This window comes from Ruditapes philippinarum, unplaced genomic scaffold, assembly GCF_026571515.1.
Source record: "Ruditapes philippinarum isolate M1 unplaced genomic scaffold, ASM2657151v2 ctg904_1_1_1_1, whole genome shotgun sequence".
Taxonomy (NCBI): Eukaryota; Metazoa; Mollusca; class Bivalvia; order Venerida; family Veneridae; genus Ruditapes; species Ruditapes philippinarum.
The window spans coordinates 198,702-262,328 of record NW_026852177.1 but is presented as its reverse complement, the minus strand read 5'-3'; the positions used below and the strand labels follow the sequence as shown (position 1 = coordinate 262,328).

General features: G+C 32.7%; 1 protein-coding gene across 1 annotated transcript; it reads left to right on the top strand.

Annotated features, from left to right (window-relative positions):
• The first annotated feature begins 22,613 nt into the window (after positions 1–22,613).
• LOC132751584 (uncharacterized) lies at positions 22,614–62,638 on the top strand. Its single transcript, XM_060741769.1, has 6 exons — positions 22,614–22,628; positions 23,197–23,299; positions 23,870–24,826; positions 46,195–49,044; positions 58,679–58,711; positions 59,785–62,638. The coding sequence occupies exons 1-6, from the start codon at positions 22,614–22,616 to the stop codon at positions 59,814–59,816; spliced, it is 3,990 nt and encodes a 1,329-aa protein (XP_060597752.1). The 3' UTR covers positions 59,817–62,638.
• Positions 62,639–63,627: the final 989 nt, after the last annotated feature.

Genomic DNA, 63,627 nt, shown 5'->3' with positions numbered 1-63,627 from the left:
AGCGATTAATTTGAATCTATATAATTATAAAAGATTGTAGACGTATAGTTTTGGAATTTGATAATATCTATTTTTAAAAATTATCATTATGATGATTTAATCGCCATTTATTTGCATAATTTCTATACACAAGTTCAGAAATCTTCCTTTCGCTCACATTGAAAAATACTAAAGTGACATATAAAATATTAAATATACTGGTTATTTTGATTTTTTACTAAAATTTCTCTAAGTAGATGTATACTATCAGAAATTGATAATATTCATTTTCAAAAATAATCATTATATATGATGATTTAATCGCTATTTATTTGCATAATTTCTATACACAACTACATAGATCTTCCTTTCGCTCACATTGAAAAATACGAAAGTGACTTATAAAACATTCAATATACCGTTTATTTTGAATTTATATTAATACAACAGTTTGTAGACGCATAGTTTCAGAAATGAATAAAAAATACTTAAAAATCATTATGAGGTTTTAATATTCATGCATTTTCATTATTTCTATATATATCAATTTCAGAGATCTTACTTTCGCTCACTTTCGTATTTTCAATGTTAGGGAGAGGAAGCGAAAGTGATTTTAAAAATATCAAATATAGCGTTTAAATTGCACTTAATATTAATAATGCAGTTTGTAGACGTATATTATCAAAACTAGTATCTTTAATCAATATGATTTGATCTTCATTTATAGCATAATATTTATACACAAGCTCAGACATTGATCTTCCTTTCGCTTACTGTGAGCCTGACGAAAGTGACTTACAGAATATCAAAATAGCGTTGAAATAGAATTTCATGATAATATTGCAGTTTGTAGACGTATATTATAAGCTATAGTAACTATCAGTTTTATAAAACTTAATATGTTAAGATGAAAAATGAAATTTATTATGTAAACTATAATTGGCAAACACATGAATTATACAATTTATGCGTAAGGGTTCCGATTTACAGTTCTCAATTTCTAACATCGTCTTTTTCGGGCAGTTTTTAATTTTTGATTAACGATGGTGTTACCTAACATTTAATATTCTGTTTATATATTATATTGTAATTATACTGTTTGATTCTAATCTAACAGTAATAGGTCTTGAATGTGTTTCTCATTATTATAACGTCTCTTGAAATTCTTAAATGGAATGGTCTTATGTAGGTTTTATGTGAATAGTTGTATTTATGTTTGAAAATGCATGTGTACGAATGAGACAAAATAAAGTATGAATATGTTTACATGCAAACACGTGTTGTCATATCATTTTCGCATCCACTTTAATTGATAGTACACACGACGGTGACCGCGTGACGCTTTAATCCCACTAAAGAATTATTATAATCCAATCATAGGTATGTAACTGATGACACTTGCCCGGTTATTTATTGAGTGGACTAACCTTTCTTCTGCACCACCATAGATATCTTGCACGGATTAAAGTGGCAGTTATTATGCTCATCCAGGTGTAGATGAGCAATGTACATGTTAATTTGAAAAATAATTTGGAATTTCCCATCATTGTTAAAATAATATTTCACAGTAAAAAAAGGAAATAAGTAATCCACGGAATTTTCTATAAATATCGTACTATATATATCGGTAAAGTTCAATCTTTTTAAAAGTTAGGATTTTTTTTTATATTTTGTGCTAGTCATTTTCACCATCAATTATAGGTCAATGACCATGAAAACATGAATAATAATGAAAATGACTCATTTATTTTTTTATTATAAAAAACATTAATATCGTAAATATTGACATTGACTTTCGTCCGATTAAGTCACTTTCATATTGTTCAATGTGGGCAAAAGTAAGATATCAGAACAGGTATACAGCAATTATGAAAATACATGGATATTAAATCATCATAATGATTATTTTTTTAATATGTTTTATTCATTTCTGAAAACATGCGTCTTTCAGCGCTATATTTGACATTTTTGAAGTCACTTTCGTATTTTTCAATGTGTGGGAAAGGAAGATCTGTTAACTTGTGTAATGCAAATAAAGGGCGGTTAAATCATCATAATGATTATTTTTAAAAATAAATATAATTGAATTCTGATATTGTACGTCTACAAATAAATTGCAATTTTATTAATGCATTCAATTTAAACAGTATATTTGATATTTTGTAAGCCACTTTCGTACTTTTCAATGCGAGCAAAAGGAAAATCTCTGTATATAACTTGTGTATAGAGATTATGCAAAATAAATGGCGATTTAATCATCATAATGATTATCTTTGAAAGTAAATATTATCATTTTCTGATATTATACGTCCACTTTGTGCAATAATAGTAAAAATAATTTCAATTTAAACGGTATATTTTATAAGTCACTTTCGTATTTTTCAATGTAAGCGAAAGGAAGATATAAGAATTTGTGTATATAAATTATGCAAAAAAAAAAAACCCGAATAAATCATCATTATGATAATTTTTCATAATAAATATAAGTAATTTCTAATAATATACGTCTACAAACTGCAATTTTATTGTAAAAGTCTATTAAAACGTTACAATTAATATTTTAAAAGTCACTTTCGCTCACTTTCGCTCACTTTCGCTCACTTTCGTCAAAAATCTCACTTTCGTATTTTAGGCAAACCCATTTGACTACGCGCTATTAGAACAGGTGAAGTGAAGTTATATGATCGTTTTCAGTCGGGCACACTTCCTGTAGCAGAGTTATATTTTTGCACGAATTTATATTACAATGTAATATACTGTAAATCCGTGATTTTTGTTACAGTATTATAAAACTTATAAGCTTTTTTGGTGTTTTATATTTTTAGGCTTGCATAACTTTTTGCTGCTTTTTTTTATTTTTGCTTTTTTTTTTTTTTGTCTTTTAGTAACGACTTTGCATTCAGATTCTCTTGATCTACCTCTCTCCTCATTATGTTCTCCATTTCTCTTATCAAGAGGAAACAATTATCATTTGGATGTCGCAGTCCTCCTCTTGATATTTTTGAAGTCCATTTGGAATATTTGACACTTGTGCGTTGACTACCTGATTTTGAACCCATTGTTTCTGTACATTTTATCTTCATTTCTCTTTTTTCAATATTTTTGATTTTAAGGTATTTCTTTTTTAAAGCTTTTGGCATATATATCCAGAAATGTAATAAAGAATTCCCTGATCATTTTCGCTGATTTCACTGTTCGTTGATGATTTTTCTTTCTCTAGTTCAGTTTTAAACTTAACTATGTGGTCTATTATCTCTAAAGTAAAAATATGAAAAAAATCCATCACTGCTTGCTTTGAAAAAGTAAGAATGCTACAAAGTTTCTCCTGAAATTCTTCGTTTAACCTTTAATCATGTAATTTTGTGTACATTTTCTCCCTATCTTGGCTTAATGATATATTTGAATCAGACACTACACTACACATCTCTGAGAAAAACAGTTCTTCCACATCCTTCCTTCTCTTTGTTGCTTGACATACACTTATGATATCTTTGTCCATTAGAGTCATTAGATCTTTCTTGGTACTCTCAACGCAAGATTGCATTCTGAAGCTGCAATACACATAAACAAGATTAAGAATTGTTTGAATTTACTTTTTATAAGGTGTAATATGACATAGATAGAATATGATTTAGATATTGTATTATTTTTTATATTTATTGTTAACACTGTTCAGGTGTGCTTGAAATTTTCTACTATTTATAATAATATGTACTTTGCATTTCAATATTTACAGATGCCACGAAAAGAAGGATGGCTCCGTGCTAAGAGAAAGACAGAAGAGCAGAGAGCTGTGCACGCAATTGGCAATTATGACCATGAGTACTGTTCATTACCAAAGATCCACTTCTGACTCAGAGTCTCATCTATTTGATCATGATTATTACATAAAAGAGTCTGTTGACCTCAATGATACATCTAAGCTTTTCTCTGTACATTCGCATGTTTATAGAAAGTCTGAAAATGGAGAAACTGATATGATATATGATGACACAGATGTTGCTGAAACTGTGGATATAACATTTGATCATTTTGAAAATATGTATCATGAACTTGTGATGGCGCCTCTCCAAACAGATTCTTTTTCAACTTGCAGTTGATGATCCAATTAACCCCCATGGCAACAGCATTCTTTTCAACATTCTTTTTATTAAAACTTTCAAAAACATAAATGTACATGTTGTTGTATTTAATTAATAAATATATAATTATTGAGCAGGCTGGCATGTTGGTGTTAGTATGATTTCGTAAATTTATTTACATAAATATTATTCTTTTATAATGTCTCGATTTCTTATTTTTCTATTCAAATATGGGTCCTTGACTAAAATACTACATGTTCAGCTTGTTTTATTGGCGATAATCGGTCATATTCCCAATTGAAAATAGTATATTATTTTCCCAATCCACAAGAAAAAAATCCTAATTGAAAGTATCAAAACATAAATATTGAATAATAAATTCTTAAATCTTTGAAAAATAGGGTGTCTTCACTATTTTAGAGCTTAAATGTTAAAAGATCCTACTAGGATTCCTAGACAGTGATTTTTGCATTCATTTAATCTGACACTGTAAAATTTAAGTAGTGCTTTTCCCCCCAATTTTTAACAAAACATTGCTGAAATTCCCAATTTTATGAGTATGGGTCATGTTCCCAAAATCCCGGAAAAAAACCCTGATGTTGAAAATATTTGATGGTCAATTTTATAGTTGTTAAAATATTAATTTTTTGCAAAGTTATGTACAATGTAGCTTTTTCACTTTAACTTGTCACATGCAAGAGTTTTGTTTTTTAAATAACGATAGTATCCATTTTCCTTTTACAGGTCAAGAAAGATATTAAGTAACAGTTTCTGGCACAAAAACTCTAGACGGCTATGGAAAGATGGGAAAGACATTAGCTGACGGCATATGACAGTATGGAGAACACTGTGAGAATAGTTTGTATACGCCATGCCCAAAACTAACACACACTCGTGTACATCTCACAGCTTTCAGTGTCATGAAAGTAAATTTGCCTGCACAAATTCTATCAAGCACAGTATCCAGAGCTCTTGAAATGTTGTATGGCAGTGCTGTGTCAGAGACGGTAAATTTAATCTCCAGTATGAACAAGTTCTTTGATTGTCTAAATGTAAGAAGTTTGTATGAGGTGGAAATGAAGAAAAATAAAAATTTAACCCCCTACACCACAGTTGATGACCCCCGCCTTTTATGGTGACAGGACCATTTCTTAGGATATTTGAAAGATTGTGAGAAATCCGTAATGGCACGTCCTGGAAATATACCAGTAAGTGAGAGAAATAAAATGCTCTTGTCAATACAAACACGAATTGGGTTGAACATTTCCGTGAAGTCAATTGTTCAGTGTATAAAAATCTTACTCAACAGTGATGCTCCTTTTGTTTAATTAAGACCCTCTTTGTCTGAAGCAACATTTTGCCACAGACATATGGGTAGAGGTAACAATAACCCTTCAGTATTTGAAGTGAGACACACTATAAATCAGTTAAGAACAACTAGTAGGAGCAGAAGGGTTAGTGCCTAGAAATGGCAACATCACTGTTGCCAAACAGGTTCAAAGAACAGTTGATAACACTCCTTTACCTCGGAGAAGAGATAAGCACGAGTAAATCTTGATATGTGAATGTGTGCCAGAGCTCCAGATGATTTTTCATGCAAAATGTTTTAAACTTCTTGATATTTTCAGCTATTAGTTATTCACTACCCGATTTCAAATTCAATTACTTTTTTAAATTTAGAATGTTTTTTTGTCCGAGGGTTATTTGTTATATTTAATGTATTTTATAAAGTTTTAGATGAGCACTTACATCATCTGCAATGAAATACTCAGTTTTCTATGACTGTTACTTTTCTGTAATATAGTAATTAATAATAATGTTTAGCCTGCTATTATTCATGGTTGTTAAGTTTTTTTATCAGACATTTGCTAGTAACTCAGACTCAATTTCATACACAACTTCATATTTTAATTTCTCTTTTTCCAAAATTTCACCTAAAAATATTCTGTTTTTTTTTTTTTTTTTTTTTTTTTTCGTTCCAACATTTTCATATTTTTTACTGAAAAGGAGATCTATAACTCTTAGCACATGACAAAATTACCGAAGCGCACAAAGGATTGTGGGTATGAATCTGACTGTTGTTTATTTTTCGGAGTTTCCTATCCGTTGTACAGTATGTATATCTGTGTTCAGAGTAATCTTTTTCCAGTGATATCATTCTGTTGTCCATTTTTTTAAGTAGTGAAAACTTTTTGGTGAAGCCGTACCTCCTAGATGGGCTAAGGGCAATAAACTATTCCATTTTTTTATGAAGTCTTCGTGAGAAAGTGAAATGATTTATTGCCTTTAGCTCATCTAGGAGGTACGGCTTCACTAAAGAGTTTTCACTACGTAAAATTTTCAAGTTTAAACCTTTAATTATCTATTTTATATTCTTTACCCAAATTTTTTGTAGCATTTTTAGGCTTTTGACGAACAACATAGGTGCCCGTAACAAGTCTCGACAATTCTCGTTAATTACGGTACTTTTGCTTGGCGACAGGAGATTCTTGATATTCAAAATGGCTGTAATGCAAAATGGAAATTGACAGCGATAATGTCGCCGAAATTGAAAAATATGCATTCCTTTTAGGTTCTGCAATCAAAAACGAAGACACAGATCATTTTTTCAGTAAATCACTCCACCCCCCAAAGTTTTCCCTGAAACCGGTTAACATCACTCTAAAAGAAAAAACACCCCTTGTCGGGGAAATTTCGATACCATGCACATTTTTGCCCCCAATTTGCCCATTTTCCGTTTTATTTTTACACTTACATATATTTGGTTTTTTAAAAGAAGGTTTAAATTTTTTTTAAAATTCAAACGTAAATAAACTCCCTTTTTAACGGGAAAAAGGGTAAATATTTTTCGCAAAAGAATTACTTTGGGGGGCAAACTGGGGTGCACTGAAAGAAGAATGGGTGGGGTATAAATCCTGGGGGGTAAACATGAATTTTGAGCTTTTAGTTTAAATTTTAAATATTGTGTCCCTACACATTTGTACTTTAAACGGGTATTAAAAGGGGAAAATCAATGATTTCAAATTTACTCTTATTTGAAATGCAGTTCATAACTAATATGAAATTAGGTGCTACCTATGGTGCAGAAAGCTCTTATGAATTATGATTTTAGCATAACATGTTTTGTGTACATGTAAACTAGATCTTTCTTGCAGGTATTTTGTAACATAAACAAAAGGAAATAAATTGGTGGTGTTCAACCTATCATCGAGCGCTTGGACATATTTCGGAAATTCCTCCGAAACGTAAAGGGGGAACATCTGCGCCATACGTCCGGTGTCGCGTCATTTTTTGTTTAATCTTCTAATCACAGTTTTTTAAAACTGTTGTTTTTACCGTTATTTTTTAAATGTGCTTATTTATAAAAAAAGGTTTAAAAAATATTTTAAAAACCAGTTTTGGCCCCAAAATCCCCCAAATCAGGTTTAAATTTAAAAGCTCAACGGGGAAATTTTTAGCCCAAATTGAGCTAAAAATCCAATGAATGAAAATGATAAATTTTTCGGTTTAGGAAAAGGCGTAAAAAAGTCGAGTCCCCCCCCCTTTGGGCCCTCGATGTGATCCAGTTTCTACAGATAACAAAATCTGATCATTAAAATTCTGTACTCGTTTGGGATTTATTGGGGGGCTTTTTGGGTTTTGTAAAAAATACCAATTTTAAAAATTTCTGTCAACATACCCCAAATCTTTTATTTTTAATCCAATATGTAAAATTTCTTCCCCAATTCAACCCCGCTTCATCATCGCCCCATATTGGATAAGATTGATTTAAAATCCGTCATAGCACGAAACATTTTATCTATTGTTTTTATTAATTGATACGGGGTGTGAACAAATTAATTTTACGAATTATAAATTTATATTATTTTTTTAATATAAATTATAAGATTAACAAAAATTAAAAAAAAATAAATACCACGTGACCTCCATGCACGAGTATTTTCCGCTGTGAGGTCAAACCTAGCTAGGTCAAATAGAAGACATCGCCATGTCCGTAAGTAAAACCACTTATTCATCTTCATTTTCCCTGAATTTTCAATACAGTCTGAAATTCATAGAGTGAAAATGTTGATTATTTTTTTTAAATAAATTTACGTGAATTTACTTATAGGTTGTATATTCTATAATTTTGATCATTTCAGGATAAACAAACTAAAGGAAACAATCCCGGAAAAAATCTCAAAGGTCAGCAATGTAGAGCGAGAAAACATCAAATACAGGTTCCAATAAGCAATACATATATAAAAGGACAGCATAGCAAGATCAAAAGCTATAGCTAAACGAAAACCTACAATCCTAAAAAAAGTAAGTTTACCATTTGAATCTGTATCATATTCTTCACATGCTGTGTTCTCTGAGGGGAAAGCATTTTCGTGTGCAACTACAACTTCTTTATAGAATTGTAACCATGTCGTCCTTTCTTGATACTACATTATATAAAAAAAAAAATTTTTAGATGAAAGAGAAATGCGCAGTGCCACTGGTACGAAATGGTGGGCCAAATGGGGAGACTTTTTGAGTGGGCAAAAAGGGACTTTTAAGCACTGAAGATCCGGAAAAAAGGTATGTTTAATGTTTTTCATGAATTGAAAATGTTATAATTTAAAATTTCATTTGGAATATTCCGATTTTGAAAAATTAATTTTTTTTTGGTTTAAACCATTTTTTTTTTCAAGATAAATTATCAAAATATGATGTAAATGAACTATATTTGAATGTGGATGAAAATAATATATCATAAATGAATGTAACTTTGTTCATATAAATAATTTTTCTTTGAGAAAAAATTTAACACAATAATGGTAAACTCATAATTATAACAATTATACAATAGTCTAAAAAATCATATAAATTTTTTAAACAAGAATTAAGTTGAGGTGTTATTTAAAAAGCGTATTTGCATATTTTTTGAATTTAATATCAAAAGTATATATATATTTCAATCATTTAAAATGTTGCATATGCTGTTCACTCTTGTGATATATATTTAGAGATTATACACGGAAAACAATGATATATTTTATAACATTATGAAATTTAATAAATCCTTTTTGCTTCTTAGATACACAATTTGAGTCTGAAATAACAACGAAGTTACCACCAGTTAAGCCATTAAGGATAAATGAAGGCAAACCAACTGCTTTGCAAGTACAGTACTCAGAAACCACCGCGTTAATACATCTGAAATTCAAGAGACGAAACGGGTGACCCCGCAAGACGAAAGAAAGTGAATTTGATGAAATTTTGTTGCGAGGTGGGCTCAAAAGAGCATGTTTGGGGAAAAAGGTAAAAGCGGCAAACGTAAAGAAAACCTGCAACGGTTGAATTTGTGAATTTCAAACCTGTTATACGGTTTCCATGCCCTTTTTGTGTGGATTTGTTTTCAAAAAGAAGTCTGATGTTAAAAAATGTAAAGTATTATTGCCCTGTGCATATTAAAAAATTTAGTGGGTAAACGTTTTTGTATCGTTGAATTTTAATTTTAAGCTATGTAATTAATACCTTTTTTATTATTGCCCAGTCCTTCCTCCAAACACCAACGCTTCACTCACCATTCCCTAAACTGTTTGATTTCTTCAATAAGTTCATGTATTATGTTACATATCTTGGTCCTTTGTCTTTCTGTTTATATCAAAAAACTTGTCTCTGTCATTTATTGTAACAAACACTGGTTCTAAACGCAAATTTCTTTTAGGTATATCACCACCAGATGCACGCTTTAAATAGTCTTCTAAATTTGATAAGCATTTGTTCTCAAACAAAACAAGTTGATCATCTAATCTTTCACCACTTAATGATATGTGTTTACTGAAAAATTATGAAAATTGTTTTTCATTTTGCATATATTGAGGTATGTTTAATGATTACATTGATCCTATAAACAATGTAAACATTTTAATGCTTAGGAATAAATTCAAAAGAATTTTAGTTTTTAAAAAGAATTGCTATTGAGATTCTGAACATATATTGGATGGTTAAGATTATTAAATATAAACGAAATTATACTGAAATTACAATTGACAAATACAGAAACATCATAATATTTGGATATATGTTAAATAATTACTTGTAAATCATACGGATTTGCATAGTTTCCAATGGCAAAATATCCGCTTTGCCTCAAAAATACGCGCCACTCAAGTACTTCTTTCTTAATGTCTCTTTGGTACACGCTGTCTTCGAATTTGTATCTTTGACATTGAAACTCATCATTTAAACTTTCCTTTATCTAAATAGGAATAAAGGACGTTTCAGCTACGAAACCAAAAATGAGATTTTATTTTGTTAAGCACTATTTAAAAAAAATTAATATAAATGTTTCTATGAATAAATTATAATGTATTTGATTTTATCAATATTGATTGAAGAGAAAATTATTCTTTGTTCTAATACAAATTTAACTACTGTAAAGTGCATCTCTCTATTGTAAATGATTGATAACTTCTTCAGATTTTGCATTGAATAGATTTTTAAGAAGAAGTTGTTTACCTTGTCAAGCGTGTCTACGTTCCTGCAAACTTTCAGCCAATGTTTCTCTGTGGGTATACCAGGTGGAAGCCATCTTTTTGTTTTACCATTTACAGATTCTAAAACAAAATCCCCCACCCGTCACCTTTACTTATATTTCCACTGACGGAAAAGCTTTCTGTTTTTTTTCGAGAAAAGTTTTTACTTCAGCTGGTGCCAAAAAACACGTGCTTTCAAGTCTTTTAAAAATTAACTCTTGATAATTTGTCATGTTAGTAACAAAAAATAATCTCATAAACATTGATCTTCCAGCCAAAATATATTGACTGTTATTTCTTCGTATTGCACATCTGTATAAAAAAATTGGGAACACGTAATTGAAGAGAGAGTCACACATGAATCGGGATGCTTGGGCCGGATTCAGAGATGTAGTTATAGAATTCATTTATTGACTGCTGCTTTTTGTTTTTAACTGTCACATAGAAATTGTCTCAATATTTCGTCCATGGTCCCAAAAAAAATAAATTTTTAAAAGTTGCCAAGCTTTATGGTGGTCAGTGCATTTGAAACAACATACAAGAGCTCTAGGTGTTCTATAACCCAACAACTTCGCTAATTCCTTGAAAGAAACATCCCAAAGCAATTTAGATATTGCCTTAACAGCATTAATTTCAATATGCCCTGCACCGGGCACGATTAAAAGGTTTCTAAGTTCCTCATTTTGTTCACTTAGTCTTGTTGCCAAATTATATGGCAATCCGTCACACCCTACAACATTCCATTGTCTTCCTTGAGTAATGGTTTTGACTTTGGATTTCCTTGATATAATAAAGCAATAAAAACATTATTAATGAAATGTGGTTTTCTTATTTTCTAATAAACAAAATATGTGTTACATACAAAAATTAAATTCACTTTGGAAATATATTGTGTTAAATAAAATAACTATTGATATTCTATATTAAGACATGTCACTTTACAATTATACATTTGATGTAACTATTAAAAATGCAACGTGCTCACAATAAGTAGGAAAACAAATAAGGCTCAATCAAGCTACATATACGGTACGGCAACATTTTTGTTTTGATGTCATGTTAGAATCAAATTGTTGGGTATATTATAACTATGTGTTATATATGTCATAATTGATCATACCTGTAGCACTTTTTTCACAGAAGCGTAAGAGCACGGATTGCACATTATTGGTTCCGCTACAGCAACCTTTGGCGATTCTGTTGGATGGAGGCTTGGGACCCAGTGGTAATTGTCAAATTTATCATGTTCAGTTATTGGATCAACTCCGTCTTTTGTAAAAATTCAGTTTCATTATTTGTTTTATTATAATTTCATGAAGGTATATAATTGATGTATAACCTATTCGCATTTAAATCATACTTTATTAATTTCATATATTTTATGAAGAAATATCAGATAGCATTTATTTCTTAAAAACATTATATCATATATATCATATACATGCATGAAGGTAGTTTAAATTGAAATTAAAAATTCTTTCATTACTTTATTCATAATAAGCTCTATTAACATATATTTACCTGAAATTTTACAATCGATATGGTCCATCAAACATCCATTTCTTTCCTTCATGTCCTTCTGAACTTTCTCTAATCTATTTTTGATAAATTGGTCCCTTATATTGTTAAAAAAGCTTACATGTTCAGAAATACAAGATTTTATTTTTTTTACTGTTAAATCATGTTCATTACTATAAAGCCAGTTAGTTGGGTTTAAGTCATTATTTTCTTGTATGTTTGTTCTCAGTGAGGGATGGATATTTATTACGGTAGTCACAACACTGGCTTTGGTTTTATAAATTATAGTTAACGCGCCAATTTCTGGCAACAACCTGGTTGTTGTCAAAAAAGGTACAAATGTCACCATTGTCTGTGCATTTCAAGGAGTTACAAGACATATTATTAAGCCACTCGATTATCGATGAATAGCTTCCAGCTGGGGCATGAACATTATTTAGACGTGTGTAATGAATTTACTACCAGTGATGTAGTATGATATCAAATTTTTGTAGAAATGTATCGGTGAAATTGTTGACAAATTTTCTTGCTTTCAATAGTGAGTCTACGGAACCAGCTATACACAAGTTTTTTTTTATGATTCTCCTCTAAATGACTTAACATTAGCTGTAGCTAATAGAAAAGTGGTAAGGACTTTATTTCTCTTGGAAATCCAACTTTTAACTTCAAAGTCTTCCTTAAAATGATTACTTTTATATAATGAACTAATTGTTAACGAGTCTTCATAAATATCGGAAGATAGTTTGGTTCCAATAAGTTTTACTACTTCTATCAAAACCTCCTCTGATACATTATCGTTTCTCAATTCATCCAAAAAATGATCGTGAGTTTCTTTTCTTTTCTTTTTGGGGGGGTTCTGACATTAAAGTGTTTTCTACATAGTGTAGACATATATCGCATATGGCTGTAGATCGTTCCGGTAAAATGGATTGTTTTTTTCATGAACGTTAACGTCCCAACTTTTTTTTTTTTTGTTTGCGATCTTTATTAGCTTCCACGCTTTCCCTTCACTTAAGGAAGCATGTTCCACGCAGTAACACTTTGACATTATTCTCTGCAAAAAATTACGCTGCATATTATTTTTTAATTTAATTTAACGAATTGTAAAAACAATTATAATTATTTTTATACGCGCAATCTTAACTATATTATTGACAAGTAACGGTCAATTGAAATGTAAGTCAAATCGCCTCTTTGAATGTTTTTAATAAATAAATATTTTTTTTATTAAATACCTTGATATATAATTATCATAAAATCTGGAATTAATTTTGGGTCTTTCATATTTATTTAAGCATAACCCAATATCGCACTATTTTATACTTTAAAAGAAGTCACATGTTTGCGCCATCCATGATGGTTTATATGATACGTTATAGGAAACTATTATACGAAATAAGAATTTTAAAAAAATAAAGTAAAACCCACAAAACATAGTTTCAATATCACAGGATGGACTAACGAAAATACAATATATATTACTTTTTGTGACACATTTCACGAATAAATTAAGCATACTGCGACAATTTTAAAAGAAAAAAAGTTAATAAGCTTAACTTACTTCAAAAACGTTTATTATTATGATATATTCTGTTATATATCCTCTATAGCTCCAAATGCTGTTATTGGCTGTATATCTACATCAGCGACTTTCAAGTATCTACATACAAACACACACGGGGTATATATATAAGAAAAAAAACACGTTTTTCACGAAATTTGCGTTTATTTTAATATCAATGTAATGTATATAATATAACATAATTTTAGATAATTCAGTCAGATACTCCGTAAAGACCTGTTTTACTGGGGTTTTTATGAAAAAACAATTTTGTATTTAGGTTCGGGCGGGGGTGCATTGCTTTTTGCAAACCCTTTTAACACTTTCGAATTAAAAATGAAAAAAAATTTTTTTTTCAGTTTTTTCCCCCCATAAAAATAATTTTATTTAAAACACCCCCGTAATTTTATTTTGGTTAATTGAATTTCAAAAAAAAACAAAGATTAAAAGTGTTTTGTGGGCAAAAAGACGGGTTTTTATAAATTTTTTTCCCCAAAATGGCGTGATGATTGAAAGGGTGCTTTTTAATTGGCGAAGGGAATTTTTTGTTTCAGTTAAATTGGGGGGTTTTAATAAAAAACCAGATTTTTGGGTTTAGGGTTGGGGTTCCCCGGGTTTTTCAAATTCGGTATTTTTTACCCAACCAAAATTGCGCAAATTAAACTTAAAACCCAAATAAAAAGAATATTTTTTAAAATTGGGGGGGATCAGATTGTTATTGTAGAAAGCTGGATCACATCGAGACCAGGGAGAGTACTCGATTTTATACGCTTCCATAAATTTCCGACACATTTTATCAATTGGTTTCATTCATTGGATTTTAGCTTCAATCGGGCTAATTACCGCCGTTGAGCTTTAATGTTAGCCCGATTGGGAGATGTGCCCGAGCCTGTTAAAGTAACTTTTTATATTTTATATATCGGTTACTATAGCTCTTATCAATGAAATTGTAGTGTTTATTGGTCTGATTTTGTACATCATTCTTTCCCGGAATTGTATTATTTAGCATGCATCTGCTAGCAAATCTGAATTATGAAAGACGCTCATTAAAAAATGCACTCTGATAATCTATATTTAGGCTTCAAAAGGATTTCAAAATGGCGGTGCCCAGTTAACTAAGGATTTTTTTTCACAGCTCATTAGGTATAGCCTAGGATATATTATTTTGAAATTTTCATTTACTTTTAATTTGATATCATTTGAATTGATACTCGTCATACATGTTATATAAGAGCGCTACAGCCCTCGTGGGGCCTTTGGCCCCGCTCGGACTTTCCGCGTATAATTATTTGAAAGTGGTAAGCCATTGATTCCAAACTTTTTGAACGGAAAAATATATTCGTACACGCTAGCAAATTCGTTTGAATCTTTGGACTTGTTTAAACGCTTGCATTCAATTAGACAGTCAGATTTTACACACTGTGTGACGGCTATTTGTTTATCGGATGTATATTAAAGGAATTTATACTCTATCTCTGCGTTATCAGCGCAACTCTTTTACCGGCATACTCTCAGTATTTTGTCATGTGCGATCATGCATACGGTGCAGTTAAAAATCTTTGACCTCATTCAATAAAAATGTAATGATAAGTTAAATTTGTTCTGCTTCACAGAAAATAACTACTAAATTCATCAATGAAATTCAATGCAGACATATTTGAAGCATTTAGTCCCATGCTAATTGAATGAAAGGATTTAAACATGATTTTTAAGATGTGATAGTTTAACTTTTTTGTTAAAATGTATTTTTTTTGTTAAAATGTATTTCTTTTTCACTTTTGTTCATGAATAGCTCCAAATTAATGTATTTTCTTCTTTTCTGATTCCGAAAATCTTTTGCGGAAAGTGCCATGGGTTTCATAAGCATTTTCGATATGATGTTGCTTTGCTAAGAAGTAGAAATATCTCAGAGCAGCGTCATATTTATATATTCTCAGGTGCCCAATTATTACTACAAGCCTTAAATGAAAGTCATATTTATGTAAGTCCCTGAGTCTTGAGAGTTCTGTGTGACATCTTTGGAAAATATTTAAGAAAATATTTAAGGTAGTACACCCCTAATGGGCACTGTAAGGAACTGTTAAATTGACAACATAGGACAGTTATATGCCTTAAATGTCATCTGTATGCAAAATTTAAACAAAATTTACCGTGTGGTTTATGAGTTATGGACATTTTTCTGAACTAAAACTTTGCCATTAGAAGGGCTTTTTTCAGAAATGGGGAAACTCTAAATAATCTATAATATCATCATTATGAAAAATGTTTTTCTATTGCTCATTGTTCAGAAACAAATAATGACATTTAGGTAACAAATTAAACAAGCCAAATGATTGTTTTTAAACGAAATGTTTTTAATATGTAAAAAAATGTAACCCTACCCCACCCACTTTTAACACTTATTTGACCATTTCCATGTGTAAAAAGCCTTTTTTAAAATATCACTAAAATTTTCAAACAATTAGGGGCTGTTTTCAAAGTTTGCCTAAATTTTCTTTAATGTATATTGGTTGGTCTTGCAAAATATAAAATACTTTTTACCGTGTAGTTTTTATTTTATTAAACTTTGAAAATATCTGGTATCATATTTGCTATTAAATTTGTCATTATTTAGTAAATAAATACCTACAAAATTTTTTTAATTAAAATTAAACATTTTTTTCTTCCATTAGGGATCTGAGAGATTAATAAAAAAATGTTAAAAAGAAAAAAAAAAAGGAAAAAAAAAAGTTGCCCCTTCTGGGGGTTGAACCCACGCCCCTCAGTTTCAATACACTTTACAGTGATTCTAGCCTATTTGAATACTCTTCAAAGTGGAGATAGTGCATTAGGGGTGTACTACCTTAAGTAAAATATGCTAAAATGTATATACAGGCAGTTTTCTAGAAGTAATGTCTAATTATCCCCCGCCGATGGAATCAGGAGGGGGATATAGTTTTGGCATTGTCCGTCCATCCTTCCGTCCGAATATCGTTTCCCGACTACTTCTCTGCAACTACTAGCTGGAATCCAACAAAACTTTATGGGAATCATCAATATCAAGAGGAGATGCGCATATCATCGACTTGTTCCGGTCAGACCTTTAACCCGGTTAATGGCCCTTGATTAGGGGTTAAAAATGTTATGTGTAAAAGCATATAGGAAAAAACATTTCCGCATACTTTCCCCCTTTTCAACTACTGGCTGGAATTAAAGCGGGGAAAAAAAAATTGGGAAAATTTATGCCCAAAAGGAGATGAGGGGGAAAAATTTTTATTTCAGGTCCAAAACACAACTCCAAATTTTAAAATTCCTTGATTAAAAATTTTTGCAAAAAGTGCATATAGGGAAAAAAAAAGTTTTCTGCGCTACTTCTCGGCAACTACTGGCTGGAATTCAACGAAACTTTATGGGAACCTTTAATACCAAGAGGAGATGCGCATATCGTCGCGTTTTGTTCCGGTCAGACACTTTAACTCAGAGTTATGGCCCTTGATTAGTTATGCAGTATGCATATTATATAGAGTAAAAATTGTTACCGTGCTACTTCTTTGCAACTACTGGCTGGAATTCAATGAAACTTTATGGGAACCTTCAATACCAAGAGAAGATGTGCATTTCATCGCCTTGTTGGGGTCAGACACTTTAACTCAGAGTTATGGCCCTTGATTAGTTATGCAGTATGCATATAGAAAAATATTCGTTCCCTTGCTACTTCTCTGCAACTACTGGCTGGAATTCAATGAAACTTTTATTGGAACCTTCAATACCAAGAGGAGATGCCCATATTGTCGCCTTGTTTGGGTCAGACACTTTAACTTAGAGTTATGACCCTTGATAACTTAGGCAGTATACAACCAGAGCAATAATCTTTCCTTGCTACTTCTCTGTAACTTCTGGCTGTAATTCAATGAAACTTTATGGGATACTTAAAGGAGATGTGCATATAGTCCCCTTCTTCCGGTCAGATACTTATAACTCAGATTTATGGCCCTTGATTAGTTATGCAGTATGCATACATCTCATTGGCATTTCCAGATATTACTATTTAACACAAAGTTATGGCTCGGTTATTGCCCTGAATATTTATCAAGTTCAAAGAATATTACTGTTTATGCCATGATTAATATATAGATAAAGCCTTATGTCTTCAGTTGTTGTGTTAATAATAACCAGTACTCGGCGGGGGATATAAATTCAATGAATTTGCTTGTTAAATTAGGTTTCAATTGTAAATATAGAGTGGTTAGACCACTGCTTGTTTCTTATGAATGTAAATGCATCTGTTTAATGCAGTTAATATTCTTGGAAATGATTTCATTTATAACAAGCATGACATTTTTAATTGTTTGTGCTACTACAGCTAGAAATAGTACAAGTATAATGAGATCAGTTAGAGTCTAACTAAATTGGGTACCATAAGCTATCTTTTTGGACTTTGTTTAGAAAAAAGTGTTAGTGAAAAGTTTTAAACGAATACAAAAACACAAAACTTTATGAACATATTTTAAGGAAAAATTTGAACATATTCCTTTCATAGATTTGACAAAATTTCTCAAAAATAAAACAAATATTTTTTAAGCTACAGACAGCATAGAATTATTTAACACAGACTTCCTGAAAGTTGAAAAAAACTGTCAGACATTCGGTCTGACAAACCATGAAAATCTGTCTAACCGAAACAAAATCTGTCGGACCAAATAAAATTTGATCAAAATCACAGAATAACTTGTGTTTGTATTTCTAAGACACATTTTGTTTTTAATTTTTTCGACGTAAAAATCGGCACTTTCCTTACCGCGCATTTTCATCTCCTCCCTATCATACACCAACGATTCACTGTCTTGCTTCTATTTTTCATTAAATTTTGTCTCAGGTCTATTCTTTTTATCCTTTTACTGCTGTTCTGCCTGATCCTCTGACGTAGATTTTTTATTTTTCCAAGGTTTGGCACCTTTAGCGACGCCATTTTGTATACATGCGGCTTGGATAAAAGCCGGACAGTCGGATCGATCCAGAATAAAAACTCATCTGACCTGATCAAAATTTATCGGACATGTCCGTCGGACCGACGTATTTCGGGAAGTCTGTTAACAATATATTTGGTTTATCATTGATAGTCATTCAATATCACAGGGATTTTTTTCTTAATATAAGTGGTACCGAATAACGGACCCATTCACAATTACAAACGGTCTTTCACAATTTTTAGAATGGGTCCGACCAACCCGTTCACAATCCTGAAAAAAAAATCTCAATCCACTTAAATTTAGCTAACAATTTCGTCTTTTTTCTGATTTTTTCTAATATAAGTGATTAAAAATCTCAATTTGTCTTTGCATTGATGTATTGTTTAAAATTAAAACATCATCTAACTGCTGATATTCAAACCAGGGATTTTTTATGTTAGGGGTCCTTTGGACGCAGGATCTATGAAAACAGGTGTCCACCACAAAATTTTGGGGTCCACTCCCAGTCAATTTTCGAAATAGCTTACTGCTCACAGAAGAAGTACACTAAGATTGCAATATAAATGACTATTGTAAATAATTTCAGATTTATTTCGCAAACACAAACAAAAAACAACTTTTTAGTATTTTGACAAGAAACATTTGTTCATTCAAAGCTCTAATCACTTGTATCTATCTATTACCAGACAGACCGGAATGTTGTGTCACGTTTCTGTTTTGTGGATTGTTAAGATGATGTACTCGTTCAGTTACAGGCAACGAGACAGTCTCATTGTCATCTCATTTTTGTTTCGGACCACCCCCACCCAAAAACTTCTTAAGTATAGTTTAAACCGAAAGTACTGTCATAGATAACAGTAACAACCGAGCGCTCCGACTGATAATAATAACCGGGACACGTTGGTGCTCACTAATGATTGATCGGTATTTTAAATGCGGACATTAACTACCCAATAAACTGACGTGTTACTATAAATACCAATTGGTGATTCCCATGACCTTCACCGCTGTCCAAAACATTTTAGATATCGTAAAAATACGGAAAGGAGAGTTACTCTAAACAATTTTTGTGTGGTCACGATACTAAGTATTTAAAATGACAGTTACTTTAGACAATTTTTCTGCGTCCATGTGTAGGCAGAATTTATTTTTTGTGCGTACAGGATGGCATTTTATGCGTATATGACGCAGGATCCTGCGTCCGGTAAATCCCTGATTCAAACTAAAAGTTGAATTGCTTCCAATTCACTTCACAGATATTTTTTTATTACAGTTTAATCACATGACTATCCGAAATGGCAAAATTATATGTTTAACAAGGGTCTTTCAATTAGATAAAACCTGAATTAATGGGAATTTTGCGGCAGTATTTTTATTAATTTCAACTTTGTTGACAAAGATTTTTAAGCTGAATGAATTAAGATTAGTCTTTCAGTAGTACGGTTATCGAATAATGAAAGACATTCTTCAGCGAACTGGTCAAATTTTTAGAACATATTCTGAACAAGTTGTACATTGCAAACATATCTGATATAAATAGTAGTTTTTTTTTCCAATTTTCAAAACAACCTGTGGCTTTTCGAAGGGGAAAATATAGTGAGATAAATCAGAAAAGGGCCTGAAATCAGATTCCAACAACTGAGAATGGAAATTACCAACCCATTTTTATAAAATTTTCATTTTTATGCCCCCACAATGTGGGAGCATATAGCGTTGCACTTGTCCGTCCGTCCGTCCGTCAGTCCGTCCGTCAGTCAGTCCGTCCGTCAGTCCGTACGTCCCGAAATCTTGTGAACGCAACTCCTCTTAAACCGGATGGCAGATTTTGCTTAAACTTACAGGGATGAACAACCTTAATGTGTAGATGGTAGTAAAGGAAGGAATTTTCGCTGCGACCAAATTTAACAGAATTATGGCCCTTTGTTGATTTTTTCACTAGATACTATGTAGAAATTTTGTGAACGCAACTCCTCTTAAACCGGATGGCAGATTTTGCTTAAAGTTACAGGGATGAACAACCTAAATGTGTAGATGGTAGTAAAGGAAGGAATTTTTGCTGCGACCAAATTTAACAGAATTATGGCCCTTTGTTGATTTTTTCACTATATACTATATAAGAAATTTTGTGAACGCAACTCCTCTTAAACCGGATGGCAGATTTTGCTTAAACTTACAGGGATGAACAACCTTCAGGTGTAGATGGTAGTAAAGGAAGGAATTTTCGCTGCGACCAAATTTTACAGAATTATGGCCCTTTGTTGATTTTTTCACTATATACTATGTAGAAATTTTGTGAATGCAACTCCTCTTAAACCGGATGGCAGATTTTGCTTAAACTTCCAGGGATGAACAACCTTAATGTGTAGATGGCAGTAAAGAAAGGAATTTTTGCTGCAACCAAATTTTACAGAATTATGGCCCTTTTTTGATTTTTTCATTATATACTATGTAGAAATTTTGTGAACGCAACTCCTCTTAAACCGGAGGGCAGATTTTGCTTAAACTTCCAGGGGTTAACAACCTTAATGTGTAGATGGTAGTAAAGGAAGGAATTTTTGCTGCGACCAAATTTAACAGAATTATGGCCCTTTGTTGATTTTTAGTTTTCAACTTGTGGCACATGTAGTCCAAAAAATATTTGATCTAGAGTCATAAGATTGACAGAACAGTGGCGTGTGGGGGCATCCGTGTCCTATGGACACATTTCTAGTTAATTCACTTTTACATACATGGTACATAGCAGAGGCTGTCTATAGTGACAGCTTTCTGTCTTTAAAGATACTGTTATGTCATGGTTCTTGTAAGGAAGAGCGTGTGGTATTTTTAAATAGGGGAAAATATTAGCATTTTTAGGGGAAAATAAACCTATTTTGGGCTTTGGGAAACAGCCTTTATTCGGCTGTAAAATAGTGAAAAAAATCACTGAATAGGAGGTAAACATCCTGTGATAGTGTAAGAAAAATGCCCTCAAAGAGTGGTGAAATATCTGAAAAAGGGTCATTTGGGTAAATTTTCATTTTTAAGAAAAAAATACACAATTTGAATATTTTCTTTTTCACAATTGTTACAATACCGGACCCATTCACAATTTAAGGAAAAAAATCATTGTACATTGCAGTGTTTTTTTTCTCTACTTTGGGAATGGTGCCAGTACCAGACTGATTGGGTTATGCGTTATTTTGACTTAAATTGGGAAATTTTTTTTTAAGCATAATAAGATAAGTCATCATGAATAGAGATAGCTAACAGCTTCCAATGTCCAGGGAGAACTATTGAGTGGTGATTTATATGAATATGTTGGATTTAAATGATTTCAGAGAAATCACTTGGCCTTGTGGTTATTTTGAACAGCCATTTTGGGAAATTAAACATTGGAAATTGGGAATTTTTATGTCTATTTTCTATTGGGAACAGTACCGTTTTAGTGTAGTAGTTATATAAAGAAAAAAAACACTGCATTGTATCAGTATAACATTGAAATACTTTGCACTAAAGCAATGACAGTTCTAGTAAAATAGCTTGTTGCAATGGTTGCCGTGGTAGTTTCATTACAATGTATCAAAACATCACTGTCAACTGACATTGCACTAGCACAAAGAAAGCTTGACAGGATAGTTTCTTTATAACAAAACATACCAATTTGACACATGCTTTTATGCATGGAAAGCACTAAAGCACCTGTTTTTGTTACATAAACATCTGCAGAAGCTGTCGGACTTACTAAATCCTTGTCCTTACTGGCTTTCGCTTTAAATACATCCTCGTGCTTCTGTTGATGTTCATGCACAAACAAAGTTGCATTTACCCTCTAGTAATAGCATGAATAAAATTAAATAGGTAACTAATTTACTTTTTTGGATTTATTTAAATACAATGTATATAATTATAATCTATGGCTGCACTCTAGATGCCGGAAATGTCTTCATGAAAGCCAGAAATATCTTTATGAATATGGTATGGTTTGTTTTTTCACTAACCTTGCTAAAGTTTAGCAGGGCAAGTGAAAAAAGACAACATAATGGTCACAACAAAAGTAGGACCAAACCTGTAAGCAAGATCTGCAATATTTACATGCTGTCAGTGTCAATATAATGATTATAAAAAACTGTCGTCAAATGTGTGAAACAATATATATAAAAAAAATGTGCAGCTTTAGTTTTGCAAGTAAAATCCACATTTTATTAAGGACGGAAACATGTCATGTGTAAATGGTAAAATCAGGTTACTTGCTAAATACATATTCATCTTGTCATATGATGTGATATTTTTACTGTTAGGGAAAATCAGTAAAGAACTTTTTTGACAGGATGACGAAACTCCAATGTTATTTTAGATACCTGTATTTAAAGTTTACATATTTATATATTAAAGTATTGAGCTTTGTTGCTGCAGTTATTTTAGAATGTCTGCATTTTTCTTCAATATTTATGTCTATACTGTTATTAATACATGTATTTTCAAACAGTCAGTGAAACTGTATTTAAGATGATAAATTGTTGCCGAGCAACCATTTGTACCATGAGTGACATTTTGAGTTATGATCATATTGTCTGCTATTAGCTTTCAACTTATTTATCGATGTTGTTCTTTTTGTGTTATAGTTGGAAGACATCAAAGACAAGGCGAGGAAGATAGTTGATTTGCCGGACGGAGAGTTTAACAGTTTGGTATTGCAGGCGCGTCACTACAGTCTCGCACCAGCAGGTAGTGATTATCTTTTGAATATTTAAATAGTTGAAGATACTTAGGTACTACAGGTCATATGGCAACCTTCTAGCTTTACTGACAAATACCTTTGGTTGTGCTTTAGTGTATTGTTTCAGGAACAAGTAGGTATATGAGAAGATACGAAAGCTACATGTAGCTGGATAGCCTACATGGAACAGTTTAGTCTCAGAAGGGCTTTGAACCAACAGCTGTGAGGGGTAAATAGTTTGAAGTGAATGATCTTAACTGTTAGGCCTCTGATGCCTCAAAATGGACTTTTAACAGTAGTGAAATCTTTTTGTCCAAGCGGATAAATTCTGTGAGACATATTGTCATGAGTCTTGTAGACTGGGGCATATTATGTCATCAGTTGATCTAATATTTACATTCTTAAGGATTGATTTTATGGTATTGACCATGTGCTGTTACAGAGTTATTACAAAAGACAAATAGCAAAGTTTTGTTTGCTCATAGACGTTACAGTGTCATAGACGATATAAGAGCTCTTCTTTTGATCTGTATTCATGTATAGGTTATCATAAATATCAAGTTATCGTTAAACTTCAGGCTCAACAATGACCTGCCGCAGAGAGTCCCCTACTAAAGCATGGACGCAGCCCAGCAAGGATGTAGAGAGTGAAGACGATGAAGTGAAGTTCAACTACAGTAGTGGTCGGGGAAGCCGATTTGATACATCTACAAAAATCAGTACACGATCATCAGAATCGGATACACGTAGATTTGACGATGATTCAGGAGTTTGTAACTCAAGTAAGGCAACAAATAGTATCGACAGTCTGAGTGACCAGGATGGAAGTGATGACGAAGGAAGGGGCGTGTCATTTGATTATTATCCACCCCAGATAAAAATACGCTCGGGCTGTGGACTTAATTTAGACTATGACGAAGCTCATGAGGTTAAATCAGATCATTCATCGCAAGATGTGAATTCGCCTCGGAGTGATATTTCCGAAGGTATTGAAATGACTACCTTTAATAGCAGAGAAATAGTCGATGATGACGATGACGAGTTTAATTTTAGACGCGATACTGTCAGTTACCAGGACGATTTTAATACTTCGGGAGAAAGTGAAGACGATAATTCATTCAGACACAAATACTATAATATGGGTTACAGACCTCTTAACAAGGATGTTCCGACATTCCAGCCAACATTTGAATCTTTAGGCTCTTCCTCATTGCGTGGTAGTGATGTGGATCGAGGCATAAATTTTTCAAGTTTGAAAGAAGGGACATCTCAGTATAGCCGTTATTCTTCTTATCAAAACCCTCAGTTCAGTAGTGATAGAGTGAAAATAGAGAAAAACAGTTATAAAAGAGATAAACAAGAGCCTCCATTCGGTCGTGGAGCTGAACAATTTGACAAAGTGGCTAGTTCAATAGGGCCATTGATATCCCAAGTGCCAAGTGATGAGGTCAAAAATATGCCAGAGGGAAGAAAACTAGAACCACTTCAAAGAGAGGACCCAAAACGAAAGAAAAAGAAGAAAAAAGGTGGAAAAGGTTTGTATCTTGAGAACTTGTTAAATGTATATGTATTGTGTTGTGTTGTAGAAAGTCATCTGGAGAGAATTGAATAATGTAAATACTGGAGGCTATGATGACTTAATGTATTCTCCAAAGGTTTTGGATGTATTCTCCAAAGGTTATTTTTCTTGCGGGATTGATAATAAACCAAACAAATGTGAGTAATAGATCTATGCAGTATGGTGTTGTCTTTTGTCGCTATAAAAAAGACAAAAAGACAGCTGTCTTCATTTTGTGTCTAAGGATATGTTTCAAGTTCTCTGATAGAGTATCAAGAGCACCTGTTATGCACAGTGGTTGGTAGTTTTGAAATGTTGCGATGTTCTTCTAAATTTTATTTTTTAATAGGTATTCTTTGACACTTAAATTATAAAGACCTCCATTAAGGGGATAATTCCCGTAACCTGTTTACTGTTATGATCAGATTGCTTTTTGGAAAAAATCTCGAAATGTGGAAGAAATGAAATTATTTCCAGATGTTCTTTTATTTATTTCCACCTCATAAAAATCGCACATTTGAAGCTCAGTATTGGGCAAGTAACTGTACATGTAATTAATAGGTTTTCAAGCCAGTGAGTCATGAGTTCAAGTTTTCTTTGACGCTTTTATTAATGATAGTATGTCGGCTATGTCCAGTACTCATTTTATTTGGCAGCTATTTAAAAACGATTGATCTGCAAAAAGAAAACATAAGCACTCGTACAGAAATGAGGTACACCATGTCAGTATATATTGTTGAAACTGTTCATTGGGGCAAAATTAACAAAACAAACTGTTTAAATTAATTTTACTTCGTGTGACACTAAATTCAACAAAATGTAACCATCACATAGAAACTATCTGAGAGATAACTCTGACATTTTTCTTCGAGCTAAAACCTGTATGAGTTACCTATCTTAGCACTGCCATGTGAAAAAGAATAATTATTGAAAATTGATTTTTCCTTCTAGAGAGGTTGACAGTTGCATTTTGAGCGTCAGATTAAGAATCTTGAATTAATTTGGGCAGTGTTCGTTTTAAATGGGGAACGTTATTCAATATGAGAAATTTCACATATTTTTTGTTGCTGTCCTTTGATTGGATTATAGTAGTACAAGTTGTTGTAAATAAAGCAGTCAGTTTGAGGCACCAGCTTTTGAAGAATGAATAATATGAAAAATTTACTTTATAGCATGGTAAAAAATTGATCTTGATATAGATTTTAAAACATTTTTTACGAATATTAGTATTACAGTTTTTTATTGAGATGATGGGACGGGAAAAATTTTTTACTGGGGATTTGGGGTTTACCTTTTGATAAGGGTTTCTTGGACCAAAACTTTTTGGGGCAAATTTTCCGATCTTTCCCACTTTCCGTTTTCCAGAAAACATTTTTATTCCCCCAAAAAGACCCAAAAAAAAAAAGCTTTCCCAATGCTTTTCATTTAAATTGGCTGACAATAAATAAAAAAAATAACCCTTCAATAAAATTTTTGAGTGTATATTTAATTTTTCCTTTTGCAGATTTTCCCCTTTTAAAAACTATGAAAAGAATTTCAAATTTTTGTAGTTAAGTTTTTTTGGTTTCTCATTTGGAACCCTTTTGAAGGGAACTATAAATTGCAAGATCTTTCAAAGGTTTTATATTGGGAAACCCTTTAAAATTCTGTATTTAAATTAAAAGTTTGAAAATTTTAACCTGGACCCCTGGCATAGATGGGTGATGGGCACAGGACCTAGCCTGCAAGATAATGTCAAGCCAGCCTGCACATCTATATGGTCTGATATACTATAAATTGTTGCCTTAATCTTAGTTCAATAGTGACATAATGCCCATCCAAGTGTAATTGGTCAGTGAACAGGTCAAAATAACATAACTTGACATTTTGCTGTAACTGTGTTCAGTTTTATATTTTACCATTAAAAAATAATCATTAATCCACATGATCAACGAAATTTTGATAAATATCGTTCAGAATATATCGGTTACACTGAATACATTAAAAAAAAGAGTGGGGCAATCATTTTTGTAATTTAGGTAATTTCTATATTGTATAAACAATTTTCATTAATTGGTCAATCACAATAATTATTGCCAATATTTTTAAACATATTACTGATTTTACTCAATTAGACTGCGAGAAAATGAGCATAATGTCACTCTAATGTTTAGTTCTTGAATTATCTTAGCTAATGGTAGATAGTTCAGGTCCATATTTCAAAAACTTAACATGTCCATTGCAGAAATTATAAAATGTAAGGGTGAATGATGGTTTAAAATTTGAATTAAGCTAAGAAGTATACCGGTAGATCCAAATTTCAAGAACTAATCAAATCCATTGCAGAGCTAAAGAAATGTAAGGGTGAATGATGGTTTAAAAATTTAGATTTAGTTTAATTGGGACATTGCCAGGTTCGATCTTTTTATCTGATGCAACACTGTCATCTGATGTAATTCTGAGTCAATATCACAAAAACATTGCCCGAAATCTTTCATGACAACAAAATAAAAGGGTGATGCCAGAATCCAATATTTAAGTACATCGATAGATAAGATTTCTGTTTTGCAGAATCCATTATTGACTTGTGTCTAGAAAAATACTTTATGTGATGCATTAGGCCGTAGACAATTCGTATAGATTTGCAGATCCTTAAGACACAGGCTTCCTTAACTAGTTTACTTTACTTACACATTGCAGAACTTTTTTATGCTTGAGACAGTTTGCATTGTTGTTATGTTTATTTACTTATTTTTAGGAGTGTTTCAATTAATTACGTAGACAGCAGAAAACTTATTTTTTGCCAAGTTGCTTTGTGTTGGTATAATTCTTATTGACTTGATAATTTGTTTGTAGCCTGACTTCAAAGATAGGGAGACCAATTTTACCTGGCATCAGCATCACCTGACACCGTAACACGTTGGTTAAGTTTATGCGTACAAATTGGTATCTCCAGAAATACTGAAGAGAATGGGTTGAAACTTCACACATATTTGAGAGCATTATATAGGATGTCACTATCCAAGGCCCATGACTCTTAACATGGATTTTGACAGAATTTATAGCCCTTTTTGAACTTAGAAAATTATACATTATCCTTGCTCTTGTTTTACTGTCAAGCACTGTGAATAGTTGAAGATACTGTCCTACAGACAAGGCTGTATTGTTTGATGGGTCTATAGGGTGGGTAGGGCCAATTTATTCACTGTTATAGTCCTAAAATTAGGCAACTTTGCAGGATTGGTTGCCAACTTTGAATCACATAACTCCTGACCTTCTGTCAGAGGCATTGAAGTTTTTAATGAAGCTTTTTTAGTTTTATACATTTTATACATTATTTATCTATCTTTTTTATGTAAAAAGCTTAAAGACTCTAGTCTACTAACTGGAACTGACTGGTGCAGGGTTCATATGAGGAAATATGTTGTGACCCCACTCTGGCTCTAACCAAGGCCACAATCCCTAAATTTAGAGGGGACCTTAACCCCTTGGCCACTGCTCACCAATTTATAGAACTTATTTGTGAAAATACAATTAAATGTTGGGGCACAGACACAGTTATAGTTTTGACTGTAAAGTTCCATTTATTGACATTTAGAAGAAATATTGGTCAATATCTGTGAGAATCGAGACGTGTTTTGTTACATATTCATAACTATTTACCAATATTGCTAAAATCATTACAAATCCTGTTACAGTCTTTAATGAAAATGTGCGTGTGTTAAGACTGTTATTTGCAGTCCTGAAAATATAAGCATTTGCTTGACAGTTAAAAAACCAAGATTTTTATTTTCTTATGTTGGAAAAAACTCTTAAATTTATGGGGAAAATTGCTAGCCTGACTTGCTTGTAAAGTTGAATCATAAATTTTATGAGAGATATTGCCATTCTGGTACATTCAAAGGTTTACTGGGAGAGGAAAACCCAGGTCATTTCCAGAGCTTTTTGGTAGAACAACAGACCAAATTCAGTCACGTCCTACCAGCAGAATTTAAAATACGAGATATTATTTTCGCATTGATTTCAGTCTGTATCATAAGATATTCTATTGACCAATCAACACTGGTGTATTATTCTTGTTGTCTAGAATACCGATACACAATATTACATCTTGAAAACACATCTTGATTCAAACTTGGTTGTCATGAAGGGTTCAATAATATCTGTGCATTAAAAACAGGTTTTTCACTCATTTAAAAGAAGTCGGTATACTTTATACTATTCCTGTTTAAATGTATCAAGTAGGTCCACTGGATTTCCTTTAGAGAGCAGACTATGTTTTTTCTCAGGTTTACCAGTATGGGAAATTGTTTGACATTTAAAAATATATAGCACAGCCAGATGTTCAGCCAAAAATTTATTTATCCTGTATGTAGATACCAAAATGAAAACAAAAACTTAAAATTTTTATGCACAACAGATTGCCAGAATAGCGTTGCGAGATTGATCATTATTTTAATGTCACCAATACATAATGTATCTGTAATTATTGATCGGAGAGAAAGCAAGTCTCTGTGCGATCCAATACCAATCTTTACCATCAAGTATGTCTCCCCGATGTCTTGCAGTTGTCTATGCAGATTGAAATAAATTTATTCAGCATGGGATATATATGGAAAACTAATAGCCGACCACGTAAGCTGTGAGGATGCCGTTCTTACTGTGATTTTTCTGGAATGTTTCGCTAAGTCTCGTTATTAATCGCTGGTTGAGTATTTGTGCGGAAATCTGGCCGGGGTTGATTCACCAGGTTGTTGTGTGGTTTATTTCTTGGATAAAACATGCCTCTTGTTAGGATTACAGATCAAAAAGGTGGGTGTGCTTGTTTGAAAAAAATTGGTCGTTATCACTTGCATATATGTATCGCTTAGAATACTGCTTTCGAATTTTTTCTAAGCTTTATTATGGATTATTCATGTTATTTCTTGTGGAAAAACAGGCAAAATGGTAAGGATGAGTGATTGGTTGAAGTATTGATTTTATTTTGACCTTATTTGTGGAAGAGGTTATAGGATTGATGGAAAACCGGGAAAGGTATGAAGAAGAAAAAACATTGTAAAAAGAATATAAGGAGAGAGGGGGAAAAGTAATGTGGGTATTGATTGAAGAACAAAACAAACTGGTATTGATCCTGAAGTTAAGGTATGAAATCCAGTTAGCAGAAACAATGTCAGTGAAAGCTGTTACCCCTATATGTTTAAGTACATTAATATAGGCATTGATTTAGCTGTTTGATCTATGGTATGTACATTAAACTTACTATGTACATGAAAAAAAAATCTCGAGCAATTTTCAATAATGCAACAATATTTATAATGCAGTTATTCCTGAATTAGGATGGGTGAAAAATATTTAGTGGAATGACGTTTAATTGTAGGTATGGTGCTAAGAGTTTTATTTTTACCCTTTAACGTACAAAGGAACTGAATGTGATTAGCCTTTGCCTTAAGGATATAGCCAGGATGGCCGGCAATAGTGGTCAGTCAACCAGGTTCTTTGATTTTGATACTGAAATATCTGTTAAAACTTTGACTAGACCAGTCAAAATTCAAAGAAGGACAAATCAATACAAAATCCTGTTGGTTATTTAGTTAAGATACTGCAAAGTTAATGTATAATCATGTCTATGCTAGCTGTATAATATGGAAGGTCAGTGTTCATGGTGCTCTGAATGCCTTGGTAATATATGATTTTACCAGGTATTAAGTGGTGTAGTGCAGGCTACTTTTTTCAAATATTGAAAAAGAAAATGAAAGTGAGTTATTCACTGTGTCTTTTAACTAATGACTTCGTTTAAATCCCATTTAACACCATTGTTGATGATTGATATTAACACCTTTTCCCACTGAGAAATGAGTCTCATACATGCAATTTTAAACTTTCTAAAACTCTTTAAATGGTGTCAATTTAAAACACAAGTTACCAATAAATAATACCCCAAGAACACATTTATCTCCACCATTTTCAGAAAATGTGGTAACTATAAGAATATTTTCAGGAAAATCAGACTTACTGGTCATAAACTTATTGACATGCATGAAATTTTATGTTTAAGTCCAATCAAGCTTTAATCAAACAATTGAAAGATATAGGTAAACCCCCCCCCCCTTGCCCCCTCCCTGAATACCCAACTACAGTGGGGGGAGAGAATCCTCCAGTAGCCAACCTGTCCTAGGCGCTTTGTGGCATGCAGCAAGCCGCTGGCATTTTCTGTTGAGAACACCCTGTTTTTCTTTCTGAAATCATGATGGAACAAACTTTTGAAGTTCATGCCAGAAACTTCTTCATTTGATGCTGTTGATCTGACATAAAATTTAGTCTGTGTGGAAGATTTTCAATTTAATTTAGTCCATTTTCATTAATTTTGTCATTCTTCACCATTGATTTTTCTTTGCTAGAAAAAGTTGCGTCAGTTAATCAGCTTATTTGACTAGCATCTATTGGTATAATGTAGAATAATAGAACATAACTATAAGAACTCAAATTAATAGTTACTTGTTTTAATGATTAATTGTATATATATTTAATATGTTCCCTTAATGTAACCCACATTTATTTTACATCTGGTAAATGATGCAACTGACAGGTAATATAAAGTTGTTTTTAAATAGGTTTTACTACAACACTATTCATGGTAAAGTTTTAAGACACATTTTATGCGAAACTCAATAACTAAAACAGCACTTAACTTTTGTATGTTAATTTTTATAGAGACAGTTTTGCTCAGTCATTCATAAAGTTACATCTGTATTTACATGATATATACAAACGTGAAGTTGGTTTTAATTTATGTCTACTTGTATGAACTGTCTATGAACCTTAAAAGGTTTTTATACAGACTTTATTTTTTCTCTGTTGAGCTGTCAAATAAAATAAAATGTTACATCTTTGAAAATGACTAAAGACAGAGTTTTATTGCAGTTTAAAATACCTCAGCTGTTCTTTTAAGTTATCATAATTTTAATAATATAGAAGAAGGTTTTCAAGGTTTGCAAATCCTTGTTGAATTTCATGCAAAGATCCCTAATCTTTCTAATTATAATTATCATATTAGTGGATTACAATAACAATATCACCACATACTTGTCCTGTCAATATATGTGGTTACAATTCTATTGTGTTAAGAGTAGGGATCTAACAAATTGATAGATTGGCTAAAGCAAAGTCCATTTGATAATTGTGTGGAGCCTGGTTGAGCAGGTTTGCCTTGCTGTATTTAGTATAGCCTGTGCCAATTCAGTCAGTACAAATTCAATTTAGTCTATAAAGCAATTCAGTTTAGTCTCTACCAATTCAATTTAGTCTATAACAATTCAGTATACACTAACCGTCTGCCTGTTCAATACAGTTTAGAACTTTACATCAGTTCAATGTAATTTGCATGAATTAAGTAATATATCATTTGTGTCAACTATATCAATTATGATTCACATTAATTTAGTAGATAATTCTTATCAAATCAGTATGATTTTCATCAATTTAGTATGATTATCTATATCAATTTAGTATTATTTATCATGATTCTCTTTATCGGTTAAGTATGATTTACATCAATTTAGTATGATTTCCATCAATTAAGTATGATTATATCAATTCAGTATGATATGCATCAATTTAGTATGATTTCCATCAATTACGTAAGATTACATCAATTCAGTATGATTTACCATGTTAATCTATATCAATTTAGTATGATTTGCCTCAATTTAGTATATTATGATCTGTATCAAGTCACTGTCATAGCTTATTCAGTAAAATTAACATTTAAGTCAAGTGATATTAATATGTAAGTATAGAGCATTATTAGGGTTAAAGTGGCTGTGACTGAATGTTTTCTTGCCACCCCCCACTCCAGCATTTAATATACATGTGCAATATAACAAGATTTTATATGCTCTACTTCAGTCAATGTCATTGCCACCTGTTTATTTTAGATTTCATGGTATATGCCTCTTTAAGTTTGAGGGTACATCATCATGTACAAACATTGCTTAGCTTTGTAGGACATAACTGTAAAACTATTGTCTCTATACCAATGACACAGAAATAACTGTTCAAACACCCTTGAATACACATACATGATTTAACCCTGTATTGAGAGATAGGACAGTATATATATTAGGATGTTAGCAAATGGCTTAATGTACAGACACATACACACACATCATATACGTGTATGTGTATAAGGAGAGCACGAAGATATATATATATAAGGAGAGACGAAAGATTTTGTAAAGATAAAATGATAGTAGATATATTTACTGAACACTTCATGATTAAATTACAACACACGGTAGTGTATGGGAGTAATATAGTTTAAGTATAGTTAAGCTACTGTAAAAATTTTATGCAAGTGTGACAGATTCGTACTGTGTGTTATTTGGTGTGGTGTATGGAGCAATGTTTGTGTACCCTTACCCAGCGGGACTTAGGCTACCTCAACAACACCTCCCAATCTTCTTAGATGCAGAGTCTCGATCTATCAAGTTCAAACATTCTGAAGGTCAGATTAGCTTTTCTTTATGTACATGTTAAAGATAAATTTTTCCACCTTTTGAGGAGTTGTATAGATGCAATGTTTGTATAGTTTATACCCAAGTTATTCACATCTATAGAAACGATCTGCTTTTATTTTAAAAGCTTAATAAAATAAAAAGCATAATTATCAATTTGTATAAAGAAGCTGATTATTCAGTTTCTTTTAAATCGTCTTAAAACTTGGTTTAATTAAATGAAATGAATTATTTGTCACCCTAACCTTGAGGTGATATTTCCTTGGTTAATTATGGTTGCTGACAGTGCTTAACAAGTAATCCTGATAGGTTAGCTGTTGGTTTTGAATCCTGCCAGGGTCGTTGAAGCTATTCAGGTTTGCTTGTTGAAAGTGGTAATTGGGTGTTTGCCAGCTGCTAGTGTTTAAAAAATGATGCAGTGTTTGACATCTTACATTAGGCTGAAAACTGTACAATTTACAGTGGCCATAACAATGTCCCATTTTGCCATACAGATCTCTCTATTCAGTCACATTCATGTCTGCAAATCTGTTGAGCTTTTCCAATCTACCGAGTTATGCAAACCTTTTTGCCATGCAAGTCTCTATTTGGCCAAGGATATCTCTATTTGGCCTAACAAATTTCTCTCGAGCCATACAAATGTCTATTTGGCCATGCAAATCTTTACTTAACCATCTTAATCTCTTAGCTATGCAACTGTATTTGGCCATACATCTACAAATGTCTGTCTGGTAAAACAAATATCTATTTAACTATACAAATATCTATTTGGCTATACAAATATCTTTTTGCCATACATTAAATATCTATTTTGCCATACAAATATCTATATTGCCATACAAATATCTATTTGGTCATACAAATCTCTACTCTTGTGCAAACACTTTTAATGTCTTGTTCAGTTGGTTGTGCAAAATTTGGCTCGAGTAATTATGGCAGCTTTTCCAGAAAGTTTGCAAAGTTTTATATGCTTTTAAATAATTATGCATGATATTAATTGTATGATATTCATGTATTTATTAAAAACAGATGTAGCATGTTCAATACCAATCGTGACGTTTTTAACCAAAAGCAAAACCCTAGCTGGTAAACATATTGTATTGTCTAATACATTAAAGCAGCATGCCTTCAGATTCATGCTAATTTTCACAAAAATTTTGAAAATGTATCTTCAAGTAAAATATTGTGAATTGAACTAAGAAAGTTGAAAAAGTATCTTAAAGTAAAATATTGTGAATTGAAATAAGAAAGTTATTTATACATTAACAATCCATGTAAATTACCCCTAAAAAGTCCAAATTATGCAAAAATAGTCTTTATACTGTGACGGTAGCACAGTAGAGATATGGTGATAAACACTTCAAAATTGTTGTGTTTAATTGCACATAACATGTAAATTATATTACTTGAATCCTGAATCTTTCTACTTTTCTTAATATCTTTGTACATTTTTCTCAAGAATGATTTTCTTTGAATATTTGGCTTATCTGAAGGCATGCAGCTTTAATGTGTCTTTACAAAACTTTTTGCACAGATTCTATCAGTTTGTGGTAGACATAACACAAATATAATCTGATAATTGATTTTATCTATAACAAATGTATAAATTATTTAATTGGTATATGAACAATAGAAAAGTGTTTCAGTTGTAAAATAATTATATTATATAAAAAAATTCATCATGTTACAGGTAACACAAAGGCTTCATTTAGGATGAATGAATTACTTTATAATGATTGCTTCTTTTTGGAATTATGGAATAATATAAAGAACATTTTGAAACATTCTGGAAGGAAATCTTCTGACTATCTGTCTCTAGTTAATTATACTGTGGGGAAAAATACAAGCATTATGAAAATACAATCAATTTGGAACTTCACAAATAGGGGGAAAGCAACTTAATATTTTAGCATTAGAAATACTTTGTCACTAATCTTAGTGACTTTGTTGCAATTAAAATGTTTGAAATTCCATATTTAGTTTGTTCAGATTTGAAAAACACAGTCACTTAAAAGAATGATATTAGGAGAGAAATTTTATGACAACTAAAAACATGAATATAATTGTATGTGTATGAATATTGCCAAAAATAATGTTAATGTATACAATCCATGTACTCTAGCTGTGACTATGCATTAAGTAGAAATTTGAAGGTCCTTTCTGCTGAAGTTGTTATAATAGTCACTTATCCTGCTTTCAATTTGAAACTGTCCATTAATGTTTAGTATAAAAAGTTGTTTGGTCAGACTGCAGCTCTTATGGCTTATGCATTGGTCAGTTACTACCCCCAAATAGCTAATAAGAGGTAACAGAGGAAAAGTGCAGAGTTTTTGCCTCCACAGTCTGGGTCACTGCAGCGATTTTTTTGTGTGCAAAAAAAGCGTGGAATATGTTCCATTTGCGATGTATGGGTGTGTTTAACGGTAATTTAATATGTAGCTCACTGACAGTCCTTCCTTTCATGTTTAAAATAATGCACGGAAGGGCATCTGAGGTCTTCCTCTACCAGTAAAGCTGGAACATTGCCATATGACCTATACTGTGTTGGTGTGATGTAAAACTCAAGCAAATAAAGAAACTGACAGTCCCTTTTGGTTAGGCTTGTACAAGGGAGTGAATGCACCTCCTTGTGCATAAATATTTGCAGAAGCATGAAGATGGTTTAAAGTCCAGGTTCCCCAGGGTAAAGGATTTAATAAGTCTGAGGGGATTTAGCACTATTCTTGCAATAGGTCTGATTCAGTCATGCAACAATAGCATAGCTAGCTTATGACTTTTCTTCTCACACACCTGTTTGCAAGAATTGGCTTGAGTTCCAAGTATCCCCTTTTGGTTGCTGGGAGGGGCTTACATGTATATTACTATTGACTGTCAGGCACATTAAAATGATTTAATATAAAATAATTTGCTAGGATTAATAGGTTTGAGCCCTGTTGGTATGAAGTCCCCAGATCATTGTATGCTATTAGAAGTGCATGTTACCTTTTTCCCAGGAGTTGTTTTTGAGATAAAAAAAATTTAATAACCTGAAGTGTTTATGAGTTGCAGCATAGAATAATATTCAACTAAAAGCAATTAAATACAGTTTTGGATTGCCATTGTTTATCAATTCTTTCATCTTTTTCGAGAAAAAATGTGAAAATTTAAAAAAGAAAAATCATTCTGGAGCAATAATTGTTTGAAATTTCAAGGATGTCCTTTAAGATTTCCATAGGGAAAATGGCATAGTTTTTCAATTTATTTTTTCAGCACAATTTAACTTTTTATAATTGCTTTCCTTTAAATGTCAACACTAATTAGAACAATCTTGTATCATCAGTGTGTTCTACTTGTTTCAAATTAGTGTTGAAAAAAAGGCAAAGGGATAAAGAGTTTTTAGGAGTATCAGTGTTTGTTAGGATTTATTGTTATTTCCATGGCGATAGAAGCAATGATGTCACACAAGGGAACCTGTGTGGGGTTTTGTGTTCGTCTTTATATTTTCCTCCATCTTAAAATTATGACAAATATCAAAGAATTAGGTACAAGTATTTTTTTTGCAAATAAGTGAAAAAGGCAAATTAATATTATGCAAGATATATTTTTTGTCATTAATGATTATTATGTATAAGATGTTAATCTTAAAAGAAAATAGAAAAACTGATCAGAGGAGGGTAACATCCTAAAAGATAATAAAGTGTCTGTCTCTTTACCCAGGGTTTGAGCCTTATTTTGCTCAATACCATGTTTCCCTGTATAACACCAGTAGGGTTATCATTATTAACAGATTGGTGATCCATATCATTGATTGAAATGCTCTGAAAATCATTGCTTTTTCAGCCTGTAGATTAAAATATCCCCCTTGACCCTTGGCCAAATGGGCTGTTTTTTGTTGGCATGTCTGTTGCCTCAGATAAAAATGTAAACCCTGAACAAGTATTCCTTAAAAGTTATAGAATGTTATTGATATAGTATAAGCTGTAAGAAAGTTTTCCATAGTTGAGCATATAAATGAAGTCTGTCTAAAGAAGCTTGTTAGTCCCCTACCGGTTTACCGGAGGGGACTTTAGGTTTACCCTCCGTCCGTCTGTCCGTCTGTCCGTCCGTCTGTCTGTCAGTCCGTCAGTCCGTCCGTCCACAAAACTGGATCCCGCGATAACTTGAAAAGTACTAAAAATATTTTTATGAAACTTGGTATATGGATAGATGGCAGTATGGAGATTATGCACGTCTTTTTATTTTCTTCCTATGTTTAAAATTCTGGTTGCTATGGCAACAAATAGGCTGAAAATATGGCAAATTTTACACATAAATTGGATCCAGTGATAACGCAAAAAGTACTGGAAATATTTTTATGAAACTTGACATATGGGTAGATGGCAGTCTTAAGATTATGCACGTCTTTTTCTTTTCTTCCTATTTTGAAAATTCTGGTTGCTATGGCAACAAATAGGCTGAAAATATGGCAATTTTTACACATAAACTGGATCCAGTGATAACGCAAAAAGTACTGGAAATATTTTTCTGAAACTTGACATATGGGTAGATAGCAGTCTTGAGTTTATGCACGTCTTTTTCTTTTCTTCCTATGTTGAAAATTCTGGTTGCTATGGCAACACATAGACTGAAAATATGGCAAATTTTATACACATAAACTGAATCCAGTGATAACTCAAAAAGTACTGGAAATATTTTTATGAAACTTGACATATGGGTAGATAGCAGTCTTGAGATTATGCATGTTTTATCTGTTCTTCCTATTTTGAAAAAATATCTGTTGCCTTGGCAACAAATAGGCTTAAAACATGGCAAATATCACAATATTTGTGATTAGTCAAAAAGAGCTGAAAATGTTTATGAAATTGCATCTTTAATTCAAGAGTTATCTCCTCTTTAAGAATTTTGCTTTTAAAAATGTTATATTTTGGTAACAGGGATGTTTCAAATATTAACTTTAGAGTGTCCTTCAGTCCGTCTGTCTGTCTGTTCATAAAAACTGTTTCCTGTGATCACTTTTAAAGAACTTTTCCAACAAATTTACTTAAAATAGAGAAAAATGGAAACATTAGTGAATGGCCAATGGCCCTTCAGAATGTTGATGGGGTTCTAACCGGTAGGGGACTTATGGATTGCTTGCAATACTATGATAAATGCTTGTTATCTTTTAACTCTGATAAATATTTATTTATAAACCTGCTTAAGTATCTCTTTGCTATTTCTTTAAGTTTTTGTCCAAGTTTGAAACTATTCTTGAAATTGTCGTATGGTCAATAGATTGTGTAAACGTCAACATCTAGGTTAGCAAAAATTTTCTTATTTCTTAACCATTCGGATGAAACTGATAGAAATAAATGGTAAGAAATTGTAGATATATTTCTGTAAGATTTGTCTCCCTTATTAAATAAAAGAATGTGTGTGTAAGTGTACATACAAAAAGTGTTTTTTTTGTTTGGTTTTATGGGGCACCAATATAATTTAGGTACTGGTAATATGGTGCAGAAACAAGAAAGACGATTTTGGCTAGCAGAAACAGGAAAAATGATTCTTGCTTACCTTTGGTGTTACAAACTTTAAGTTACACATGGGGTCAAAACCACCGCTCCTGCTGGAGCTAAGAAATGTATAGACTTCAGTAATTTGAACCCATTTAGTTGCCTCTAAGGATCACACAGGGATCAACAGTGGCTGCAATTCTAATGCATCAAGCCTTAAAGGCAACCCCTCGGCCATGATGGGGAACAGTAAGTGCAGGAAGCAAAACAATGAATTGAATTATCCAAATACACTCAAACTGAAAGTTGTTTAGCAAATGATTAGTCAAATAATATTATTCCTGGCATGGAATATGTCTACGTTCCTTGCAGGAACCTACATCAGTATGGGGCAAGTGATTTGAATCCGAAACCTTTTATAGCAGGCAGTTAGCTCTCATTGGCATAGGGCCCTGAGATAAATTTTTTTGCTTATAAGAAATGAATGTTAAATGTCATTCATTCACCTGTTAAGTGTCATTCCTGAACTTGTTAGATGTCGAGGCTTCTCTTGTTGAAAGTCACACTAAGCTGGGTACTGTTCTAGTATTGTTGAGTAAAAATGGCTAGTCTACACACTATTACACCAAAAAATATTATCCCAGCACAATATCTAGTTCTCTCCCAACATCTGTTTTCTGACATCAGATATTTTACAGTCATATAGACATAATACATACAGTCACTATCTGGAGTAATATGAAATATGATATACTTAAAAAACTTCAAACCATGTAGACAGCAACTTGTCTATATTACAAGTGCCAACCTTGAAAAAGTTCAAAAACAAGATCGTAAAGTTCAAGTTTAAGTGCACAATTAAGTCCATTCAAGAATGATTATATTTTAAAGATTAAAAAGGGATGTTCAGAGTTGAACTTAAGAGTTTAAAAGGATACTCACTCATTTTATGATAAAAGATATCAAAGTTTGATAAATTAATCGAAAAAAAAATTTTTGCCTAAATAAGTCTATATCCGCCACAAATGCTAGTGTGGCGTTTATAATTTATGTGCTTTCCATAAAATCCTGCACCCAAAGTGTCTAACTGGGCTTAGTAGCACTGTAGATTTGGCACTTAAGTTTAGAGCTATACTTAAGCCAGCATACTTAATAGTTCAATTCAATCTGACCGGACTCTGAAACTATTCGGGCTACGCATATTTTGCATTTTGATTGTAATCCCTATAGTTAATACTGAATTATTTCAAAATTAAAAACTCTAGTAACAGATTTATTGGGCGAGGTTGTTTGTAAATAAAATAGGCACTTTTAACTTTTTGCTTTTTCCTTCCACCCACGTCTGTGCTTGAAGGACTTCTTGTTTACAAAAATGTATCTGGTATTGTGAAACCGTATGCTTCTGTTTGTTGGTATTGATTGTATTGGATGGGGAGGGCTAGATGTTTATTGGTATTTTCCTATCTTTTACTTGTTATAGGCAGAAAAGACTGGTGATAATTTACGTTAGGAGTTCAGATAATATGTATAGAAAAATAAAATTGATATATCACTTGTAAACACTTTAACCCCCTGTGTTAGGCCTCCGCAGTAAAGATATATGAGTAGAGTGTCACATGACAGAATATTGTAATATCCAAATACAGTTGTAAGGGGTTCACCACAGGCTTTTATATTCATTTTACCTTTTTTGGGGAAAAAGAAGAAAAACGTAAACATCACTTGTCACTAAGTTGGATTTTTATGTGAAAATCTTGTTTTTGAGCGTCAAGATTGTTAAATTTAAAGGAGGTTACGCTAGAAGGTTAGTTTAATTTTATTTTTATTTACACTGTAAATTGATAAGGGTTGGATATGATTAACTGGGTGTTGTCGTAAGAGATGGTGTATTGATTTAGTAGTGGGAATGTGTTTACAATATGGGAACATCATTCTAGCATATATATTATAAGACACTAAGGTGAATCTGGTATGTGTAAATTTCTACCTTTACAACTACAGAGGCAAACAATACGGCAGTATAGAGTTAATACATACTTTCTGTATAGTCATATTTTCTCCTGTGTGTATGTATATAAGTATGTGTTGTGTGCATCAGTACACCTGTGTAGAGTAGTTCAGGTCTGTCTCTGTGTGTGTGTTTGGTGGTGTGTCTCTCTCCGATTTAGTTGACTTTTTTTCGAGTGGATTACTGTTTAGTAACCAGATTAAAGTGTTTGTTTTTGAAAAATCGAGGAATAAGTTTTTTCATTTTGAAGTGTTTATATTGTGAATTAAGAAGAGACGAGGGTTTAATTTTCTGTAGGACGAAAAGGTTTATATTTACAAAGATAAAAGGTTATGTTGAAGTAAAGTACACTGGGATGTACATGTTATTACGTTAGCTTGTACAAGGTGTAATGTACACATAATGAACGAACTTGTGGAGTTTGATGAGCTCTTTCTCCATCAGATACTTTAATGAAAAACACCGAGATTGTAGACACTACAGGTAATAGACAAATATTGATGGGTGAAACATGTTTATATAGTACTTTATAGAATAATTAATCACAGGGACTCGGCACAGTGTTGGGATATTCTAGAAAAAATATCTACTGTATAATATAATATATAGTCAGTATACAGTATATACTTTTTTCTAGAATTACTTTTTACACTATCCCAACACTGTGTCGAGTCCCTGTGTGATGGATCATTGCTATGATGATTTAAAAAAAAAAAAAATTATTTAAGTTCATGCCGACACTTTTTTGTTACGTGGCAACTGATATATACCAGCTTATCTTAACACGCACAGGCAGGCATTTGTATAAAACTACCAGCCTTCTATAAGGGATTTATGTTAAAAATAGCTAATCTACCACTATCTCAAGATAACTCATTATTCTGCTTCCTCAAGGTTGCTCATTACTCTGCTACCTCAAAGTTGCTCATTATTCTGCTACCTCAAGGTTGCCCATTATTCTGCTACCTCAAGGTTGCTCATTACTCTGCTACCTCAAAGTTGCCCATTTTTCTACTACCTCAAAGTTGCTCATTATTCTGCTATCTCAAGGTTGCTCATTATTCTGCTATCTCAAGGTTGCTCATTATTCTGCTACCTCAAGGTTGCTCATTATTCTGCTACCTCAAGTTTGCCCATTTTTCTACTACCTCAAGGTTGCTCATTATTCTGCTATCTCAAGGTTGCCCATTATTCAGCTATCTCAAGGTTGCCCATCTTCATCTATCTCAAGGTTGCCCATTATTCTGCTTTCTCAAGGTTGCTCATTATTATGCTATCTCAAGGTTTCTCATTTAATTCTGATGTTACTAGGTTTCCATTATTCTGCTATCTCAAGGTTGCTCATTAATTGTAATCAGATTTCATGGAGTTGTTCATTTGAATAGGGGATCAGCTTCTCTTTGTCATGTATTCCCACATCTGTCTGTTGATATAAGATCAAAGTTATGATACTAGCATAACCAGAAAATTGAGGCCCAAAAAGAATGATACTAATTACATTAATAGTAGGATTTGGGTAAATGTGTTAAAATAATTAGTTTTGAAATTGGAGATTATAAACCAAGTTTCTATAATTCAATTCATGTTTTTCAATGTATTTAATGAATGTGAAGACAATGTATTGTAACATTCATATGCTTGTGGTTACTATTCATCAGTTGAGCATGATAAAGTTACATTTTGTAACCCAATAGGCTTGTGTTTTAAGATGGCTAAGTTAACACTGAATAACTTGCCATAAAAGGGACTTTGGGTTATGTTTTCCAAAAAACTTGAAAAATTTCTGACTTACAATATAATATAGTATTATGTTCATTGTAATGCAGTTGTGAACATTGAATTTTTTCTTTGAAATTGTTCAATATTATACAAGAAGGTTCTCATGTAATAATGCACAAGAGGGGCCAGAGGTCTTCTACCTCCATTAGCTAGTGATAGAGATACAGTATGAGTTGTGAAGACCTCAATTAATTTAACCCTTAAAGTGATGGAACCGAAAGCATTCAGACTTTGCCACCAGTATAGAGCCAGGCCAGCCTGCACATCCGTGCAGTCTGACCAGGCTTTATACTGTTGGCTGACAAACTTTAAATATTCACATTGACATCCCTAAAATTGATAATGGAGAGCTCCAAAAATGGAAATTCAGGTTGTGTCTCTTGTGTGTTTAGACTGGTGAAAATGATGTGACATAAAATTGTTGATAGTTTGTGTTGCTGCATTCTGAAACTATTACAAATTCCATTTTTCATCTTTGAATAATTGCTTCAGTTTGGCTCCCGACATTTTGACAGGCAGCTTTAAAGATTATTTGTGTTCATTTAATTTGTGTTTTATATGGGCTGTCCAAATCTTTTGTAATTACAATAGGCACTGCATTATCAGAGATTTGGTGACGTCTTTAAAATAAGGGATGTAATGTCAAGAGTTTATAAAAAAAAGTTGTATTTTGTGTTAGAGATGTGTAAGAGATAAAATCGTAAAATGTATGCATGTAGTATGTTCATCTGGGGGGAATACTCTACTCCATAGAAAAATCAATTTCTATAGCTGGAAATATATGTATGCACTGGGAATACATGTATAATATGTTAGTACTTTGTTATAAGCCAGTCATTGGCATTTAATTACTAAGTTTGAATTGGAAAAGTTGGGCAGTTTTGTGTTTTGATTATAAGTTGTGATTGCAATGTTATATTTACAACACCAATGTTTTTATGTGCAATATTTGTTGTTTACGCAACTGAATTGTAGGGTATATTTTTTATCTTTTGCATAGTCAGCATAATTTCTGTAAAAATAACAATAAATTGAATCAATAGCAAAATTTTTTTCGTGGCTGAGGGATTGCCTGCATTAGAATTGCAGCTACCGTTTAACCCTGCATAATAGTAAGAGGTGACTAAAAGGGTCTGAATTACTGGAATCAATGCATCTCTTAGCTCCAGCAGGTGAAGTGGTTTTGACCCATGGTGTTGCTTTTAATATGTAACACCCCAAGGTTAGCCAAAACCATCTTTCCTGTTGGCCCCATATGACCTAAATTATGTTGTAAAATGAAACAAAACTAAAACAAACAATAGCAAACTTAATTGGCAATCAAAGTGAGTTAAATTTTAAATTGAATCATTTATGAATTTAAACTGGACATTTATAAATATTTTTTCCCCCCATCAGTACTGTACTTATCCATGTTATGTAACAAGTGATAAAGTATAAAAAAACAAGTCTATTAACCAATCATAAGAACAATTCAATCAGTGAAAATGTTTATATAATAAATACATAGAGACTGTATGACAAGTCATTAAGGCATCATTATGCTATTTTTTACTGCCATCATCAGTTGGCGCTAACTGTTAATGTAATGTCCTTGGTTACCATTTCCATCACATTAGTGAGCCTATTATCACTCGACTTTATATACGATTCTAGGTTAAAATAATCAATTCAAGGTTAAATGGAGAGCATATTGTGAGAGACACATTTATATGTTATGCTGGCTTCAAAAATGTATAGTGGGGCATATAAGGTCTTCATCCACCAATAAAGCTGGAAATTTGTTGTCTGATGTTAACAGTGTCATTGTGATTTTATACCCAAAACAAACAAACACACAAACAAACAAACAAACAAAATAAATAATATTTTTGATGATTGTCAGTGTGATCATAAAACATCTCCTCCTGAGTCCTTAGTAATGAAAGGATATATACATTAGTGTAAAATCACCCATAATCACAAGTATACTAATGTCTAGGTTTCCCTTGGAACTTTGCCATTAAGTTTATACAGTTAAAAAGAAGCTGTAAATCAGCATTGATCAAAACTAATATTTCTACAAATATTGGCATTGTGTTAAGAGAAAATATTGCATAGAAATTGGAAGTCTGGAAAACGACCCCCCACTCCCAAACAAAAGTTTATGTCTACATTAACAGAAAAGGTGACTAAATGTTGAGAATTTCTTGAAAGAAATGTTCTGCCAGTAGATGGTCTGACCTGAAGCTGTGGTGCTAATTGTAACAATTTTCTTTCTTAGCCAGTGTCTTATTGGCTTCAGACTTCTGTGAGTTTGAATTCAGTATGCTCTATGCAGTTGCCATCTCTTGAACAATTTTGCTGTTATTTCATGTATGACATGTCCTTCATCTTCCAATTTGCTGATTATACGTTTTAGTATTTTAGTTTCCAAACTTTTGATGTGACAATAAATTGTATTATTCTGATTTGCCATAAAACTAAATAATCGGAAATAAAAAAAAACCCTAACATTGAAAAAAAGAATACCATTATATTGTTATGGAGGAAATTGTCTTAAGTTGTTTGATAATATAATGATATGACTAGCCATGTATGTGTTTTGTATTAATTGTGCTGTTTTGTATAATGTTAAAGGTCATTTTAGCAAGGTTTTTTTTTCAATTATGTGTGATAATTATACTCATTTGTCTGTTTCCTGTGTTATCTCGTATCCTTTATATGCTGAATAAAAAAGTGTTTTGGTTATGTGTACAAGTTAGATGCTAGTTTGTATACTGAAGAATACATATGAGCCGCGCCATGAGAAAACCAACATAATGGGTGTGCGACCAGCATGGATCCAGACCAGCCTGCGCATCCGCACAGTCTGATCAGGATTCATGCTGTTCGCTATTAGTTTCTGTACTTGTTATAGGGTTTGTAAGCGAACAGCATGGATCCTGATCATCCGCGCAGTCTGGTCTGGATCCATGCTGGTCGCAAACGCATTATGTTGGTTTTGTCTGCTGTTTTATAAAGGTGTAACGGTTTGCCGGTATACCGATATATTGCAATATGAAAAAATAAATTTCGTTCCGTGGTACGATTTTTGGAAAACCGGTATTTTATAAAAAATCATAATTTTCAATTAATTGCCTTCTAATTTCCTACAAATTTCGCATAAAATCTTTAATTAGCGAATTTATTGGCGGCAACTATTACACTTTAAAGTCAATATGCGGCCGCATAATTTACATAAGCGGCCCAGATGTGAAAGGTCACACGCGACTCGTTTTGTTTATCAAATTGTGTGACACTTTACTTTCTATTTTCTACTAAGAATATATACATATAGTAATAATATATAATGTTACTCCATCTTTACATTAAAACATATACACGACAATACGTATTGCAATATGCTTTGGCAAAATGGCAATATATTGCAATAAGGTTTTTGCCATATTGTTACACCCCTACTGTTTTATAGCACAGTCCTAACTAATATGTTAATGCAGTATTCACAGTGGGTAAAGCTGCTGTTTTTGTAATAGAAATAAGAAAGAATTATACATAGTTCAGAGAGCCATTGAAAATTCAGATAATTATACTGAAATTGTATATTTTCCAGATGATGCGCCAGTTGGCACAGATGAAAACGGCAACCCAATCGAAACCCGTAGCGTGAATCCGGCGCAGTACAAACAAATGAGAGAGTCACCCTCAAGTGGGGGTGGCACAGTGGCTAATCAACCATTCGAAAGTTATGGAACCTTTCCTTTAGGACATCTCACCCGATCTGATTATGGTTCAAATAAAGAAACTGAAAACGATAATGCAACTAAAGCATTGAGGCGTCGTAAGAAAAAACAAGAAAAAGAGCAGCAGCTGCAGAAAAAGTCAGAGGACATTGAAAATTATAAGGGTGATAAATCACTGGAGGAAGTATTAAGTTTCATAGGTGGTGGGCAGAATGATTCAAATAAAAAGGCAAAGAAAAACTCAAATGTTGTCGAAGAAATTCCAAGTAAAACACAAAAATCAAATAAGAAAAATAAAGACAAGAAACAAAAATCTCCTGTTGCCTCCAGTTCGGTAGAGGAGGTTGAGGAAAAGGGGAGCGACTTTGCTCAACCTGCCCTTGCTGGTGTTGAAACCCAAGGCGGGGAAGACAATATGGGAAACTCTAGTGGTAAAGCTGATGTTGATATTGTGGAAAATGGTGATGTGGATAGTTTATATTCAAGTTCTGAAAAAGTTGCTAAGTCATCGCTCAAACAAAATGATAAAATTGATATGTCTAAACATGCTATTTATGTTAATAATGATAAACTTGCAAAAGGTGCAATTTGTAGGGAAAGTGTGAAAGAGAAGGAGCCTTCTGCTACCAATAACAAAAGAGATATTGTGACCGGAAGTGGGGTAGAAAACAACAAAAAGAAATCTGATAAACCAGCCAAAGCCTCAAAGATGGATAAATCAGAATTGCCTGGAACTAAATCAGATCATGATATGTTAAAATTAGATGCTAGCTTAATAAATAATGTCACAGTTAAACAGAAAAATGCTAAGAACAAGAAGAATAAGTCCTTAAGTCCGCCTATAAAGGCTGAGAGTGAGCTTTCTTTTGCAGATATGAATCATCAGCCAGTACTTGCTAGCTTTGAAGCTTCAGAAAATCTTGTTGATGATGCTTTCATATTTACTGATTTAGAGGTCCCTCAAGTTCCAAAAGAGGATGAATTTCAAGTTGTTGGTAAGAAAAAGAAGAAAGTTACTAAAGAAGTTGTTCCTCAGAATCATTTTATGACAAACAATGGTAATAGTAAACCTGGTCGTAGACATGAAGACAAACGTCCAGTTCTGTCTCAGTCTAGTAACAAAGCATCAGTGCCTAGCATTGTTCCTCCCTCATCTATGGTAGAGGGTGATGCTCGTTTAAGAGATTTAAGTCCATCGGCATTTCCAGCCCTTACAAGTGGCAAAGGTAGACAATCAGTGCAAGAAGGTCGCAGAAATTCTACTGGTGATGTTCCCATTCCATCTGGTTTAAAATCCCAAGACGATAGTGATCTTGAATCTGTTAAGTCACTCCCTGCCACTCAAGGCAGTCAAGCTGTTGACAGTATTCTGTCACCAAGACTATCATACGCAAAGATGGCCGCCGGACCAAAAGTTCCGGACTCGTGTAGCTCATCGGAGAAACGTTCGTCTCTGGATAGTGGTGATTGTGAACATGATCACAAAAAATCTGTCTGGAAAGGCAGCCCCACTGAAAGAAGACATTCTATAGGTTCTAGTCCAGAGGTATTGAACAAAGTTACTGGTGTTCAATCCAGTGTTGCTACCTCCACTGTGAAGACAGGTAGTCAAGAACATATTGTTTCAGATGTCATTGTAATTTTGGAGAAAGGTGCTGCTAGTGTTGCTAATACTGCAGTGACAGATAAGGAAGAGACAAACTCAGACATGAAAAATGTAAAGGAGCCTAGTGTGCAAAATAAAGAAATTACTTCACTAAGTGAAGCTAATAGAACAGTTAAAACAAGTCCAGTTCAAATGAAGTCATCTATTATTTCACCAAATAAAAGTACAGACAGTAGTACTGTGCATGCTAGTAGTGTAGGAAATTCACAAGTGACGCTTACAAGCAAACAGTCACAGTTTTGTAATAATGAATCGGAAACGAATTCCACTTATTCAGTTTACAATAATAAAGATAATAGTGTAACAAATTCTAATGTGATTAGTAAAGGTAAAACCTGTTCTAATAATGGTTCTAATGGTAGGAAACAGAAGTCTGTGATCTTCTTAGATAAACGTGTAGAAGAGACCCCAGAGAACTTGGGCATATCCTTTGGTTTTGAGATAGATAACTTAGTTAAACCAGGAAATTCTGGCCCTCATGACTCTCCTGTAATTGATCAGTCAGAACAAGTTATGCAGAAATCTGAATGCCATTCAGCCTGTGAAAATGTTCAATTTGTAGACTTAAATTTTTATTCCAATGATTTAAAATCAGAACCAAAAGATGCTAGTGATGTTGTTATTAGTGGCACATCTTCCAATTCTAGTGTGATATCTAAATATGTTAGCAACACGGATAAAGCAATTAATTCACTTAGTAGTTCAAATAATGAAATTGTTAACCCAGTGACAAAACTAGTTCGAATTAATGGAATAATTCCTCCTCAGGGTCATAGTTCAAACCTTGTGAAAGAAGTTACGGAGAATGTTTCGGTAAATATCGGAGGTTCAGGGGAGAAAGTTGATACTGAACAAGCCATTCCAGAGACAACTGAGGATAAAAATGTAGAATATGTGTATTATGGTGAAAGCGTAGTGTCATTAAAGAAGGATATAGTAGTGCCAAGTCTGAATAACGGGCCAACAAGATATTGTGGCCTTGTACATTACATTCAGGAGACAGATTTGCGCAGTAACTTCAACGTGGCAGAAGCAGCAGCATTTTTAACAAGAGGTGAGTTTTGTATTTGAAATATATATTCATAATTAATGGGGTTGAAATTATTCATAAAGTTTGAGTAAGTATGAAGTATTCAAGAATTAATATATGTGAATGACAGCACAAATTTACAACTGCATTGAGTCCATAAATTCGGAACAGGCATATGATTATTAAAAATATCTTATAAATGGTAGTGTAATAATATTGTGAATTATAAAAAATGACTCATCACAGAAATTTCTATAGTACTGCTTTTGATTGCTGTTTATCCATCTGTCCCCTCTAATTTTTTTTTCAAACATATTTTTTTCTCATAGAACACTGCTAGAACTTTAATAATTGACCAGATATAGATCTCCAGAAATCAAGCTACTGATATTCTTGCCTTTTTAGCTCACCTGTCACAAAGTGACAGGGTGAGCTTTTGTGATCGCTTTTCGTCCGGCGTCCGTCCGTCCGTCCGTCGTCCGTCGTCCGTCCGTAAACTTTTACTTTAAATGACATCTCCTCATAAACCACTAAGCCAATTTCATCCAAACTTCACAGGAATGATCCTTTGGTGGTCACCTTTAAAAATTGTTCAAAGAATTTAATTCCATGCAGAACTCTGGTTGCCATGGCAACCGAAAGAAAAAACTTTAAATATCTTCTTTTAAAAAACCATAAGAGCTAGAGCTTAGATATTTGGCATGAAACATCTTCTAGTGAGTGTTTACCAAATTTGTTCAAATAAAAGCCCTGGGGTCAAAATTGGCCCCGCCCCGGGGGGTCATTGATTTTCCCTATATGCATATAGTAAAAACTTAAAAAAGCTTCTTTTAAATAACCCAAAGAGCTAGAGCTAAGATATTTAGCATGAAACATGTTCTTATGGGTGTCTACCAAGTTTGTTCAAATAAAAGCCCTGGGGTCAAAATTGGCCCCGCCCGGGGGGGGGGGGGACATTGATTTTCCCTATATGCATATAGTAAAACTTAAAAAATCTTCTTTTAAAGAACCCAAAGAGCTAGAGCTAAGATATTTAGCATGAAAATCATTTTCTAATGGGTGTCTACCAAGTTTGTTCAAATAAAAGCCCTGGGGTCAAAATTGGCCCCGCCCCGGGGGGTCATTGATTTTCCCTATATGCATATAGTAAAAACTTAAAAAATCTTCTTTTAAAGAACTCAAAGAGCTATGGCTAAGATATTGAGCATCAAACATGTTCTAATAGGTGTCTACTAAGTTTGTTCAAATAAAGCCCTGGGGTCAAAATTGGCCCCGCCCCAGGGGGTCATTGATTTTCCCTATATGCATATAGTAAAAACTTAAAAAATCTTCTTTTAAAGAACCAAAAGAGTTAGAGCTAAGATATTTAGCATGAAACATGTTCTAATAAGTGTCTACCAAGTTTGTTCAAATAAAAGCCCTGGGGTCAAAATTGGCCCCGCCCCAGGGGTCATTGATTTTCCCAATATGCATATAGTAAAAACTTAAAAAATCTTCTATTAAAGAACTCAAAGAGCTATGGCTAAGATATTTAGCATCAAAACATGTTCTAATAGGTGTCTACCAAGTTTGTTCAAATAAAAGCCTGGGGTCAAATTGGCACCGCCCCGAGGGTCATAGATTTTCCTTATATGTGTATAGCAAAAACTTAAAAAATCTTCTTTGAAAAAACCCAAATAGCTAGAGTTAAGATATTAAGCATGAAACATCTTTTAGTGAGTGTCTACAAAGTTTGTTCACATAAAAGACCTGGGGTCAAAATTGGCCCCGCCCCGGGGGTCATTGATTTTCTTTATATGTGTATAGCAAAAACTTAAAATCTTCTTTGAAAAAACCCAAATAGCTAGAGTTTAGATATTAAGCATGAAACATCTTCTTGTAAGTGTCTACAAAGTTTGTTCAAATAAAAGCCCTGGGGTCAAAACTGGCCCGGCCCCAGGGGTGTCATTGTTTTTAACTATATGTGTATAGTAAAAACTTGAAAAAAATCTTCTTTTAAAAAGGCCAATGAGCTAGAGCTTAGATGTTTAGCATGAAACATCTTATGGGTGTCTACCAAGTTTGTGCAAATAAAAGCCCTTGGGTTAAATTGGCCCTGCAACGTTGGGGGGGGGGGGCTTTATACAGGTGAGCGACCTCAGGGCCATCATGGCCCTCTTGTTTGTGTGTTGAAATGGACATTTAGTGATCAAAAAAGCTATAAAACCACAAAAATTATGCAACGTAAAATATAGCCAAGTCTGTATATTATAAACTTACGCTAAATACTTATGTCTGTAAATTAATATGCGTAACCAAAAAATTTCCCTTTTGATAAATGTATTTCATATCAAGAATGATATATCCACAGTAATATAAGTAGAAAAACAAAACATAAACGTCCTTGGTTAATTTCTAGAAAAACAGAATTATAACCATTTCTATTTTAAGATAAAATGTAACTTTTCTATTTTTAGATAAAATGTACGTAGGAAAAAAATCAATATTAAAGGCTAAACTTGCATCATAGATACCGTAAAGTACTATAGTACTTCTCGCTTTTAAAAGCTCCCTTGAATTATTTATTGGTCTTTACTATGAGTAATTATGATTAGATTCAGAGTAGTCATTCCAAGGAAAATAATGGGGAGAAATAGAATTGCTTTGCCAATTGCTATGTCAACCTCATTTTTCTTTTTTTTTTGGGGGGGGGGGGGGGATTTCGAGTTATTTTTTGGAGCAATATAATTATAGCTTCAGGGTTGTAATATTTTAAGTTAAGGATATTTAGGATTGAGAATTTTTAGGACAAAAATTGAAGTGATTGAAGTGCTTAACGTCCTCATTTGTACTAAAAATTTGTGTGATAATATTCTATTTTGGCCTTAAATAAAATGTTGTTTGTTTCCACTGTTTTTCCAAATCTATATAATTTAATTAAGAAAGAAAAAAATATAAAGTACGGAAAAAAAATTAGTACATAGACTGACATTGGTCAAGGGAGGGGAAACAAAGAGGATTTTGAAATAGGCGTATTAATATTAAAATCATGAGATGTCATTATGATGTCATACGTGTATATAGGGTTCTTTTCCTCAATTTTTATACCCTTCTGGAGTTGGGAATTATAGGGGTGTTTTCCCTCAAAATTGGGAAGTTACATGATGGCTTACAGTCCTTTATATTAGTTTAAATTTGGAAAACATTTTCTTTATCAGCAGTTGATAGCTGCTAACACATTATACAACAAAAACTTTCGGCACAACTGACATAATTTGGAAATTTTTATGAATAATTTGGAAAAAAGGATATATATTATTCATTAGAATAGAATTCATAATCAGCAAAATTAATTAATGTAGGCAAAAAAATCCCTTCCTGACCTTTACAATATACATCAGATTATTCTTTGTCACCGCTTAACAATTGGCTATTTGCATGACATAAAATTGCTAAATTCAGATACAATGTACTCCAAATTATCAAATGTTATGCTTGAATCAGATTTGGTTTATATAGAAATAGCACTGCATGTAAGATTAATGCATATTAAAGTCATTAAGTATAATTTTCCACAAGAAAATAATCAATCTCAGTAAACTATTGTCTTTGAGCCAAATGCTGAATGAATCATCTGTGGCAGCTTGCTTTAAACTTATGTTAAAGGGAAGGAACTCTGTTTTGGTATCATTTGACTGTGATAAATGACACTACAGAATAAACAAGAAAAGCATTGATGCAAAGCATCAAAGGGCGACGCCAAAAGAATTTGATCCAGGTTTGCACCTAAATACTTAACAAAAGATGTATACTTTATAGCAGTACCATTTCATGTGACCTGGAGGCTTGGCCCAGTTTATGTTGAAACTTAAACCAAAAAGAATAGACTCTGTCTTGCCCAGATGCAAAGACAATTTATAGTCAATAAACCAATCTTAAGATTTACTTTACCAGATACAAGGATACTGAGTCATCATCACAGGCACAAGTATCACACCTGGGAAGAAAAAATATGACCAGATTAATAAAAATCTGTGTTCATCTTAAAAGTGTCAAAAACCAAAAAAAATATGTAAATAATGACCCCCTTTAAAAATATACTATTAACTTTAAGTATATTTTTAAAGGGGTCATCATTTACATTTTTTTTTTTGGTTTGTGACACTTTTAAGATGAACACAGGTTTTTTTATCAATCTGGTAATATTTTTCTTCCCAGGTCTGATACTTGCATATAATAAAAGCTTATTGCTTAGGGTTGCAGACATGTCATTGACATATATTAGACATAAAAGAGGACCTAAAATGAACATCAGGGGACACCATAGATATTTCAGAGAGACGAGTACCAGCCACATTCACCAGCTGCTATCAGAGATAAGACTTGAACCATGCAAGAATGTCATTACATATGGCAGATGCTTGAAGTTCATGAGAAGAAGAAAAAAGAACTTCTTCATGTGCAGTATAGTGTGATCAACTGTACCAAATGCTTTTTGTAGATTTAAAAGTATCACGCAATACTGCTTTGTCCATTTCAAATTAAATGCAATCTATTAAATGAATCAAAATGTGTCAGTTGAAAAACACTTCTAAACCCTGACTAAAACTGCCTGACCATGACTCGAACCCCATGACTTTCAGAAGACCAACTGAGCTATCCGGCCGCTACACATTTTCTATTTATTAATGAAACAGTTCTAACCTAAACCTTTTTCCCCACTATATTGATTCATGTACTTGAATTTCTGATGTTTACAGAGCATAGTAAATTAAACTAATGTTATTTGCAGTAACAGGATTAGAAAAACTTTCAGCTTGACCAGAACTCAAACCTGTGACCCACAGAATAATGTACCGCGGCTGTAGCGATTGAGCTATCTGGCCGCTTACACATTTTCTCCCTAAATAGTGAACAGTTCTAAAGCGTGACAAGATATAAGATTTTTTAAATTAACAGATAATTAATTCTTAATTAATAAATAAGAAAAAAAACCTTACATACTCATAGCTTTATATAATTAAAATAACAATTTATATAATTATTATTGTATAATTTATTTTTACTAAAAAGGGCTAAGACAGTTATGAATGTGCCATTATTTATAACAGGTCAATTTGAAAGTGAATATAACTGTGCTTATACATGTACAATATCTATGATAAGAAATGTTTATGAAGGCTGATTTGTATTTTACATCTAGGGCACGGGCGAAAACATGAAAATGCAACAAACGAACCACTTTGTGGTAGATATTATTTTCATGTTTTCATCTGGCGCCCGGTTACTTTTTGTACTTTGTTGGTTTTCATGTGGCACAAATCACCCACTATAAAAATTTAGTGTACAAATTTAATTCAAGACTAGTAACAATCTACTATCTAATGTAAAGTCTGTTGTCGGGTTGACTCAGGAGACCTGGAGGTTGAGACCGGTGTCCCTCCATTACAAATAGATAAGTCAGAAGCTGTCCTTTTCAAACTATGCACATGTTAGAAAAAAATTAGAATAACTATTCAGAACATGATTTTTTGAGGCTTTATCAATTATATTGCTTGATCCAAGTTTCAGGACATTTTCAATCAATACATGTATTATCATTTATAACTTTAAATGAAAGTCTCATCCCTTTAATAATAATGACATAACTGCAACTCTTTAAATTCAGAAATATTATAAGTCTCATCATACCAATATACTAAGATATAAATGTATGCACATAACATTAATAATTCCAAGTTTCTATTAAATTAAATATGAAATATATTGGGTATATAAAGCCAGTAAAAGTATATATATATCAATATTCACTCATCAGGGCCTCTATGCTTTTGATGACCTTACAACTGGTAAATTTTATTAAAACAAAAATTGTAAGTAATACCTAAGATAGACGGAAAAGAACAAATAATTTTAGTTAACATGAGTTACTTCCCCTTGAAATAAAGAAAACATTGAAACCCAAAAGAACACCCTAAACATCAAAATTAAGAAATGTTGCAGGCTCATTTTAATTATGCCATGCTAATTAATGGTAAAGAATTCATAAAAAAGTAGATGGCCATGTGACAGCAGTAATTGCAGAAAATCGGATAGCTGTCAACATCCGGATACTGGTACACTTTGTAAAAACAACCATTCTGATCAACAGATAAACGTAATATGGATACAATCAATAGGATAATCGTTTACAACAGTCCATTACCTATCCTAATACTCATTTGCAGGTGAACTTTCTTCTTGTAGGAAAGTTTTAAAAATATATAAATGAATGAGCTTCACCGGCGTCGCCAATAAGATGTCCTAGAAGAATAAGGGATAAATAATAATGAGGGTATAAATCATCTGTTCTTGAATATTATGGATAAGTGACACAGTGTCCTTTAAAATAATTTAAGAAGTGACTGACAGGCTGTAAATCATCTGTCCTTGAAAGTTTAGGGTTAAATGACAGTGAGGGTATAAATCATTTGTCCTTGAAAACAAAAAGATTGGTTACTCTATGGATATATATTTATTGTCCTTGAAAAATAAGGATTAAATAACATTCAGAGTATAAATCATTTGTCCTTGAAAATAAGGGGAAAATAATGGTGAGGATATAAATATTTTTTCCTCGAGTATAAAGGGATAAATATCTTTAAGTGTATTTAAATCATTTACCTTGAAAATAAAGGAAAAATATTGGTGTGGTTGAAGACTTATTTATTCTTGAGTATAAAAGGATAAATGTCTAACGGTATAAATCATTTGTCCTTGAGTATTAAAGGCCCATTAAGCTAAAACAAAAAAAAGAAGATAAAATCTATTTTTCTAATTTTATGTTATTTTTGGTGTCCTGATTCATTTTCCTTACCAAATAGTTACTCATTGGCCATATAATGGAACAATGCTTTGCTTCTTTTCAAATTTGCATTTATAGGGTACAGTTGTTGTGATTTAGTGTTTTGAACGAAAGTCAAAATACCACTTTGTTTTATGCTACTTTTATGACAAATTACTTTACATTTGGCACATTTGGCACTACTTTCTGCAAGTGGTAAGAATCTAACATGCTCTAAATCCATTACATAAACAATTAAAAGCACATTTTTGCCCTTTCTAAAGAAGAAAGAAAAAAATCATTTCTGAAGCATAATGTGCCTTTAAGGAAAAAATGACACACCGTAAAAGACTTGAGCATATCCTATTTAAATATTGACAAGGTCATCTTAGGTATCAAGGTCAGGTTAACAGTGACTATAAATAGGAATAGTTTCCCATTCGGTGAATAAAAGATAGGAGCGAGTTATTGGTGTGAAAATTGATTTATATATAGCTTATGAAGTTCTCTGTTCTACAGACATTTTGAGTTGAATGCAAGGTTACCATTTATATAAATTATATAAATATAAGGCATATCTTAAAATACTAAACTCTCGGGTGTCTGTTTAATAAAGAATAAGGTAAATTTTGACATGGAGATTTTATGGACAAGAGGAAATTTTCATAAATTAACAATATAAAAATCATGCAGACAAGTTAAGAAATGCTTAAGGTAAAAACCGGACATTTAAACCAAAATCAGATTTTGCCAAACCTACTGACAATGAAGCATGGCCCCAATTATTTTAGGTCATGGTTGAAATGTCCCTCTGAATTTGTGTTATAGACTTGTCTATCTTCCATTTTTGGAACTGTCCATTATCATTGATGAAAGTTTTTAGTTATTCAGCCAACATATTTGATGTAATTTTGATACTGAGCCTGGTCAGACTACCAGATGTGGCAAAGGCTATTTACTTTTGGTTTCAGCTGGGTCGACGGGTTAAAGTATTAAAATGGAAAATAGCCTGGTGTTTGAAATAAAATGATGGCTTGGAATCTGGCTTGTAGGTTACCAATTTGAAACCCCCACCCTTCCATCTCCTTAGGTCAAGGTCAGCATGTCAGTATTAATTTAGATGTGTAAGCAATGTTTAACCGCTAACAGAGAAGCACCAGATTTATAAATCTATATTTAGAACGATCATTACTTGCTGCATTTCATTCAGATGAAATATGTGTGATTTGTCAGAGAGAATGTTGAATGACTGATGAGGAAGGTTTGGTGGTTCTACTAGGGGTGCCACATTTTGTCTAGAGATAATGCAGATAGGTATCTCAGATTTGCCTTCATCAGTAAAGCTTGAAAATGGGCATATAACTCCAGTCTTACAGATTCTATGTAAATTATGCACAATTTTTTGTTTTAGAACATTACTTCTCTAATTTTATTTGCAAATCTTGGTGAAATTTAGCACATTAACATGGTTGTCGAGGTCAAATCTGAAAAGTTTACAGTTGTACTTAAAGTAATGCATTTGTTGATGCATAATTGTTACACTGATAGTGGCAAATTTCTGTGTCTTTACACCTGTAGGGAACACTTTACAGATAATTACCTACATACTGCGACCTTGGAAAAATAATTTTTTTATGCGTTTGTGCATGAGGTGTTGATTATATTGAGGTAAACATTTCAGCTAGTTCAGCTAGTCATTATATACTCACAGAAGATAAATCATTTTGTTTCCAGTGGCTCTTTTCAGTCCAAATAATAGATGTTTTCTGGAACTCTCTCTGTCAATATAATGTGGGTTTTTCCCTTCTTATTTAGGGGAGGGGATGGGGTGCTGGGGTACAAAATTGTCAATGACATAAAAACATGAATAACAGAGATGTTAAGTTATGAAAAATTGTTAAATAAGATGTTATCATGAATCAAGGCATTTTCCAACACATTATTTAAACTTTTTTTAGCCTCATTAAATTGCTAGATTTTGACGGTATAATTTATATAATATTTAGAAATAATGGCGTTTCATTACTTATTTTCACAATTTTAATGAGCCCCAGAGACCTATTCACAAAACACTGAAAGAAAAACATCCACTGATTAGTATGCTTCAACCTGTTATGGACTAGAACTAGAAGTGATTTATATAAACCATTGACATGCGTTCGGCATTTTTGCCATGCCAATAATGGTAAAATTATCATATAAAATGTATATATTTTATAATTATAGTAAATGGGTGCTGGATGGCAATTTTGTTCTTGATGATCAAGGGGTGATTATTTTATGATAATTTGACCATTATTGGCATGGCAAATGTGCCGAACGCCTGTGATTGCCACCAGTATAGAGACGGGTCAGCCTGCACATCCGTGAAGCCTGACATGACCCTTAGCCTATACTGCCCTGTGGTAGCTTAATACACACAATTGGCAGGTTAAGGGGCTTAACTGTATGTACTGTACCAGTCTAGACTTATGCTATCATCTGATGATGATTCATCCTTTAATCCAGTCTGTGCTTGTGACATACAATGTAGATACTAGTCTGGTGATAAGATTAACGAAAATTGTACAGGTTCGTTCATCAACTCTACAAATCATTAAGGTTTACCTGTCACCCATCTGTTTGCATTGTATTGATAAATTCAGGTCGACCTGTCAGATGAAGACTAAAATGGTGTATTCTGCTATTATATTATTTATTTGTCTTGAACTCAAAACTTTAAGCCCAAAAGAATTTTTTGTCCCAATGTATGACTGTGTACTAACACAGTTTGTTTCAATGCTTAAATGTCATGGACATTTGTAAATTTTTTGCATTGTAAATCGTTCAATAATTTTCTCTTATTTACTTTTACAGAATGGGACAGAACTTTACAGTTGCAAGAAAAAGGTAGGTTGATACTTGTTGCTAAGTTACAGTCCATAAATACAAAGGAGTGGGTAAACGTTTGAGGCAGAGGGGCCGGGGTGGGTTGGGAGAGGGGGTATTCAGGATCATGACAAATACATGTGTTACAAATCCTTACTCTTTATTCATGGTAAAGGCAAGTTGTTTAAGTTGTTATCACCACTAGAATTTGAAATCTAAAAAAAAAATTTCCCCGGTTCTTTTGCCAAGGTTATTGATGGGAAGACTGTTTGAAATATTAGTGTAATAGAGCTTTTTTCTATCTGATTTCTCTCTCTCTCTGCCAGTGTTGTTGGCATATTGATTTGCACAGAAAGTAGTGCTGAGAGAGAGAGAGACAATATTTTACACATGTATATATTTATGATTGATTAGATGAATAGAAAGTTCATCCCTTTATCTCTATCTGTCACTCCTAGTTATCATGTCATATATAATACTTTACTAATATAAGTTATATATATATACCTGAAGAAATATTTTCACAACTTTCACAGAATGAATGGAAAAAAAACAAAACTGAACTGGCTAGAGTTATTTGATCCACACTATTTTCTTCATTTGAAAATGCTCCCCACCCCATATGGGGCTTTATGAGGCTTAGTAACCTAAATGAGATTTGTGGTTTGAAATAATACACAGAAGGCCAATAAATTGTCTTCCTCTTATAGGGAAAGCTGCCATATTACCTGAATAGTGTTGGTGTAACTTAAACCTACATACCCTCCCAACCTCCAACCCAACAAAAAAGAAAAGTAAACAAAGAAAGCAACAAAGAAAAAGACATCTTCATGATGATGTGCTAGCTATTATACACTACAGAAAAACTGAAAATGCCAGTCATGTATCATAACTTAAATCAAAATTCTTTTCTGTAATTTTTATCTAAATCTATATGTATCATAATCATAAAAAGTTACCCTTTACTGTTACATACTAAATTTAAAAACAGATTGCATTCTTGCCAGAGCTAGCTTGAAAACAGCCTGTTTTAATTAGTTTATTGGATAATTATTATACTGTTGTAAAAGAAATGTTCTTTTTTTATATTTCAGACCCCGATAGTGTCAAAGTTCATCAAAACTAGAGGTTTTTCCATTCATTTCTGTCCTGGTGGATTATTGATGAAAAAACAAAACAAAAACTTGTCTTCACCACATTCTGTGATGTGATTTTCTGGATTGAAATGCCTGCTTTGTGCGGTTTATATGCCTGCTTTATGTGGAGTAATTCACCTGCTTTGTTTGGAGAAAATGGACAAGAGTGTAAGGAAAAAAACAACATTTTGGTACATGAGGAGTATATGCATACATTTGTGAAGAAGTTATCCCTCCATGCCTAGTTTGTTATAGAGAATATGCCTTCTTTTGTCAGAATGAGGGGGAGTAGGCCTTCTTTGTCAGAATGAGGGAGAGTATGCTTTCTTTGTCAGAATGACAGAGAATTTGCCTCTTTTGTCAGATTGACAGAGAATATGCCTCTTTGTCAGATTGACAGAGAATATGCCTCTTTTGTCAGAGTGACAGAATTTGCCTTTGTTGTCAGATTAGGTTTTGGCTATTGAAGGTATTGTGCTGCAAAATTTACACCAATTGGATAAGATTGCTAGTTGTTTGTGTATTCATTTTTAGAATGTTTAAAAAAAAAACGAAATATGCATACTGTATTCATATCGGCTGCAGATTCATGCTCTATGCCTGCCAATTCATGCGCTCAGTTATTGCCATGATACAAAATTTTTGTTCATTTTAGAAACAAAACTGTAGAAAAAACACAAAGATAGAATAATAACCAGAATTCAATTATGTATTACATGTATATCAAAATCTGAAGGGAAAAAAAAAATATTTTTTTTTACAGTATTTATAATTATAGGATATTTAATTTCTTATTTTTTCTCTTTACTTTTTCATTTTGCTTTATTTATGATAAAGATTGCATTCTTTTTGAAAGAAGTGCTTTATTTTAAATGTTTTGTGTTTTTTTGTAATGTTTGTTTTTCCTTCATGATCAATTTAATCATGTTTAAGCAATTTCTTATATAAGATTTACTTGAGCATCGTTTTCATTCTCCAAAGGTGCAGACTACACTATTGATATTTACTTATATTGGATGGACTCTTGCATTGTGTGTGTGTTTTTTTTTCAAGGGGTTTGTTTTATGTTGCAATGACATTTAGCAAAGCTAAGATATTTATAGAAATAAGGAATGGGGAAGTGGGTGGGGCGGGGAGAATATTTATGATATTTATGCCAATGAATAGCATAAATGCTGCCAGTATTTTAACTCGACTGTCACATTGAATCACTCTAACATTAAGTAACACATGCAAAAGCTTCTCAAAACAAGTGATTATATCAATAGTTGATTTTGATTTATTCCTAAATATCTTATTTTCAAGGTGGAACACCAGTTATTTACTGGTCTGATTTTGTTGAGATTGTTTTCTTAAAAGAGTGATATTTGTTTGTTTTTAAATGCAGTACTACTTGTTTTTCTAGAAGACTACAGTTGGATCAGATAGGGGAGTTGGGCTGTTCTTTGGTGTTTCATGAAGCCTGATAAGCTTATGGGTTTTCTTCTATTAAAAGATGAATTTATTATTGTCAATAATAAATTGATAAAATGTTAATTTTTTGAAAACCTCAAGGGATATACAAACTAACTAGGTATGTGGTGATGCAAAATCTGCCCCAAAAAGGGAGTGAAACATTTTTTTTTTTAATCTTTGGCACTTGTCTATTTTCCTGTTGCCATTTATTCAGGATTTAACAAAAACCAACCAGTGTCTTTTCTTGTAAGGATTTTTTATTTTTAGCTCGACTATTCGATAAGAATAAGTAGAGCTATTGTAGTCACCCGACCGTCGGCGTCGGCGTAACCACTTATGTTAAAGTTTTTGTAATAGTTTTAATATTTTCAAAGTCCATTGACATATGGCTTTGAAACTTTGCACACTTGTTCACCATCATGACCCCAACCTGTAGACAGGAGGAGGTAACTCTATCAAGCATTTTGACAGAATTATGCCCCTTTTTCGACTTAGAATTTACGTTAAAGTTTTTCTAATAGTTCAAATATTTTCCAAGTCCATTGACATATGGCTTTGAAACTTTGCACACTTGTTCACCATCATGACCCCAACCTGTAAACAGAAGGAGGTAACTGTATCAAGCATTTTTTTTTACTATCAAGCACTAAGAATAGTCGAGCGTTGCTGTCCTACCGACAGCTCTTGTTTTTTCAGTATTCAATCTTATATTTTCTAGTAATGTAGATTGACCAAAACATGAGAAAATCCCTTTTCTGATCTTATAGCTATGAAATATGCCTGACAATGTTTTGTTATAGTTTTCTGTTATTAAGATGTGATATTAATAGGTATTGTGTCCTTGACCTTCAGAAGCAGGGTTATTGTTTCGGCACCCGTCTGTTAATTTTATTTTTTTTTGTCCGTCTTGATCTTTCAGTTTGTTTGTTGAATTAGTGTCAGCGTACTCAAAGCAAAACAATGTAACAAGAGTTGTTCGGTGTATTACGTTACATTGTTTAACCCTTAACCTGCTAAATGTCTTAAATGGACTTGTCCATCGTTCAATGCAGACAAACCTATTTGTCATTTTTAGGTAACATTTCTAAATATATAATGCACTCTTTAGGTGATTGGCATTACAAATATAAAAATTATAAGTTTGCTGCAGAAAATTGGATTTAATACAAAATCCAGTAGCTTGTAACCAGAGCAGTGTAGACCCTGATCAGATGGCATAGATGTGCTCTCTGATCTTGGTTTGCACTGGTAGTATAGGTTGAATTTGTTGCCACCTGTATTATTAGGATTAACATCTTTATGGAAAACCAGAATTAAGACATAAATTTTTGCAACTTAATAGCTTGACTTTTTTTTTTTTACAGTCCCTAAAACTTAAACGTTGATCTTAAGTTCTTGGTGTATTGTCTTCATACTGTGCCACAACAATCCTTGGGACATGACCTTCAAGGAAACCTGACTAAACTTGACCTTCATTCATAAATGACCTTGTTTTTGTTATCAATCATTTTTATATAAAATAAGATGGCTTGATTGAATAGATAAAGAAAATGTTTCCTGCAAAATTTTGCATGAAATACAGTACAATAATAAAGTATTTGTAAACATGCTTTCATGACTAAATCAGAAACCAATAAAATGCAGCCATTTAAAAAGCAAATTCATTTTCATATTTTACGCTTTAAAAGTAGTTGTTTCCATATGGCAGAGAACTTTAGGGGGGGGGGGGGGGTGATATGTGGGGAAAATTGACAATATTAAAGGCTTTCTCAAGTGTTGATTGAATAATGATTGAAATGTAGTTGTTATTAGATCATTTCTACTATTTTCTTGGAATTCTTTTGTCTTTTAAATGCTGTTCTTTATTAGAAAGGCTGAGAGAAGCCTCTAAATTAGATTTGATCAAAATTTCTAGTTGTTTTTTTCCCTGTTGTTGTTTCCCTAGTAAATAAGTACGAGAGACTGGTATTGATTTATACAAGACACTACATGGTGGGAGACTTGCTTCATTTTCCAGTCTGAGATATACTTAAATAATCAACAACTATTCAAGAACAGAGCTTGGGCAGTTTTCAATGCTCAGTCAAACTAAAAGGTGTAATTTAGCGCCATCCTCCCACCTAAGAGTACATGTAGCAATAAACATGATAAATGTATGAATTGAAATGTAGCCTTCACATAACTGTCCTCTAGAGCAATGATCTATTCACAACAACAGTTTCAGTGTTTACTAAAGTAAGACTTCACAATGAGTTTAACCTCTCTAGAGCAATCACATCTCAGTAACAACCAAAATATTTGTCTCCCAATGGAGTTGCTCTGCAGAGGTTGAACTAAAGCTTGCTT

Coding starts and splice junctions, on each gene's coding strand:
- LOC132751584 (XM_060741769.1), top strand. Junction 24,827..46,194: donor GAAGAAAAAAGGTGGAAAAG/GTTTGTATCTTG, acceptor TATATTTTCCAG/ATGATGCGCCAGTTGGCACA. Junction 49,045..58,678: donor AGCAGCATTTTTAACAAGAG/GTGAGTTTTGTA, acceptor TTACTTTTACAG/AATGGGACAGAACTTTACAG.